We start from the raw sequence: 70,948 nt of genomic DNA on the forward strand, positions 1-70,948 counted from the left end.
CAATACCGCTGAGGGAAGAACTTTCGTTCTTGGCAGAGTAAAAGCTCTTCTTAGGTTTGGGACTGTCAATTAATAAAAATATTTATCAATACAGAGTGCACTCTACCTTGCGTGGGACATGTGCCCATGCCCTAGGCTAGGGGTGGCCAAACTTGCTTAATGTAAGAGCCACCCAGAATAAACATCAGATGTTTGAGAGCCACAAGACATGGATGTCAGATATTTGAGAGCTGTAAGGAAGGAAGGTAGATGGGTGGAGAGAGGTGGAAAGAAAGCAACTTTAACTTTCAATGCATTCTCCAAGTGGCTGGCTGGCATGGTTTGGTGAAGTGATTTAGAGCAGGGGTCCTCAAACTTTTTAAATAGGGGGCCAGTTCACTGTCCCTCAGACTGTTGGAGGGCCGGACTGCCGTTACTGTACAAGGCCGCGGGCCGTCAGTTCTCCGTCTTCTGCATCTCTCTCCCTTCCCCACACCACGCACCCCGGCCTGGGAACTCACCTCACCTCGGTATCACCTCACACTCTGTCTCCGCCGCCTCAGCCCAGTGCCGGAAGTGTGCGTTGCTAACGCGAGTTTAGGTCGAACGTCCTTCCGGTCTGATTTTGCCATAACCCGGCGGGCCGCATAAACATCCTCAGCAGGCCGCATCTGGCCCGCGGGCCGTAGTTTCAGGACCCGATTTAGAGAGAAATGCCTTCTCCAAGCTGGCTGATGTGGTGGTGGGGGCTTGGGGAGCTACACAATATGTGTGGAAGAGCCACATATGGCTCCCAAACCAGAGTTTGGCCACCTCTGCCTGAGACTGTACTCCAGAATGAGGCTTCGTAGTCAGGTTGACCCACAGGATCCCCCCCCCCCCCCCAAAGGCAGCAAAATCCCTTGTGGAATAGGAAGTTTGAAAAATTCCTTGGGGAATAGGAAGTTTGAAAGCTGCTGTCCTGAAGTACAGACTGGCGAAACCAAGCTTCGATAAGGGTGGCTTATTGATAACAATGTTGATTTTGGAAGAGGACAAAATATGCCTCAAGTTTTATCCCAGGCAGCCAAAAAGAGGTCGAACCAAGGAATTCAATAAGCTAGTTCTGCCCAAATGGCTGTTATCTCCTTCCTTGTCTTCTCCCCCCCACCCCCGCCCCACCTCACAGGCCAGAGAAAGAGAGGTTAGCATTGTCTTCAAGGAAAACAGTCTTGCAGTCCTTGCCGTGATGTTTAGCAAGCCAGTGGAAAAGTTTTTCCCAATAAGCTGAAACGAATCGGTTCCTGTGCCCAAGCTATCTCAAGGCTCTCTTCCAATGACTTTTTGCGTGGTGTATCTGATTGGTCAGATTGCCTGAGATGATCAAGCCAGTCGATCGCGTCTGTAATCACACAAGGCCCATTCTTTTTCAGAGACGGCAGCTATTACCACTCAAGTTGGGCTGAAACCATAAACCCAAGGATGATGAATGGAAAATCCCATACTGCATTGCAATGTAATGAGGGCTAGTGCGGCAGGAGACCAACTGAGCCTGAGTTTGGCTGAGCTACTGTGATGTCACAGAAGGGAAGGGTGGGCAGAAATTTCTCAACTTGGTTGGCCCCCGAGTTCGGATCCTAGGGAAGAAGGGGTTAGAGAATAGGGTTCTCCCAACTTTTTCAACCCAGTGGGTGTACCTTTGGAATTCTGACAGTGCGGTAGGGAAAGCCACAAAATGGCGCTTGCAGGATGCAGTCAGCCACAAAATGGCAACATTCTGGATAGCCAATCAAATCTCCAGTGGACTTTGCTGGGCAAATGCCCCAAACCGTACCTACCAACGATCTAAAATCACAATAAAAGTGGTGGTGGGCACTATGATGCCCACAGGCACCACAGTGGTGACTCTGACCTTTAGTAATACCTGGGGGCTCCATAGCAGGGGTGTCAAACTCATTTGTTACGAGGGCCAGATCTGACAAAATGAGACCTTGTTGGTCTGGGCCATGTCGGGTTGGACTGAGCTATGTCGGGCTGGGCTGTGACACTTTAGGCCATGTGTGTACCTATTTAAGATTAGGTAGCAGAGATATAAACTTTGTAAAGGGCGTGGACACAGACAAACAATTAAATATATATATTTTTAAAAAAACATGCTTAAAATGTTAGCATGCATTGGTCTTAAAGGTGCTTTCTTTGAAAATGGGCAAAGAAAGCTGTGGCTCTTTCCTTTCTTCCCCAGGGGACTGGGGGGGGGGGGGAGGCTCAGCCAATAGAAGAAAGGCTTGGCTCGGTAGCTCTGCTGTGCAATTGAGAGAGCCTGGAAAAACAAGCTCTGTCTCTCCCCCTTCTTCCCCAAGAGAGGAGTCTTACCAATGGAGCGCCTGTGCAATTGAACGAGCCTTGCAAAGCAAGCTGTTATGCAGAAGGAAGCGAGAGAGAGGAAGAAGGAAGCAGATGACAGCTAGTTGCTCGGGGGCCTGATAGGAGCCCTCTGGGGGTCTGATCTGGCCCCTGGATCGTATGTTTGACACCCCTACTCTATAGCATGCGAAACATCAGGATAACCGCAGCAATTCATTCGGTCCAGCATCCACTGAGTGAGAAGGCCCTTCCAAACGAAAAACAGAGCCCACGGCTTTCCATTTCAAGAAGATATTTTATTGGTCCGGCAACTGCAAAATATACAAATGTCCAGAAGGCAGACCTGTAGCTGGCACAGCTTCATCTCAGAGGCAAACACCCCCCCTCACAATAATTTGATTCAAATATACAGAATTAACATTGCACCCCTCCAAAAAAGTCAAACGAAAACCCACTCTCCTCCCCTCTCAGCTCTGCAACGTCCACTTAAATAAATAAATAGCACTCTCGCTATCAAAAAATGTGATAAAAATATAAATTCAAGTATCAAAGGAAAAAAAAACACCCTACAATCAAAGAGGAAAAATCACTGGTGTGGTTCTCCAACGCCTTTCCCCACTCACCCAGCACTCCTTGCTAATGTTCGTCAAAACAGCAAAAAATCCAACACCCCACTCTTCCACTCGTGAACACCCCCCCCTTCCTTTCTTCAGACTGCCAGAAGCAAAAATAGTCCAGTTTCTTCCAGGATACTCCTCCGAGTATGAGTCAGTAACTTTTCATCTTTCCCCCCAATCAAGTGGAAGAGTTTTGGGTAAAATAGCTTATCGCGGCGAACTAATGCGCAGGTTTTGTCGGCAACTGGTTTATCTAGTTGCGGCAGGCGAGGGGGAAGAAAGACACACTGCATGAGATAAAGTTACTTGCTCTCTCAAAAAGTCCCATCTTTTAAAGAGGGGGGGGGACCTGCACTTCGCAGTTAAGCAGCTGATGGGGTCGGGGAGAGTGACTCGAAGCACGCACAGCACTCACTCCCAAAAGAACACAGTAAAAATAACTCAAGCGTCCTTGTAGCTGTACACTAATATACACATATAAATCACCTTGCATGGCAAGACCCACCCCAGTAGAAATCTTCAGCAGTCAGACATGGCCTAAGTGCGGGGCACTTGGGCGCAGCCGTAATAGAAAACCGTACAAAAAAAAGCACTTAACTTGTGACACAGCCCTAACGCTCAAGGCACTGCTGTTCGCCGAGAAGCCGCCGCTCTCAGATTCGAGCAAGTGGGAAGTCGTAAGCTACTAACTCTTTCCTGAAGCCAGAAAGTTATGAAAGGGAAAAGAGCCGGTTTGTAAGAAGCCCCACTGAAAAATCCTTTGCTAATGGGACCCAGAGAGCCTTCAGGGAGGGATGGCCTTTCGTCTGCCATTGCTAGTTTGGCGGGAATATCTTGGAAAGGCTCTGTAAGCAAAAGGAAGGGATGCAAAAAGCTAGAGATGCCTCTGGCAGGTATTGAAAGAAAGGCATATGATGCCCATGGAAATGACACCCAAGCAACCCCCCCCCCAAAAAAATACTTATTAGATGTTCCAAAACTGGCTTCCAACGGAGTTGATGGAAAATATTTAGTGAGATTCCCAAAGTACATGAGGTTTTCTTTGGGAGTTAATGTTAGGGCCTTCTGCGGAAGAGTTAGATTGAAAAATCAATGGCGGATCCCAAAAAAACCCCAACAAATGAGAAAACATTTGGGAAGGAAAAGACAAGAGCTATTGTATTGTCGAGCAGCCCTGAATTCTCTGCAATTGTTTTTAAGCTGTGAAAGCAGCCTCAAGGGAATATCCGCATGCCCCAAAGGGGAGAAAAAGAATAACTATCCATTGCATTCTGCAAGCTTCCACTTCCTCCCGGATGGCCAACAAACAAGGGAGTGTTGCAGAGTGGGGGGTGAAATATGCATGTTTTCGTCTGTCTACAGCGCACAAACCTCTCTTGCGTCAGCTCAGAAGAAAGATGCCAAGTGGCGATCTAAAGCAACACACGCCACGCAAAACACAAGAGAAACAGTTCTGATGTGTCTCGTGAAGGCTACACGGCCTCTGATCCCCAGGCCGATTCACACTTTGTTCTGTTTGCCTACCAACAAAAAGCTGGTAAAATCTCAAGGAGCGATGGCCAGTTCATGTGTTGGAGCCCTCTTGTCTCCCATGCGTCCAGAGTGAATCCCCAGGCTTGGGGTGGCCCGATCATAGGGATGGGGGGCTTACATGCAAGTGTTTCCAACGGTAAAAACAGCTGCTCCTTGGGACCCCCCTTTTGGGTCGGCTGCAGGGGGAAGGCCTAACCCCATCCTCCTTCCTGTGTGCTCATAGCAGTCGTGCGGGGATGCAAAAGACTTTGCAACACGGAAACTGGCCGTTCGTCTCCAGTTTGTCCAATGTGCTGCGCCTCTTCTTCGAACATTCCCCCCGTTTCACCGAGAGACACCTGGCTAGTAGTCAGCCTTGTGCAAATTCGCACACCGAGCTCACCCCAACATTGCCATATTCTGGTTACTCCCCACCAAGACGCTTGGCAGTGAACCAGTGACAGAAGAGGGAAGGTTCCTGCAACAACCTATGTTTCCAGTTGCACACTAAAACTGGATTCGTGCTTGCAAGGAGCTATCTGCAGAGTGGTTTACTACTACTGAGTCCTCCCCTCCCTTGGCTCAGATTTGAAAACAAGCCGCAAAACGATTTCCCCTCACTTCAACGCACCCAAAAGGATCGTGCAGGTGAGCCGGAAGAGGGTGATCAGGAGTCTTAATCATACATCTAAAACTGGATTTCTAACACTAGGTCCCGTCTGGGTTGGAGATTTAAGAAATAGTTTCTAATTTGAGTGAAATTCAGCTGTGTCCCTTAGGGGTCTGTACTTCCCCATCAAAAAACCCAACAATTTCCTATGCAGGCCCAACCTGCTATCACGCCCTCCGGTTTACCGCATGACAAAATGTTATCTGTTACGAGTTACCGAGCAGTCTCCAAAAGAAATATATCACTGGGGGAGATTTCAGGCCAATCCAAAGCTATGTCGATCTCTATGCTTCCCTTTTACCGTTCAGAGTGATACAAATTTTGTATTATTTTTAAATTGCTACAGAGCTTCTTTTTAAAATTCGGAAGGGGGCCCTCGCCATTTTCTTGGCAGAAGGGGAGAGCATTGGGGCTCACGCAAACAGGCCAGATCAAATATGTCAGTGTCCCAGTGTATAGCTTTTACACTCCTTTCTAATTGCGTTTCCCACACCTCAGTATCATCCATTTATTTACACGCTGCAAGAGGAACAGAGGGTCTCTCCTCCCATTCCCAAAAACCAACAGCATAACTTTACAAGTAACATCCCCTTCCACCTCTATTTAGGATAACCGTTGTGCATAGAAGTACCTTTCAAGGCTGTCTACCCATCTTATCAGCCCTGAAGGAAATCAAAAAGTAATTCAACCTTTTTTTAAAAATCAGATGTTGGATCCACGTTTATAATCTAGCGAGATGTTCTTCTTTCTTCCTTCCCCCCCACCCCCGCAAAACCCTAACCCCCAAGAAAGTCTTTTCCTCCCTGCCTCCATTCTGTTCCAAGTCGGGCAGATGATCAGCTATGGAGACGGTCAACAACAACGGCAACAAAAAGGTTGACCCCTCAAGTCGAGCAAAGAAGGACCGGAGATGCGATCGGCAACACAAATGAAGCTGGCGGTTCCTTTCCAGCATCACCGACGTCACCCGGAGAAATTCAAGACTGCTCGGGGGAGATGTTCAGGTTCTGCGAAGGGGGAAAAAAAGAAAGGAGAAATGGTGAGCGGGCAGGTTTTTAAAAACAACACACACCAAAAAGAGCAGAAGCGATAGCTCCTCCGCATGCAGAGCAATAGAAAAGCGATTGCAGCGTAAGCACTGTCCGGGGAAGGCAGGAGGGAGAAGGACCACAACGGCTCCCTTGTTGGAAGGACAAGGTCACAGTCAAGCCATGAGCAACGGTTCATAATTGTGCGACTGTGTCTCCTCCCCAGGCCTCAGTCTGAGTTCTGAAGGTCTTCTAATCAGGTGAGCGTCTTATGCCGAGTCCCTTTTCTTACTCAGCTCCCTGCCAACATTTTGTCATCTCAGTTGAGACTTCTTCAGCACAAAATTACGTTTAGGATGCACCGTGTGCCATGGCGACTCTTCAAGCAAAGGACTGGGTAAAACGTCTAATCGTTGGGTGTTTGTAACTCACAGGACACCCTTAAACATATGACTGGGGTGAGTCCATTCAGATTTTCTGGGAAGAAGTTATTACTCGTATCAATTTTGTATTAGAACGTTCATTGATCTGAAGGTTCTTACGTGCTTTTTGAGCTACCTGCCTGGCTCCTGGAGGGTAGATGACAGCCAATGAAAATGGATCCTAAATACCCTCACTACGGCTAACAGACTTGCGTTGCAACACTGAAAAGATAAAAACCCACTTCTGGTAAATCTATGAAGGGAGGACTTTAGAACCCTTATCAACATTTGAACGCATATAGAGGGCAATTGCTTATGGACTTATTTCTAGATAGCTGGAAACCATTTATAGAAACTTATGCGTAGATCTGTCCCTGCTGTTACACTTGAGTCCTCTAAAAAAATTTAGTAGCTGATAAGTGCCCTCCCCCTGTTCTTTAACAAAAATACAAAATAATAATAAAAAAAATCGGTGCTACCGGAGCACAGTACTGATTTTCAGCAGGTTCTCAAAATTTAGGCCTGAACCCAAAACTGAGCTGTAATTCTCTGGCAGATCAGTGAAGAGGGGAGAAAAATAACAAGTTTAAGAAGCAGTTCTCAAGTACGCATGGCCGTACAGTGATTGCTGTAGCTTTGGTTACAGAGAACGTGGGTATGTTTTTCAGAGATCTAGTTTTAGGGGATCAGATATGCCGACCCTCAAGGGCGTTTCAGCCCACATTGTCGCCCTGACTTATCTAAAGGTCTCGAGTCCATCAAGATCTGTACGGTTGTCTACTCAGACTGGAAGTGGCTCTCTCCAGGGTCTCATGCAGAGAGGTCTTTCGCATCACCTGCCTGAATCCTCGAACCCTTTTAAGTGGAGACACTGGGGAATCGAACCTGGGAACTTCTGCATGCAAAGCAGAGGCTCTGTCACTAAGCCGCTACTAGATGCCTTACCGCAGGCACATTTCCACACATACACAACAGAAGCAACAGCATGGCTTCATGCCGCATGGCTAGGATTTTGAGCGATCCCCATTCTGAAAAAGACTAAGCCGAAAGCTAGCACAAACTGGAAACATGATGGCCAAGGAGTGTTCTTTCAGCTAGGCTAACTTTCCCTTTGCAGGGACATTTTCACATAGAGGGAAGAAGTAAAAATGTCCCCCTGCCACCTGCAGCTTGAAAGATTTAACGGATAAAAGGAAGTCCTTCTTCACCCAAAGGGTGATTAACACATGGAATTCACTGCCACAGGAGGTGGTGGCAGCTACAAGCATTGCCAGCTTCAAGAGGGGATTGAATGAACATATGGAGCAGAGGTCCATCAGTGGCTATTAGCCACAGCATATTGTTGGAACTCTGTCTGGGGCAAGTGATGCTCTGTATTCTTGGTGCCTGGGGGGGGGAGGCAACAGTGGTAGGACTTCTAGTGTCCTGGCCCTACTGATGGACCTCCTGGTGGCACCTAGGGTTTTTGGCCACTGTGTGTACAGAGTCTTGGACTGGATGGGCCATTGGCCTGATCCAACATGGCTTCTCTTATGTTCTTATGTGACACAGAGTGTTGGACTGGATGGGCCATTGGCCTGATCCAACATGGCTTCTCTTGTGTTCTTATGTGACACAGAGTGTTGGACTGGATGGGACATTGGCCTGATCCAACAGGGCTTCTCTTATGTTCTTATGCGACACAGAGTGTTGGACTGGATGGGACATTGGCCTGATCCAACATGGCTTCTCTTATGTTCTTCTGTGACACAGAGTGTTGGACTGGATGGGCCATTGGCCTAAACCAACATGGCTTCTCTTGTGTTCTTATGCGACACAGAGTGTTGGACTGGATGGGACATTGGCCTGATCCAACATGGCTTCTCTTATGTTCTTATGCGACACTGAGTGTTGGACTGGATGGGACATTGGCCTGATCCAACATGGCTTCTCTTATGTTCTTCTGTGACACAGAGTGTTGGACTGGATGGGCCATTGGCCTAAACCAACATGGCTTCTCTTGTGTTCTTATGCGACACAGAGTGTTGGACTGGATGGGACATTGGCCTGATCCAACATGGCTTCCCTTATGTTCTTCTGTGACACAGAGTGTTGTACTGCAGGGGCCACTGGCCTGATGAAACATGGCTTCTCTTATGTTCTTATGTGACACAGAATATTGGACTGGATGGGACATTGGCCTGATCCAACATGGCTTCTCTTATGTTCTTCTGTGACACAGAGTGTTGGACTGGATGGGCCATTGGCCTAAACCAACATGGCTTCTCTTGTGTTCTTATGCGACACAGAGTGTTGGACTGGATGGGACATTGGCCTGATCCAACATGGCTTCTCTTATGTTCTTCTGTGACACAGAGTGTTGGACTGGATGGGCCATTGGCCTAAACCAACATGGCTTCTCTTGTGTTCTTATGCGACACAGAGTGTTGGACTGGATGGGACATTGGCCTGATCCAACATGGCTTCTCTTATGTTCTTCTGTGACACAGAGTGTTGGACTGGATGGGCCATTGGCCTAAACCAACATGGCTTCTCTTGTGTTCTTATGCGACACAGAGTGTTGGACTGGATGGGACATTGGCCTGATCCAACATGGCTTCTCTTATGTTTTCATAATTTCAGTCTATTCTCCTGTCTCCTTTTTGCTGCGGGGCATGTGCAAACCAGTTCTGTGTAACTCTTTACGATTACGCACACGTCGCCCAGCCAAATGCTGCCCCGCCAGGGATAAATATCTAATTTTGCATCCCTTGAAGTTGCTATGGTAAGCGTGGGGTGGGGGGAAGAACGAACAGGGACACTCACAATACAGCCCAAAAATCGCAGAGGTTCTTGGGACAGCAAGCAAAATGGGGAAACCCACAGCTTTCTAGCGCATCAATGATCCAGGGAAAGGACAAGGCCTCAAAGAAGATGCAGCCAGAGGTTAGTGCAAAACTGGGGAAAAAACACAAGCCAAGAAATTCCAGGGTGCAAGAAAATACGTGCACATGGGACACAGGGCCTGCACGCATTTCCCCCTTGCGCACACCAACACACCAGGATCATCTCGAGCAGCTTGTTATTCCACTAAGGTCATAGCAGGGTAGGGGGAACAACACCACGCACAGCGGCAAGCTGTTTTACCTTGGAAACATTAGTAAAAGCGGAAAGTTTTGAAAAAGTGACAAACGGGCCGGCTGGCAGCATGGAAAGTGAAGTGAGAGAGGGAGGAGAAGAGAGAGAAGGGGGGGGGGGGGGAGAAAAGGCGGTGAAGGATGGCAGCTTGGCAACAGGACGACCTGTAAAGAGTGCCCAGAGTTGGGGTTCTCCACAAGACGAGATGGTGTGGACATTCAATGAAATTGCTGAGCAGTCGGGTTAGAACGGATAAAAGGAAATCCTTCTTCACCCAAAGGGTTGATTAACACATGGAATTCACTGCCACAGGAGGTGGCGGCAGCTACAAGCATAGACAACTTCAAGAGGGGACTGGATAAGCATATGGAACAGAGGTCCATCAGTGGCTATTAGTCTCAGCGTATTGTTGGAACTCTCTGGGGCAGTGATGCTCCGTATTCTTGGTGCTTGGGAGGGGCAACGGTGGGAGGACTTCTAGAGTTCTGACCCTGCTGGTGGACCTCCTGAGGACACTTGGGTTTTTTGGCCACTGTGTGACACAGAGTATTGGACTGGATGGGCCATTGGCCTGATCCAACATGGCTTCTCTTATGTGACACAAGAGTGTTGGACTGGAGGGGCCATTGGCCAGATCCAACATGGCTTCTCTTATGTTCTTAAGTGACACAGAGTGTTGGACTGGATGGGCCATTGGCCGGATCCAACATGGCTTCTCTTATGTTCTTATGTGGCATGCAAGATGCAAAGGCTGAGTGAAGCCCAATCAAAATTTAGGGTTTTGTAATCCCTTTTCTCCAAGGGCCCGTGTGGCATGCACGGCTCCCCCTTCTCCATTTTTATTGTACAACAACCCTGCAAGGTGGGTTGGGCTAAGAATGACTGGCCGAAAGTCTCAGCAAATCACAGAAGTTTAGCCCTCCTTAGTATTAGGATGGGAGACCACCACACCATGGAAGACTGGGGGGGGGGGGTATTGCTACACAGAGGCAGGCAACGGCAAACTACTTCTGTTCCTCCGTCGCCTTGAAAAGTTAGTATCTTGCAGCTGCCAATCGAGAGATGCACCAGTCAAACAACAGAAGCCATTATTTTGCTTTTCTGCCACAAAGGAAACAAAAGCCCAACGTTGCACAGATATCGATGGAGCAAAAACAGGGGATCCTCCCAGGAAAAACTCAAAAGAGCTCATGGCAGGAAAAGGAAAACCAGGCCAGCCAGACAATAGAGAAAGGAGTCACCCCCATGAAGATACTTACAGGCAGGCCTTTCCCAGTATAGGCTGTAAGAGACAGAAAGAAAAGGGAAAAGAAATGGGGGGGAAAAAGAAATCAGTAATGGGGCGTTCAGCAGAAGGGATACCAAGGAACAACAGAAAGATCACACAAAGGGCTAAACTGGTTTGCGAGGACGAGATGGAGGACGGGATGCAAAGCTGCCCACCCGCTTGGTCATCCGTGCAGAAATCCACTACGGTGCCAAGAAGGCCTCTTCACCATCACAGGGTCTAAAACTCATTATATGATCTTCTAAAGAACTATCACTAGAGGCCTTGTCAAGCAGACATGCCCTGGGGAAAGCGCTGCTATCTCTAGGTTGGGAAATACCTCTAGGTTGGAGACTGTGGAGGTTGTAGTTTGGGGTATAATGCCATAGAGTCCACATTCCCCAAGTGGTCATTTTCTCGAGGTGACCTGATCACTATTGACTGGATATCGAGTGTAATTCCAGGTAAGCTCTTGGGATTTTTTTGTAGAAAAAGCCCAGCAGGAACTCATTTGCATATTAGGTCACACACCCCTGACATCACCATTGTTTCACAGCAGGAACTCACGCCCCAACACCAAGCCAGCCAGAACTGCATCCCTGGGTTTTTCTTAATCAATGTATGGTTCCACCCCTCTTCAGGCTTTCCTTCTTCCCAGGAAGAGGAAACTTCCATTTGGCTTTTCTTTCTGTGGAAGCCATTTTGGGTTTGGCTCCGTCTCTTCTGGCAGCCATTTTGGGGTGGCACTAACCACCTCTTTCAAATTCCAAATGTCCCCACAGGCTCAAACAAGAAGATGATGATATTGGATTATATCCCGCCCTCCACTCCGAAGAGTCTCAGAGCGGCTCACAATCTCCTTTACCTTCCTCCCCCACAACAGACACCCTGTGAGGTGGGTGGGGCTGGAGAGGAAAGCAAGGCTTCTTAAAGAAGAATCTAACAGGATGGCACTAGGCATTAAGAAGAGTGGAATAGTCAGAACCAAAGTGTCAGGACAAAGATGATAGGCCAGTGTTACATTCCTGAATCAGTTTGTGTTGCAGGCTCAAAGGGATCAAAGACAATCACATGCGCCCCGTCCCCCATTCTATTGTAGAGCCACAAGCTTTCACCCAATCACACACAAAACTCTCCACTCAACCCCAAAGACACACACACACACACAAACAAAAAGATACACAAGCCCACCTCTCTCAAACGCAAAAGGATAAGAGCAAAACCAAGCGCTGAAGACGATCTCAGGAATTACCACCGTTTGACAATTAAGAAATTCCCCGCAAAAGTTGAAAAGCAACAGGGGGGAAAGGCACAAATGCAGAAGATGACAAGAGCCACACCACAGCCAAGACCACCACCACACGGAAGTGGGGGGAGGGGAAGGACATCAACGAAAGAAGGTAACCAACTTGTCCAGGTAGCTGCGCGGGCGCCTCCTGGGGCATACAGACGGGGTGAGCGGCCGAAGTGGCGGCGGCCATGTGCTCCTCAAAGCTGTTGATGCGCGGCTTTTTGGTGGGCTCGGGGCTCGCGAGAGGGGTGACGCTATTGCGGCGCATGAGGGTGTTAGGTCCCTTCTTTGCATCCTACATTAGAGCAAGACAAAGATAAAAAAAAGGAAGGAGATAGTTATGAGGTAAAAGTTTTTTGTCTTTTTTTTTTTAAGTTCATGACAGATTAATCAGTTTGCCCAACACACACACACACACACACGCAAAGCGAAGATCAAGAAGGTGGGAGACATCTTCTGAAGAGAATTTCAGGTGAGTCGCCATGCCGGGTTGCCAGGGAAGAGCAAGATTTGAATCCACCGGCACCTTAAAAGGCCAAAAAAGATTATTCAGGTTTGAGCTTGCAAGAGGAGGCTTGTAGCTCCCTTCGTCAGCTACAAGTGGGAATGGAGATACCTGAGCCCTTGTTCCCCCCAAGCCAGGAGGCAGGAGTGAGTGTCGCAAAGAAGGGAGTCAGGATGCAGAGGAACTGGTTGGCCACTGTGTGAGGCCAGGATGATGGACTAAGGGGGGGGGGGGAACCCTGCATCCTGGGGGCCACAAAAAAAAACCAAGGATCTTTCAAAAGAGAAGGTAGAGAAAGAAGTCCTTTTCTCCCTTTCTCACCATACGAGAACTCATGGGCACTCCATGAAATTGCTGAGCAGTCAGGTTAGAATGGATAAAAGGAAGTACTTCTTCACCCAAAGGGTGATTGACACGTGGAATTCACTGCCACAGGAGGTGGTGGCGGCTACAAGCATAGCTTCAAGAGGGGACTGGATAAACATACTGAGCAGAGATCCATCAGTGGCTGTTAGCCACAGCGTACTGTTGGAACTCTCTGTCTGGGGCAAGTGATGCTCTGCATTCTTGGTGCTTGGTGGGGGGGGACAGTGGGTAGTCCTGGCCCCACTGATGGACCTCTTGATGGTTCCTGGGGTTTGGCCACTGGGTGACACACAGAGTGTTGGACTGGATGGGCCACTGGCCTGATCCAACATGGCTTTTCTTATGTTCTTGGTGTACCTCCTCTCCTGAGGGTTCCTGGGTTTTGGCCACTGTGTGACACAGAGGGTTGGACTGGATGGGCCATTGGCCTGATCCAACATGGCTTCTCTTATGTTCTTATGTGACACAGTGTTGGACTGGATGGGCCACTGGCTTGATCCAACATGGCTTCTCTTATGTTCTCATGTGACACAGAGTGTTGGATTGGATGGGCCATTGGCCTGATTCAACATGGCTTCTCTTATGTTCCTATGGCCCTGACCTGGATCGGCCAGGCATGCCCAAATCTCGTCCCATCTCGGAAGCTGACCCTGGCATGTATTGGGATGGGGGACCTCCAGCGAATACCAGGGTCGGGAGGCAGAGGCAGGCTGTATCAAGCCACTTCTCTGACCATCCCCCATGCTCCAGTAGGGGGCGCCATGTCTTGCAGACATGGGGGCACAAACACACAAAGATACAAAAAAAAGGATCTTCCGAAAAGTAAAATTAAAACTAAAATCTCAAGGTTCTAAATATTGCTTTTGCTCTCTAACACCAGGAAAAGGTTGAAGGAGACCCTAAGATAGGCCAGGCCCGCCCTCTAATGTGCCTAGGAAGATCAAAGCCTACTATCCACCTATGCATTATTAGGCAAGACCCAAAACACCACCCAGGGGAGAGACCCCTGGATATGTTGCATGGAAGGGAATTGGCAGACGGCATTCAGAAAGTGGACCCCTAAGTAAGAGTCTCACCACGCTAGGTGCTTTTTCTGCAGCAGGAACTCCTTTGCATATTAGGCCACATGTAGCCAATCCTCCTGGAGCTTACAGTAGGCTCTGAACTAAAAGCCCTGTAATCTCTTGAGGGATTGGCTACATTAGGGGCGTGTGTCCTAATATGCAAAGGAGTTCCAGCTACCAAAAAAAAAAAGCCCTGCATCACACGATGAAGCCATTTCTTCCTCCTCTCTATTCCCTGGTGGTTTCCCACCAGGGGTGGAATTCTAGCAGGAGCTCCTTTGCATACGAGGCCCCACCCCCCTGATGCAGCCAATCCTCCAAGAGCTTACAAGGCTCTTTTTTGCAAGCTCTCAGAGGATTGGCTACATCAGGGGTGCGTGGCCTCATATGCAAAGGAGCTCCTGCTAGAATTCCACCCCCGTTTCCCATCCAAGGCTGACTCTACTTCCAAGCTCACTGGGTGATGCCTTGCGGGGCTGAAGACTCAAATGCCGCTCTCATGTTGGAAGTCAATGCTTTGTGCCTATCGGAGGCGTTTCCGTTGAAATTACCATTGAAATTGGCAATGCCTGTTATACCAACAGGGGAGAACATGCCATAACTCAAATAAATAAAACCGATCGAGTAACTAGATCTGTGCCCGTAATAAGACCCGCTTCCCCTTTTCTCCGGTGTCCTTTCAACGACCCGATTGTGCTTTTATCCCGCCCGTCCAGACCTCGCGGGGCACGCTGCCCCCTCCTCTTCCTGGATTTATCCTCACATCACAAAGCAGAGCGTGGGAGCTTCGCGGGCGAGTGAGGATTCCAACCCAGATCTCTCCCCCGAGCCCTGATTTTTTGGGGGCACTCCGTACCACGCTCGTCCTGGCCACTTTCTGCCAAAAATATAACGCCACTCGGGTTTCCTTCAGCGTCCTCATCATCCTCATCAACTTAAAAACACACTTCCGAATAGGGCTGGAAAACTACAAGGCAAGAAAAAAGGGGGGGAAAAAACCAAAATTGAGGGGTGGGTTACAAGGGCATTGCGAGGGAAAAAAGGCTTTCTGACGTTCCCTGTTCATACATGAGAAGGTTAAAGACTGACTACCTTCTAAGTGGGAACGGTGGGCAGGGAGAAAGGCTAACCACGACTAGGGGGAGTCGATCTTAGAACGGTCCTTTCCAAAACACACAGGTTCATGCCAGCTACACAACGGGAGCGGTGCGGGAAGAAACAAGACACCAAAACTGATCCTCACCTCTGGCTTGTCCCGATGAGTGTTCACAGCTTCAATGTTCAAAAAGATAGATTCGACTCTGCAGCCTTATAATTGGGGGCAGGGGGAGGGGACAGAACACACAGAACAGTTATTCACGAAGTTAAGCTAATAAAGAGATAAATCAATTTTAAAAAAAATTATCACTGGATTCATAGACAGCTTCAGGAGGGGACTGGATAAACATATGGCGCAGGGGTCCCATCAGTGGCTATTGAGCACCCTGTCTGGGGCAGTGATGCTCTATATTCTTGGTGTTTGTGGGGGGGGGGCAACAGTGGGAGGGCTGCTGGGGTGGCCCCACTGATGGACCTCCTGACCGCACATGGGTTCTGGCCACTGTGTGACATGGAATGTTAGACTGGATGGGCCACTGGCCTGATCTAACATGGCTTTTCTTATGTTCTTATGTGACAAAGAGTGTTGGACTGGATGGGCCATTGGCCTGATCCAACATGACTTCTCTTATGTTCTTATGGCCCTGCTGGTGGACCTCCTGATGGCACCTGTGTTTTGGCCACTGTGGGACACACAGAATGTTAGACTGGATGGGCCTTTGGGCTGATCCAACATGGCTTCTCTTATGTTCTTATGGCCCTGCTGGTGGACCTCCTGACCGCACATGGGTTCTGGCCACTGTGTGACACAGAGTGTTAGACTGGATGGGCCAATGGCCTGATCTAATGTGGCTTCTCTCTTATGTTCTTATGGCCCTGCTGGTGGACCTCCTGATGGCACCTGTGTTTTGGCCACTGTGTGACATACAGAATGTTAAGACTGGATGGGCCTTTGGGCTGATCCAACATGGCTTCTCTTATGTTCTAATGGCCCTGCTGGTGGACCTCCTGATGGCACTTGGGGTTTTTTTTGGCCACTGTGTGACAGAGTGTTGAACTGGAGAGCCCACTGGCCTCATCCAACATGGCTTCTCTTGCGTTCTTCTCCCTGACAAATGTTCATCCAACCACTGCTTGAAGACTGCCAGTGAGGGGGACAGCTGATTCCACAGCTGATCTACTCTTACAGTAAGAAAATTATGTCCTAGTATCTGGCCAATAGCCTTTTTGCCCATAATTTAAAACCCATTACGGCGAGTCCTCTCCTCTGCTGCCGACAGGAACAGCTCCCTGCCCTCCTCTAAAGACTTCAAGAGGGCTGACCAGATCCTGGACGCTAACAGGTTTTATGGGAGCTGAAAGGGACAAGCTAGAGAACGAAGCACCCTCAAAGGACTGGGGAAATGCCCTCCATTGCAACAGCCCACTCCACAGGGCGTAAGGACAAGAACTGCACCGCCTGATCACGGAGGGGGAGGATCACCTTGGGGCAGAGCATCGGCACTACAGGACAAGGAACTCCTGTCTTCCCCGTATTCCGTGAGACTCGGGGGAGATACTCACCATAGGCCACGGGGGTCAGCTTCAGCACTGTGTGGAGGGGGCATTTCAAATAAGGCATCTCCTCTGGAAAGAAACAAGACCGAGATCAGCGGGACAGCAAAAGACGGTGTTTTACGCCCAACCTGAAAGTAGCAGTGCTCTCGCAAAGGAATTTCAAAGGGAGACCAGAAAGAGACACTGCTGAATTGCAACTGATAAGGAAGCTCAAGGCAATGCATTCCTCCGGGGAAGAATCGAGACCTCTTAGCGGAGATGATTCCCTCCCTCCTGTCTCCTTACCCATGCTGATTTCCCCATGCCTGCTACCCTCCCCCCCTCTGCTTATCACACCTCACCCAATCACGCCTGCTACTATCATCTGCCTACAATCACACCAGCCACGGCTTTTTTTGTGTGTGTGTATTAGGCCACACACCCCTGATGTAGCCAATCCTGGAGCTTTCAGAGCATTTAGTACAGGGCCTACTGTAAGCTCCAGGAGGTTTGGCTACATAGAATCATAGAGTTGGAAGGGACCTCCAGGGTCATCTAATCCAACCCCCTGCACAATGCAGGAAACTCACAAATCCCTCCCCCTAAATTCACAGGATCCTCATTGCTGTCAGAGGGCCATCTAGCCTCTGTTGAAAAACCTCCAAGGTTCCCGAGGAACCCCCTGCACAATGCAGGAAACTCACCAACACCTCCCCCTAAATTCACAGGATCCTCATTGCTGTCAGATGGCCATCTGGCCTCTGTTGAAAAACCTCCATGGAAGGAGAGCCCTTTTTCATAGAATCATAGACTTGGAAGGGACCTCTGGGGTCATCTAGTCCAACCCCCTGCACAATGCTGGAAACTCACAAATACCTCCTCCTAAATTCAGAGGATCTTCATTGCTGTCAGATGGCCATCTAGCCTCCAGCTTTAAAACCTCCAAAGAAGGAGGACCCAATACATCAGGGGGGCATGGCCTAATACGCAAAGGAGTTCCTGCTACAAAAAAAAGCCCCCGGACGCCAGCTATTGCAGTTTGCCTGCTAATGTTCAAAGTATTTTATTGTTGTAGCCATAGGCCATAACAACCCAGCAAACCCCCCAAAGTATACAGTTTACTTCTAGCCATAAAAATTAAACCATAAAAAAATACATAGTAAAATACAGAACTATAAACAAGATTTAAAACATAATAAAATAACGTGACAGAATGAGACTATAACTTGGCCAAAATTCTTGTATGGATGGCTGTGGTTATCTTCTTCCTTATTTTTGTAGCTAAAAAGATGAAAGTAGCCGCCTTAAGGGTAACATCTGGAATGGCATCAGCCAATAAAAATTTAACACATTCCTCTTCTGATTTAAACTTTGTGAGAAATTGATTCAGCAGTTTATTTAGAATGGGCCCATAGAATGGACAAGATAGAATACAATGAGCATGGACAAGATAGAATACAATGAGCAATATCTTCTATCTGACTGGTACCACAGAAACAAAAGATGCTGGTCTGCTAATGTTCTTTCGGCATCTGAAAGCTGATATATAAGAACAGATGGGTTGCGGTTCACACATGCTGAATAACGCAACCGCTGTCCATCGCTGGAACCCACTCCTGGTTCGAGACGCACCTGTGAGTCACAAGGAATTCTGGGAAGAAGGAATCAAAATGGCGGCCTGCCAGCGAGGGCTGGAACAGAGGCGGGCCCCTCACCTGCGCTCTTGTCAAGGAAGTAAGCCAGGAGGCATCTCATCACGGCCTGGTGACAGACAACCAGGACGTTCTCTTGCCGCTCCAGTTCCATGATGACCGGCTCGAGGCGCTGCACCAAGTCCTGGTAGGACTGCAAGAGAGAAACAGATTTAACTAACAGGCCGCCCTGAGCTCAACAGACTAAGCTAGCCCGCTCTCGTCAGATCTCAGAAGCGAAGCAAGGTCAGACCTGGCCGGTATTTGGAGGCGAGACCTCCAAGGAACACCAGGGGTCGTGACGTGGAGGCAGGCAATAGCAAACCGCCTCCAAACGTCTCTTGCCTTGAAAACCCTACGGGATTGCCACCACTGAGAGACTGCTGGGAAAGATCTCCCCTAGATATTCCGGTACCTTCCATGATGGTTTCAAACAACCATTTCCTTTTGCAAATTACCTGGCGGGATTGCTTTATCGAGGAGGAGAACTATACAGGGAATTTTCCTGCCCAGGAACTAAATAGCAGGGGAAGAAATAAAAGCCCTCCGGCTACTTTTTTGCTTGCTGTGAGGAAAAATGGTGTGCATTCCCTAGTTTTTCCTCTGCGGGAACAAAAGCACCACAGGAGCATTTCCCCCCACCCCAGCAACAAGCCAGCAGGTGAGGAAAGGATTAACATAATATTCTCCTCAAGCATTCCTAGCAAGTACGTTTTCAGAAAAAAAGAATAACAATTTAAAACAAGCAGGGAAGATCCTGGACTAGCAAAATTGTCCTGGAAAGGGAGTCCAAAAAAAGCCTCTTGTTTGCCCGCATGACCCTGAGTTAAATTGAGGCATCAAGAGGCTGCAATTTACCTTTAGAAACACAACAGGCCTCAGCTGCCTCTGAGCTTGTGCCTCAGTCTGGCTTTGAAATCAAGCACTTGCGTGCTGCGAAGGCTTGTTTTTCTGCTAGTTATCAAGCTCTAGAGGCCATAGTGTTATTTTACGGAGACCTCGGGGAGCTTTGAAAAATTCACAGGAGGGCAGAATAAAAAGAGGCAGGAATAAAAGAAGCAGGGGCCCAGCCACTTAGAATGACTTGCAAGCTATTGAATCCCGTTCCTAAATTCTGCTGTGAATTATTCTGACATTATTTGGAAGTGCCGTGGAGAAGTCAAATTCAGCCAAGTCGATCCAAGCCTTCTGACATACATACCTCCCCGGATGGATAGCGGTAGTAGTATTTGTCCTGGTCGCGCAGAGCAAACTCATCTGGATACTTCTCCTTGATTTCGTCATAAGTCAAGTCCTCGCACACCCCCTACGAGGCAAAATTTTAAAAATCTCTGCTGTTATTCATAACAGGCTTCTGGGAGAAAGACCCAACATGGACAGACCCTCTTCTGAATGAAACCCACAGGAAAAGAAAGAGTAGCCAAGCACTTCCCCATCATATCTAACTCCAGCTGCAACCAAAGGCTCCCTCCCGCCAGCTCCCAAGTGCCACCACAGGAAAGGCAGTGCAGTATAATAGTTAAAACTTCAATGTGTAACTGCGGAGATTTTGTGTTTGAATAACTACTTGGATATGAAGCTCACTGGGTGACTTCAACTCCGCCGCAGTCTCCCAGCCTAACCTACCTCACAAGGTCGTTGTGAAAAATAAAGCGGAGGAGGTAAAAAGCAACGGGCACCCAATCCTGAAATCCTTGGGAGTCAGGACTGTGGAGAGACCGATGGCTGCCTGAACGCAGCTAAGATGAGCGCTCCCTCTGGAGGAACACTGAGACTTCAGTCGCCCCAGTTTTGGGTTCCCATGAACTAGTTCGGCTAGCAAATTCCCAGCTGACAAGCAAGTCAAAAAATATCATTCGTCCTCTCCCTGCCAGGCAGCTAACCCTTCCTCAGGACAAAAGGATGTCATTTTGGTAATGAGAAGAAAAAAGAAAAGGGAAATGCTTTCCTTCTCAATTATTGATCTACACAAGCTTTCCCAAGAGTCTCCCCCCCCCCCACCTCAAAATTACCTCAGCCACCATGTGAGGTACGTCAGGCCAAGAAAAAGAGCAACTGCCCCAAAGTCAGCCATTGAACTTCCTGGCAAAGCGGGGATTCAAACCCGGACCTCCCAGATCTTAGGCCAACACTTTGAACAACACTAGCAAGTTTAGCCCAGTGGGCCAAGGAAAACTCCTTACAGCATCAATCTCGTTCAGGGCCTTCCACTGCTCATACGGCAATCCCAAGGCTTCGGCGGTCTGGATTGCCCTCTTCAGTTGGCTAGTCCACACTTTGAGGTCTTTCAGGTTCTGCTCCTGCACAAAATGGTTGAGTGCAATGGAAAACTGTACAGAACAAAAAGAGATGGTTATGGGCCTCATGCTCCAATCTCCAGAACTTTCTACCAGTTCCCTCAGAATTTCAAGTCTCCCCCCTCAGTCTCATGCTCCAAGCTCTGGAACTTTTTACTGGTTCCCTCAGAATTTAAAGTCTCCCCCCCTCAGTCTCATGCTCCAAGCTCTGGAACTTTCTACTGATTCCCTCAGAATTTCAAGTCTCCCCCCTCAGTCTCATTCTCCAAACTCTGGAACTTTCTACTGGTTCCCTCAGAATTTCAAGTCTCCCCCCTCAGTCTCATGCTCCAAGCTCTGGAACTTTCTACTGGTTCCCTCAGAATTTCAAGTCTCCCCTCAGTCTCATGCTCCAAGCTCTGGAACTTTCTACTGGTTCCCTCAGAATTTCAAGTCTCCCCTCAGTCTCCTGGAAGGGAGGAATTCCACCCTCCTTTCCCCATTGTTGGTTTTTATGGCAAACAAGAACCCAAAATCAGGTAGAAAGCAGGAGAAGATGAGAAGGTTATTACAGAAATAAACAAGATTTGCTGGGCATAATTTTTCAAGAGCGAAAGCTTCATATCTGACAGAGGGAGCTTTGATTGTCAAAAGCTTAATTCTCCTGAAAATCTTGGTCTCTTAAGGTGCCACTGGACTTGAATTTAGCATTTCAAAAAGGAGCCCTCTTTCCAGGGATTGTTTTGTAGAAAAATAAGTGGTGGAGCTCATCCAGGGATTGTTATGCAGCTGCGTCTACTATTCAATGGGCAACGTGGGAAGGAGGAGGGAAAACCCTCAGAAAGGTTCAGGAGCTGTGCTCCTGTGAGCTCCTACCGAATCAGAGGCCTGCCTCTCTCCCACCCTTACCTTCTTGCCCCGGTTGGAGAGCCCCGAGTCTCCCCCGATCCTCCCTTTGAGGTTGAATTCACTCTCCCCATGTCGGCATAGGTAAATGGTGCGGGGCTGAACGTGGATGTTCATCAGGTAGTAGACGATCCGACTCTGGATGTGATCCTGAACCCTGTTCACCAGGTACCTCCGGCCCACATCGATCACTTTGATCAGCGACAGTTCCCTGAGGGAGAGAGGCGATGTACCATTGTGAAAATCAAAGCTGTCTGCTCCGTGTAAATTTTAAAAGTGCTGGAATGACCACCATGTAAACTTGCGATTTCACGAAGCGACTCAAAGATCAAGGGCAGAGGTGGCTCGCAGTCACTGGGTTTTGCATCGATATTAAGGGGGGGGGGGACAAAAGGGAACATAAAGAGAAGCCAGGTTGGATCAGGCCAGTAGCCCATCCAGTCCAACACTCTGTGTCACACAGTGGCCAAAACCCAGGTGCCCTCAAGAGGTCCACCAGCAGGGCCGTAAGAACTTAGAGAAGCCAGGTTGGATCAGGCCAGTAGCCCATCCAGTCCAACACTCTGTGTCACACAGTGGCCAAAACCCAGGTGCCCTCAAGAGGTCCACCAGCAGGGCCGTAAGAACTTAGAGAAGCCATGTTGGATCAGGCCAGTAGCCCATCCAGTCCAGTGCTCTGTGTCACACAGTGGCCAAAACCTAGGTGCCCTCAGGAGTTCTACCAGCAGAGTTCAAATTGGATGCCCAAGGAGGTGGTGAACTTCCCCCTCACTGGCAAAGAGTGGCTGGACAACATACTTGTTGGGGATAAGAACATAAGAGAAGCCATGCTGGATCAATCCAGTGGCTCATCCAGTCCAACACTCTGTGTCACATAAGAACGTAAGAGAAGCTATGTTGGATCAGGCCAGTAGCCCACGCAGTCGAACACTCTGTGTCACACAGTGGCCAAAACCCAGGTGCCCTCAGGAGGTCCACCAGAAGGGCCATAAGAACTTAGAGAAGCCATGCTGAATCAGGCCAATAGCCCATCCAGTCCAACACTCTGTGTCATACAGAAGCCAAAACCCAGGTGCCATCAGGAGGTCCGCCAGCAGGGCCATAAAAACATAAGAGAAGCCATGTTGGATCAGGCCAATGGCCCATCCAGTCCAACACTGTGCAGCACAATGACCAAAACCCAGGTCCACCAGTGGTGTGAACTCTAAAAGCCCTCCCCCACAGTTGCACCCAAGCATCAAGAATATCAAGTACTAACCTGGGCCGACCCTGCTTAGTTTCTGAGATCAGGTTAGCCTGGGCCATCAATGACAGAGCTTAATTGTTTTACTGATGTATATTTGTTTGGGTTTAATGGTTTTTAAAACCATTCTTTTTTTTGGGGGGGGGGGGGAGGATTTTAATCTGAGGGCTTGAAAGGCAGGATATAAATGGTTAGTAACTGAAATCACCGCAACCAGTGGCAGCAAATTCCACGTGTTCAAAGTGCACTGATTTCAAGAGGCTGAGGGCATACCAGACCCTGTACACGGGACCAGACTGGCGGACCAGGGAACAGCTTCCTCTCCTCGGACTCAAAATGTGAGGCTCCAGCCAGATCATCTTGATTCACCGAGTAGAAAGTTGCCAAGTCATCGCTCTTTCCTGAGCATGGCGGCACGCATACACGTGTCCGTACATCCTTTTGTTGCAAACTCAGGGAAGTGTTTCAGAACTCTTGGATTCCCCCAAAAGGTGCCAGCTTTCGCACATTTTCAATTTTACTGCAGTCCAGCACAGAAAACAGGCCAATTTTGACAAACTTCCAATCAAACGTGCGCATAATACATATTTATCAACATTCTAAAAAAGAAAATGAGAAAGGTGCTTTGACCAGTTTGCAAGCCAAGTTTCCCGCCCCCTTTTGCCGCTGAAGTTTCCTTACTTGTCAAAGTTGTCCGGGTCCAAAGGCTGGTAGCTCGACTGGTAACAATTGATTCTCTTCATAAAATCTTCCATTGCATCCGTTGAATTACAGTCCTTATAATCCGGGCTGGACAGTTTAACTTCCTAAAGGGAATGCCAAGAAAAGCACCATGGAAGCGTGAGGTTTACTGGAGCCGAAAAGGTTTTATCACTGTTTTATTTCACAAAAATTTACACCCCACCTTTCTGCCCTTATTTAAGGGTCACCGAGACAGCAGCTGACCACCTATGCTTAAATAATAAAGCACCTGAATGGTCCACGCCTGGATTCATCTGGGAAGCTAAACATTGTCAGCCCTTGTTAGTTCTTGAATGGGAGACCCTAGAGGAAGGCAACGGCAAATCCTGCACATGGGACCAGACTCTGTACATCTGTTGCCTCTGAAATCTGTTGCCTTGAAAACCATAAAGAATCAGCCAGCTGTGACTTGACAGTGCATTCTGCCAGCTGTAACACTAGTTTCAGCACGCCAAACCCTCCAAAATTGACCAATATTCCCTCTAAACCAGGGGCTCTTTCACACATATTGTACGGCTCTTGAAGCCCCCGCTGCCCCATCGGCTGGCTTGGAGAAGGCATTTGTCTCTTTAAATCACTTCTCCAACCAAAGTCAGCTGGACTGGGTAGCATTTAAAGTTGCTTTCGTTCCACCTCTCCCTCCCCATCTATTTTCCGTCCTTCCCTCCCTCAAGCCCTGATGTTCATGTCTTGTGGCTCTCAAACATCTGATGTTTATTCTATGCGGCTCTTACATTAAGCAAGTTTGGCCACCCCGGCTCTAAACTGTGGAGTCTTGTGAGGAAAAAAAAATTGACTTCATGAGCTGCTGGCATTAAAATTGTGAGCTACTGCATATATTAGTTTGAACTGGGGCCATTTTTCCTGAGCTAAGACAAAAATGTATGAGCTGAAGGCTAAAAAACCTGTGAGCTAGCTCGCACTAACTCAGCTTAGAGGAACACTGCTCAGGACACTGGTTTCAGCACCCCGAGCCCTCCAAAATTCTGTTTCTGGAGACTAGGAGACCCTCACAAACAAGATGGAGGAACAAAGTGAGAGTCTACAGTGGGAGAGGGAGCGTTAGCGACGGTCAGGCCGCACTCTGCCAAAAAGCCATTCCTGTTGACAGAAAAATAACAACACAATGAAGCGATGTCAAATCACAGCCAGCTTGGGGCAACCAACTCATTTTCAAGGCAAGAGATGACCAAGAGCGGTTTGCCGTTGCCTGTCGCTGTGTAACAACCCCAGACCTTCCTTGGTGGTCTCCCATCCAAGTACAAACCAAGGCCGACCCTGCTTAGAACTCCCAAGCTCAGCCTCATCTCGGCTATGAAAAGCTACTACTAGATACAAGCATTTCACTGCCTTTGCTTAGAAGTGGCAAACGTATGCACTGATTTCGCAGAAGTTTGATGCTACTGGCACTAGCCCCACCCAGCTTACAAGGGCATTTTGAGTGAGCCACCTGGCCTCGAACCCACTTCCCAGCCATCTCTCCGTGCCAAAGAAGACTGTGCCACAGAAGAAAGGCGAACTGGATTCTTACCATGACGTTGGTGGCCACGACATTGGGGTCATTGCAGATGGATTCAATGAAGAACACCTGAAAGGGGCAAAGATCGAAGAGATTGAAGAATCCTGTCATGGGATAGTTCTTGTTCCAAAGAAGACAGAAAAACAAAGACAAAATAATGTGGAGGATATGCCCTGGCTCAGTAGCAGAGCATTAGCTTGGCACACAGAAGGTCCCAGGTTCAATCCCTGGCATCTCCAAGTTAAAGAGGTGATAGGAAGGCCCCTGGAGAGCTGTTGCCAGTCCGAGGAGAAAATACTGACTTTGGTAGATCAATGGTCAGGTTCAGAAGGCAACTTCATGTGTGTTCCTAGCAACTCAACTCTGCCAGTCTGATGTGGTGGTTAAGCGTGCGGACTCTTATCTGGGAGAACCGGGTTTTGATTCCCCACAGCTGCTGGAATGGCCTTGGGTCAGCCATAGCTCTGGCAGAGGTTGTCCTTGAAAGGGCAGCTGCTGTGAGAGCTCTCTCAGCCTCAACCACTTCACAGGGTGTCTTTTGTGGGGGAGGAAGGTAACAGAGATTGTGAGCTGCTCTGAGACTCAGAGATTCAGAGTGGGGGGCAGGATATAAATCCAAGGACTTCTTCCACTACAACTGGCATATGACCAGTGCCTCAGGTAGGGAAAAGTGGGAGGTGCCAGGGAATGGACTGACCTGGCACCTGTTAAACATCTTTATTATGCTGTACATGAGTTCACTGTTCCCCTTCTGTATGCATGTATGGACCAGTAACATCCACTTCAATGTATCTGATGAAGAGTTTCTGTACACAAAATGTTTATGCCTTGAATAAAACTTAGTTGGTCTTGAAAGGTGCCACTGGACTCGGAACTTTGTTCTGCAGGTACCAGGGGAGGCAGGGAACAAGGGTTCTCAAACCAATCCACTGGTCTGTCTAACCATCCATTTAAAATATCACATTTATGTGCGAGGAAGCTACAAAAAGATTTAACTGCCCGTTCCGTGTATGAAATATCTTTTATTAAAGAAGCAAGACTTTTTCCTATCTGGCTGGTAAATTTAAGCGGGGGGGGGGATGGGGAGCAAGTTCTGAACAAGACCCTGAAATGTCCCCTTCCAATTTTATGATTATAAGAGGAGCCCTGCTGCTGGATCAGACCAGTGGTCCATCTAGTCCAGCATCCTAAGAACATCAGAAGAGCCCTTCTGGATCAGCCCAGGGGTCCATCTAGTCCAGCATCCTAAGAACATCAGAAGAGCCCTGCTGGATCAGTCCACTGGTCCATCTACTCCAGCATCCTAAGAACATCAGAAGAGCCCTTCTGAATCAGCCCACGGGGTCCATCTAGTCCAGCATCCTAAGAACATCAGAAGAGCCCTTCTGGATCAGTCCACTGGTCCATCTAGTCCAGCATCCTAAGAACATCAGAAGAGCCTTGCTGGACCAGACCAGTGGTCCATCTAGTCCAGCATCCTAAGAACATCAGAAGTGCCCTTCTGGATCAGCCCAGGGGATCCATCTAGTTCAGCATCCTAAGGAAATCAGAAGAGCCCTGCTGGATCAGACCAGTGGTCCATCTAGTCCAGCATCCTGCCTCACACAGCAGCCAGCCAGTTCCTAGAAGATTATTAATTTCATTCCTCTTTTGAATCATCACATCAATCTTTCATGCGGTTTACTTGCCTTGAATCCGTTTTCTTTGGCAAAATGTAGGATCATTGCTCTTCGGTCCCGCGTTGTGTTGGTAGCATCGAACACCTTTTTTGTGGGGGGGGGGAGGGGGGGTTAGAATAAGAGCTTTAAATAAATTTTCCACACCACTTAAATTTAAGTACTTTTCATTGACTGCCCTGGTAAAAAAAGGGGGGGGGGAGAATATATATACCCAGTGGGAGAACTTTCTATCCTCAACGTTCTAGCTACTTTGAGATAGTTCCCTTCCCTTTCCTGTACTTGCTTTATCCAAACCTAATGAGAATGTATGGTACACAAATGCAGATCCACGTACGTATGCCCCATTGTCTGGCTTGGAGAAGGAATTTCTCTCTTTAAATCACTCCTCCAAGCCAAGCCAGCCAACAGCTTGGAAAAGGCGTTGAAGTTAAAGTTGCTTTCATTCCACCTCTCCCTCTCCCATCTATTTCCTTCCTTTCCACTTTCCTTCCTGTCCTGCTGCTCTCAAACATGACGTTTATTCTCTGTGGCTCTTACGTTAAGCAACTCTGACTGCCCCTGACTTATAGCGTGCGAAACAAAACTTTTGCATGTGACTTAGTAGGTAACATTATCATTTATCGCCCAGACGTGTGCTTGTGGCCCAACCATGCCCATCCCTATCTTAGCAAGCCACTCACCGCGATCTGGCCACCTTCCTCGGATAAGTACTGCTTGACGTCTCTCAGAGCACTTAAGGCACATTGCCTGCAAGAAGAGCAGCAAAGTTAAGATGATGATGATATTGGATTTATATACCCTATACTCTGAATCTCAGAGCAGCTCACTATCTCCTTTGCCTTCCTCCCCCCACAACAGATGCCCTGTGAGGTAGGTGGGGCTGAGAGAGCTCTCTCAGAAGCTGCTCTTTCAAGGACAACTCATATGAGAGCTATGGCTAACCCAAGGCCATTCCAGCAGGTGCAAGTGGAGGAGTGGGGAATCGAACCCGGTTCTCCCAGATACGAGGCCGTGCACTTAACCACTACACCAAACCGGCTCTCAAGGGCATTTCACAATCAGAATTACCATGCTCGTGGTAATTACACACCCCCCCCCCCGCAAAAAAAGACAAAATCAGCAAAGTTATTAAGGCTTCTGACCCCCCCCCCCCAGCCACAATGAGGACTAGAAACCTGAAACGTTGCTATTCATCTTGTGGTTCAGACAAATTTTGTATTGGGTTCCAGGTTCAGAGGTCTGCAGAATCTTAAAAGAAGCTCCAAGCTTGCCACTGAGGCTACCCCTGCTTGCCTCCCCCACAAACACACCCATGTTCCCCTGTGATGTCAATATTTGGCAGGATGCCTCCATTAACACAAGCAAATATTTGTGCCGCTAGATCTCTTCATACAACTTCGAGGCTAAGGGGGGGGGGGGGACACAATAAAGGTTTATAAATTGATGAACACAGAGAGGAGAAAACCGGCAACGAGAAATTTTGCTCCCTCTCCCGAAAGGCTAGAACTCGACATCAACGAAGCCGACGGGCAGTAGGTTCAGGGCGGACAAAAGGAAATGCTTCTTTATGCAGAGAGCGATTAGAATGTGGACTTTGCTGCCGGATGGCGTAGTGATGGCCACAAAGAGGGGGGAAAAACAGCTTTAAAATGAGATTCAATAGTTGTTGTAGATTTTCCGGGTTGTGCGGCCGTGGTCTTGGTGTTGTGAGACCTGACGTTTCCCCAGCAACTGTGACTGGCTTCCTCAGAGGTGTAACCCGGAAATCTGGAGTTCTCTCCAGGTCAAACCCAGTTTTCTGGGTCACACCTCTGAGGACGCCAGTCACAGCTGCTAGCGAAACGTCAGGTCTCACAATGCCAAGACCACGGCCACACAGCCTGGAAAATCTACAACCAATGGACTCTGGCTGCAAAAGCCTTTGACAACAGACTGAGATTCGATAGACCCATTAAATTCATTTCCCCCAAAAGCCATCCAGTTACTCACTTGCGGACTTTCATGGCCTCCTCGTTGTCGGGGCGGAAGAAGTTGTAGGAGCTGTAATGCTTCACTACTTCCCGGCGGTACTCTCCAACGTTGAACACTGCAAAGCGGAGGGCGAGAAGGAGAACGTCGGAACCAGCGAGAGGCAACATCCCAAACCCAAGGCCTTTCCCGATGGAGGATAAGCTGTACGTATTCCAGCCAAGGCAGGCTGTATGTTCCCAAGGGTAACCCTGCGCTCGCTGACTGACCCAAATCAACTAAGGTTTGCCTCCAGTTCAGCACGCACGAAACGTCCGTTAATTTGAAGGGGGCGGCTAGCAGATTCTCTGGACTTATGTAGTACAGATAAACAAACGGAGTCGAAATTTATGGGGACTGTTTGCAACTTTGCAAGTACAAACAAGAGACCAATACAGAACAGGCTAGGTTATCTGACTTCTCACCCTGGGACTGACGCACAGGTCAAGTGGTTCAGGTAATATGAACAAACCAAGTTGCGTTTTACCGAGCCCCGGCCTTCCTTGAGAGCCAGTTTGGTGTAGTGGTTAAGTGTGCGGACTCTATCTGAGAGAACTGGGTTTGATTCCCCACTCCTCCACTTGCATCTGATGGAATGGCCTTGGGTCAGCCAGAGCTCTGGCAGAGTTGTCCTTGAAAGGGCAGCTGCTGTAAGAGCTCTTTCAGCCCCACCTGTGTTTGTTGTGGGGGGAGACGGGAGATTGTGACCACTCTTTCAGAGTCTAGGGCGGGATATAAATCCAACATCATCATCTTCTTATAATGTCTACTTGGGAAAGGCAGGATCTTTCTAAGCCCTTGCTATCTGAAAGGCAGTGTGCTGTAGCTAGAACAGGGGTGGTCAAACTGCAGCTCGGGAGCCACATGTGGCTCTTTCACACATATTGTGTGGCTCTCAAAGCCCCTACTGCCCTGTCAGCTGGCCTGGAGAAAGCATTTGTCTCTTTAAATCACTTCTCTTAGCCAAGCCAGCCAGCAACTTGGGAAATGCATTTAATGTTAAAGTTGCTTTCTTTCCCTCTCCCCCTCCACCCTCACTCCCCATCTATTTTCTTTCTTTCCTTCCTTCCAAAGTCAGTTTGGTGTAGTGGTTAAGTGTATTTAGGAGAACCAGGTTTGATTCCCCACTCCTCCACTTGCAGCTGCTGGAATGGCCTGGGGTCAGCCAGAGCTCTGGCAGAGGTTGTCCTTGAAAGGACAGCTGCTGTGAGAGCTCTCTCAGCCCCACCTACCTCACAGGGTGTCTGTTGTGGGGGAAGGAGATAAAGGAGATTGTGAGCTGCTCTGAGATTTGGAGTGGAGGGCGGGATATAAATCCAATATCATCATCATCATCTTCCTTCCGTCCTTGCGGCTCTCAAACATCTGACAATTTACTCGATGTGGCACTGACGTTAAGTACGTTTGGCTACCCCCGATCTAGAACGACCCATGAATCTCACCTTTCGTCGGGACGCCAATCCAGTTGAGGTAGCGGGTCAGCTTCTTGGAGATGTAGGTCTTCCCCCGAGCCGGGAGACCGACCATCACAATCACAGTGGGGGAATTGGTCAGCTGAGGTCCACATGCTGCCGGGGGAAACAAGACCAAGAGGAGCTGTGACTAAACCCCCACCATCATTTCAGTTTAATTTTAAAAAAAGAGGAACGATGCCATGTTGGATCAGGCCAAGTGGCCCATCCAGAATTTTCAGAATCCAGAACCGTGGATTAATAATTTATGGGTGGCAGGGCAAAGAGGAGAAGGAAAGCACCAGTTGTATCAGACTCTGGGGTGACGTTGCTTTCACGACGTTTCCACGGCAGACTTTTTACGGGGTGGTTTGCCATTGCCTTCCCCGGTCATCTACGCTTCCCCCCCAGCAAGCTGGGGACTCATTTGACCGACCTCGGAAGGATGGAAGGCTGAGTCAACCTCGAGCCGGCTACCTGAAAACCCAGCTTCCACCGGGGATCGAACTCAGTTCGTGAGCAGAGCTTAGGACTGCAGTAGTGCAGCTTTAACACTCTGCGCCACGGGGCTCTTCAAAAGAGGAGAAGGAGCCCCCCAAAATGCCTGGGGGGGGGTGTAGGGGAGATGTTCATTAATCCAGTGGCCTTTCTTGGACCGCTGATGTCTCAGCCGTCACTTTCCCAACCAGCAAAAGAAGCTCAAGGGTGAATAAAGCAGAATGTGCCCAGAGGGCCAGCTGACTGTTACTAGGACTGCTGACAGGCCTGCGGAAGAAAAATGTCCCATCCTTTGAAGACAGGCTGTGTGGGGTAGCAGTTACAGAGTGTCGGGTTAGCATCCACGAATTCTGGGTCTGAATCTGCACTCTGCCTAGGGGCACTTGGGGCAGTTCCTCTCAGCCTAATCCTTGGGGCAGTTCCTCTCAGCCTAATCCTTGGGGCAGTTCCTCTCAGCCTAATCCTTGGGGCAGTTCCTCTCAGCCTAATCCTTGGGGCAGTTCCTCTCAGCCTAATCCTTGGGGCAGTTCCTCTCAGCCTAATCCTTTTTGACACGCCCAAGGGAAATGCTAACCGTCACTTGGGTTAGGCAGCCATTTTCCCCAGGTCAGGTTGACCAGGAATCCCGGAGGTTTTTTGCCATCTTCTGGCCATGAAGCAAGGTCCACCACAGGTTAGGGTTGCCAATCCCCAGGTGGGGGCAGGGGATCCCCTAATTTAGAGGCATTCCACTTGCCTCAGCGGCAGTGGCGGGGGGAGAAGAGAAATATCTGCTGGGCACTCCATTATTCCCTGTAGAAACCAATTCCCATACGGTATAATGAAGAATTGATCCGTCAGTATCTGGGGAGCAACGTTCCCTCTAAGCTGCAGACGCCTTGTGAGCAAAAATTCTATTTTGTGAGCTACTGGCACTGAAGTTGCGAGTGACTGCATACATTAGGGTGCTCTGGGGCCATCCTTCCAGAGCGAAGAGAAAAATGTGTGAGCTGGAGGCTAAAAATATGTGAGCTAGCTCACACTACCTCAGCTGAGAGGGAACACTGCCGGGGAGGGGGCTGTGGTTTTTTTAGGGAGAGGCACCACATTTGCAGCATAGCAGTGGGTGTCTCTTGCCAAAGCACCCTCCAAGTTTTAAAAATATTGGACAACGGGGTCCAATTCTATGAGCCCCAAAAGAAGATGCCCCTATCCTTCATTATTTCTAATGGAGGGACAGTGTTTAAAAGGTATGCGCGGTTCCTTTAAATGTGGTGGCCAGGACTCCCTTTGGAGTTCAATTATCCTTGTCACAACCTTGTGTGTGGGGGGGAAGAGTGTGAATTTCCTACACTGGGCACAGAATTGGACTAGACAACCCCAGAGATCCCTTCCGTCTCTACAATTCTAAGATTCTAATCTACCTTACAGGGTTGTTGCAAGGATAAAACACAGGAGAGGAGAACGACGCTGGTTGCTTTGGGTCGTCCCCCCGCCCCCCGCGGAGAGAAGCAGGTTATAACCCAAAACGGATAATCCAAGTAAAACAAAACAAAAGGCTCAGCGAGCACTGCTCGGGCAGTCAAAACTTCACACTCCATGACGTCGACGAAGTCTTATTCACCCTCTATTAAAGGGACAGCGCATTTCCCTCCAGGCAGCTGGCAACCCAAGGTGTTACTCAGACTACAAGCATTTCTAAGCCCACCTGCACATTCCTCGGGCTTCCCTCACCGGGCAAGAATGCTCCTGGTGACTCTTCCACAGAGCAACAACAAACAGCTTGGGACAGACAGAACTGCAAAGTGGGGAGCGGGCTGGCCAAGCTCACCTTCGCTCTGCCAGGTACAAAGGGGAAAAAAATATTCAAGGGTGTTGCACAGAAGGCTCAAAGATGCTAAACATCCCCAGCTCCTTCAACCTTTCATCTTTACCTGCCTCACAAAATAGCTGGCAAGGATAAAAATAGGGATTGCAGGATGGCTTAGAAGGGTGGGCAGAGTAGAGATGAATCTGCTAATAAAACCTGATATAGGAGCAAGGCTTTTTTTTGGAGCAGGAACTCCTTTGCATATTAGACCCCCCCCCCCCTCACCGCCTGATGGAGCCAATCCTCCAAGAGCTTACAGGGCTCTTAGCACAGGACCTGCTGTAAGCTCCAGGAGGATTGGCTCCATCAGGAGGGTGTGGCCTAATAAGCAAAGGAGGTCCTGCTAGAATTCTTTACAGGGCTCTTCGTACAGGGCCTACTGTCAGCTCCAGGAGGATTGGCTACATCAGGGGTGTGTGGCCTAATAGGCAAAGGAGATCCTGCTAGAATTCCTTACAGGGCTCTTCGTACAGGGCCTGCTGGAAGCTCCAGGAGGATTGGCTATATCAGGGGGGGCGCGGCCTAATAGGCAAAGGAGGTCCTGCTAGAATTCCTTACAGGGCTCTTCGTACAGGGCCTACTGAGAGCTCCAGGATTGGCTATAACAGGGGGGCGGGGCCTAATAGGCAAAGGAGGTCCTGCTAGAATTCCTTACAGGGCTCTTCGTACAGGGCCTGCTGTAAGCTCCAGGAGGATTGGCTCCATCGGGGGGGGGGGGGTGGCCTCATATGCAAAGGAGCTCCTGCTGCAAAAAAGGCTCTGCATAGGAGCACAAGAAGGTGGGCAGGCACTCTGCTTCAGAGAAACTTCGCGTACCTGCACATTGGTTTTTTTGTGGCACGGAGTAGGTGGGAGAAGAGACACTACTATACGCCATCGCCCTCTGAGATCCCATCTCTTCCCTACAAGCTTCTGAGACTTTCCCATCTGATCCTTTTTTCAGGCATAAGGGGTAGAAACTTGCCCTGGGGGAAGGAGGCTGGCAGTCTCGGGGTGCCGAATTCTGCACGCCGTTTAAACACCTGCACCTTGGAGAATCCAAACATAGCACAGATCTTGCTAAGCTGGACACTTGGGACAGGAGGCACCTAAAAATTCTGCCCGATTACTTCAGCAAGAACTGAATAGCTACCGACAGAAAATAAAACTGTGCCTAAAAACTCTAAACCAGGGGTGTCAAACATGCAGTTCGGGGGCTGAATCAGGCCCCCGGAGGGCTCCTATCAGGCCTCTGAGCAACTGGCTGTCATCTGCGTCTATCTCCTTCTCTCTTGCATCCTTCTGCATCACAGCTTACTTTGCCAGGCTTGCTCAATCGCACAGGAGCGACAGAGCAAAACCTCTATGTCCTCCATTGGCTGAGGCTCCTCCCTTGGGGAGGAATTGGCTTGCTTTGCCAGGCTCTCTCAATTGCCCAGCAGAGCTACTTAGCCAAGCCACTCTTCCTTCTATTGGCTGAGGCTCCTCCCACCCCATTCCCCTGGGGAAGGAAGGAAAGAGCCAGAGCTTCCATTGCCCAGTTCCCTGGATCCCATGGGAGAAATACAAAGAAAAGATCTTTAAAAGACCAATGAGTGCTAACGTTTTGAGCATGTTTTTTTAAAATATATATTTGTGTTTGTCTTGTGTTCTTTATAAAATGTATATCTCTGCTTCCTATCTTAAATTGGTACACACACGGACCGGCCCTGACATGGCTCAGCCCAACCCGACATGGCCTGGCCCAACGAGGTCTCATTTATGTCAGATCCTCATAACAAATGAGTTCGACACCCCTGCTCTAAACGCTCGTTTCTGGTCCTAGTCTTGCCCTCCGGCACCACAAGGTTACAGCCGCGTGCTGTGCTGAGTCATGCAGCCTGGGCTGATGCAAATCGCCTAGGATCAGCGAAATCCTTTTTCCTACAAAAGAGGTTGGAAGGGATCCTTCCACGACATCTAATTATTTGTGTGCGCCTATGACAAGCTGAAGGGAAGGCTGCAATCCTAAACACGCTATCCTGGGAGTGAGTCCCATTAAATCATAGAATAGAATCATAGAGTTGGAAGGGATCTCCAGGGTCATCTAATCCAACCCCTTGCACAATGCAGGAAACTCACAAATGTTGTTCAGTCGCACAGTCAAGTCCAACTCTTTGTGGCCCCATGGACAAAGTCACGCCAGGCCCTCCTGTCTTCCACCATCCTCCCAAAGTCTGCTCAAATTCGTGTTGGTTACATCAGTAGCGCTGTCCAGCCATCTCCTCTTTTGCCACCCCCTTCTTCTTTTGCCTTCTGTCTTTCCCAGCATCAGGGTCTTCTCCAGGGAGCGCTCCCTTCTTATTGCATGGCCCAAGTATTTGAGCTTTTATATTTTAAACTCACAAGTACACCCCCTAAATTCACGGGATTTTCATTGCTGTCAGACCTCTTGAATATATATGAACATATGAAGCTGCCTTCTACTGAATCAGACCGTCGGTCCATCAAAGTCAGTATTTTTTACCGAGACCAGCAGCGGCTCTCCAGAGTCTCAAGCTGACGTTTTTTACGCCTACTTGCCTGGACCCTTTTTAGTTGCTGGGGATTGAACCTGGGACTTTCTGCTTCCCAAGCAGATGCTCTACCACTGAGCCACCATCCTTTCCTCTTGCTTATCAGATGTTTGAGAGCCACAAGACACAGATGTCAAATGTTTGAGAGCTGGAAGGAAGGAAGGCGAACTGATGGGGAGGGAGGAGAGAGGTGGGAAGAAAGCAACTTTAAAGGCATTCTCCAAGCCACTGACTGGCTTGGCTTGGAGAAGTGATTTAAAGAGAGACATGCAAGATATGAACATCAGATGTTTGAGAGCCACAAGACAGGAAGGAAGGAAGGAAGGAAGGAAGGAAGGAAGGAAGGAAGGAAGGAAGGAAGGAAGGAAGGAAGGAAGGAAGGGAGGGAGGGAGGGAGGGAGGGAGGGAGGGAGGAGAGGAGAGGAGAGGAGAGGAGAGGAGAGGAGAGGAGAGGAGAGGAGAGGAGAGGAGAGGAGAGGAGAGGAGAGGAGAGGAGAGGAGAGGAGAGGAGAGGAGAGGAGAGGAGAGGAGAGGAGAGGAGAGGAGAGGAGAGGAGAGGAAAGGAAAATAGATGGAGAGGAGGGAGGTGGGAGGGAGAGGTGGAAAGAAACCAACTTTAATTTTAAATGCATTCTCCAAGCTACCGGCTGGCTTGGCTTGGAGAAGCGATTCAAAGATGGAAACACTGATGGGGTAGTGGGGCCTTTGAGAGCCACACAATATGTGTGAAAGAGCCACATCTGGCTCCTGAGCCGCAATTAGGCCACCCCTGGTCTAGCCGCAGACGCTCTCACAACACAAGTGTCGGTTTCCCGAGCTGCATCAAGAAAACCGCAAGCTCCGCACAAATTTCTCCGTTCATACGGGGGATCGTTTCTCCTAAGGGAATCCCTCTGACAAAACTCCCTCCCTCCCCCTTTCCCCCCCACCCCGCTCCCTCACCTCTGCCCATTAAGCCAGCATTAATGGCTTTGTCAGAATTCAGGAGCGCTACGTGGGGGACGTGCCACTGCCCAGAAAATGAATGGCCCATCCGCAGCTAGGAATCCTGACTAAGGCATCTTTGCTCCGCCAAAGAGGAGGAGCCTCCATCGAGCCGCTGCTGCACGCGCGCCAAAGGCATCCCGGGTCACTAATCTGGGTGATGCTTTTTAAGGATAACTAATTCCCTCCTCCTTCCCCGGCGCTCTCTCGTTCTATTTGCATCAGATAAGAACTCCCTCTCTTCTCTCCCTCCCCCCCCCCCACAAGCATGTGTCTGAACACACCTTCCCTTTCCACTTGGATGCTCCTCTTCTTTGCAAAAAAAAGAGAGGTACCCTGTAGAAGAAAATTAACCCTGCGCTGGCCAGCAGAAGATGCACACACGGGCAGTTTGGGGGCTTATCCAGATGCAAAACAAAGTGCGTTCTCAAAACACGAGGATTTAAAGGGGAGGTGGCTCTTGTAAGCGAACGGGCTAGGACGCGGCGGCCAAACCGTGGCTCAGGAGCCACGTGTGGCTCTTTCACACATGTTGTGTGGCTCTCAAAGCCCCCACTGCCCCATCAGTGTTTCTATCTTTAAATCGCTTCTCCAAGCCAAGCCAGTCGGTAGCTTGGAGAATGCATTTAAAGTTAAAGTTGGTTTCTTTCCACCTCTCCCTCCCACACTTCCCTCCTCTCCATCCATTTTCCTTCCTTCCCTCCTTTCCTTCCTTCCTTCCATCCTGTCTTGTAGCTCTCAAACATCTGATGTTCATCTCTTGCAGCTCTCAGACAACTGACGTTTATTCTATGTGGCATAAAGCAAGTTTGGCCACCGGTGGGCTAGGAACGGGCTATTTAGGTATCACTGAAAAAATTAGTTTCAAGGGCAGAGAGCAGGCACTGGTGGAAAAGCTGGGGGGGGGGGACAGCTTTAAGCAAAGGATATAATGTTAAAGTGTTAAAGTTAAAGAGTGTTAAAGCTGCAGTACTGCAGTCCTAAACTCTACTCACGACCTGAGTTCGATCCCCGGTGGAAGCTGAGTTTTCAGGTACCCGGCTCAAGGTTGACTCAACCTTCCATCCTTCCGAGGTCGGTAAAATGAGTACCCAGCTTGCTGGGGGGAAGCGCAGATGACTGGAGAAGCCAATGGCAAACCACCCCGTAAAAAGTCTGCCATGAAAACGTTGTGAAAGCAACGGAAACAACTGGTGCTTCCACAGGGGACCTTTCCTCTCCATACTGCTTATCAAAGCAGATGACAGCTAGATTGTTCAGATATTTTTAAGAAGAAGATATTCGATTTATATCCTGCCCTCCACACCAAAGAGTCTCAGAGCGGCTCACAATCTCCTTTCCCTTCCTCCCCCACAACAGACACCCTGTGAGGTGGGTGGGGCTGGAGAGGGCTCTCACAGCAGCTGCTCTTTCAAGGACAACCTCTGCCAGAGCTATGACTGACCCAAGGCCATTCCAGCAGGTGCAAATGGAGGAGTGGGGAATCAAAACCCGGTTCTCCCAGATAAAAGTCCGCACACTTAACCACTACACCAAACTGGCTCTCCATATATATACATATATATTTGTTCTGAAGACAGCCCGATGAAGACACTTTCAACGGTAGAAGAGCAACAGTCCAGTAGCACCTTAAAGATGAACAAAATATGGGGGAGCTGCCTTCAGATGTCTGAAATGAGCAGTGACTCATGAACGCTCACACCCCGCCACTAATTTTGTTCATCTTGAAGGTGCTACTGGATTTCTGCTCCAGACAGACTTAAATAGGGTTACTCATCTTGAGCTTTCTCTATGGTTTCAACTGGAAAACTCCCCTGAGCTTTAAAAGTTAGAATGAGTCAGCCAACGATCATCTATCTATACCTGCTACAAGCCTTTTCCTTCCATCTTTGCAATTCTGCCTCTTATGCACCCTCAAGCACAAGCGTGGATCTTATCTATTCCCCCCACCACCACATACACACACTTTGAGACAGGTCAAAAAGGCCCAGCTTCCATGTCCAGTCCAGAATACAAGCCTCAGCCCTTATAAAGGTAAAAGGTAAAGGTAGTCCCCTGTGCAAGCATCAGTCGTTTCCGACTCTGAGGCAACGTTGCTTTCACAACGTTTTCACGGCAGGCTTTTTACGGGGTGGTTTGCCATTGCCTTCCCCAGTCATCTACGCTTCCCGCCCCAGCAAGCTGGGGACTCATTTGACCGACCTCGGAAAGATGGAAGGCTGAGTCAACCTGGAGCCGGCCACCTGAACTAGCTTCCGCTGGGATCGAACTCAGGTCGTGAGCAGAGGGCTCCGCCTGCAGTACTACAGCTTTACCGCTCTGTGCCACAGGGCTCTTTGCACGTATAGCAAGCTGCAAAACCTCGTTGAACTCGGCCAAACTTGGATAAAGTCCTACTAAAGTCCACAAGAGCTTACTTCGGAGTCGACACGATTAGGCCTGAGGTGTAACAGGTACCTCTCATCAGGTCAACTGGAAGAGATTTTCCCAGGATGGAACCGATCTCCCAGGGAAAAAGGGACTGAGTCACTTATTTTAACGCAACGGCTTTCTAAATCACTTTATTCTCTTCCACCTGCCCCTCCCCCGCCCCCCCCAATCAGATTAAAAGAACAAACGCAAGCTTAAAAGACAGGAAGTTAAGCACTTTCACAGGAGAGCACGTGTACTCCGCAGCTCCACCCAGGACCTGAACAGGAGTGGAGCCTTTAGAATTTAAAACGAGAGATTAGGAACATCTGGACAAAAGCTAAGAGTCCTGGGGCAACTTTAAGACCAACAAAAGTTTAATTCTGGGTATCAGCTTTCGTGTGCATTAAACTTCATTGGCCTTAAAGGGGCCGCTGGACTCAAAACTTTGTTCTATCGCTTTAGACCAGGGGTCGCCAACCCCCGGTCCGTGGCCTGTTAGCAACCGGGCCGCGAGTTGTATAATCATTTCATTATATATTACAGGGGTGGCCAACGGCAGCTCTCCATTTGTTTTTGGGCCTACAACTCCCATCAGCCCCAGCCATCGGCCATGCTCGTCGGGGCTGATGGGAGTTGTAGGCAAAAAAAAAAAAAAAACATCTGGAGAGCCGCCGCTGGCCACCCCTGATCTATTGCAATGCAAGTAACGATTAACAGTAAGCCGGCGCTGGATTTATATCCTGCCATCCGCTCCAAATCTCAGAGCGGCTCGCAATCTCGTTTGACGCAATCTCCGTTTGCGGCCCTCGAGATCGCTTGGTTCGGCCCAAGCCGAAACACATGGCGGCCTCCCTGAGGCCTGGCTGGCCAGAGAGGATTGCGGAGCCCAGCGGTGCTGTGCGGCAGCCCCCCCCCCCTTCCGGGCCTGGTTGGCTGGCAGGGATTGCAGGGCCTCCCCCTCATTCCTTTATTTCTGTTCCTTTTTTCCTCTCTCTTTCTCAGCATTGTGAAGGACTGCTGTTGGGGTATGTGGGTGCTTTTAAAGGTCTGCTGGGAGAAGCTGGCAGTTTCTACATAGAGCGAGGGAGGGAGGGAGGCAGCTACCACCAGTTCAGTTTGCACTTGATTATCCCAGACGGTGTGGCCTAATATGCTAATATTAGGGAATATGGTATGATAAGCTAATGAGTTGCTAGGGGTCTTTTTCTACAAAAAAGCCCTGGACCTAGGCATTTGCCTGGGGCAAGTAGGCCAAATTAGGCTCACCCCACAGGACTTCAAATAGCAAAACACTGATTTGAATTGTAATTTTGCTGGCCTGAATCATTCTCCCTCGGCGGAGCGCTGCTTTTTAAGTTGATCGTTTTGCATGGCCCGCGAATGATGTTATAAATATCCAAACGACCCTTGGCAGAAAAAAGGTTCCCCCCGCCCCTGCTCCAAGCTGAGTTAGCGTAGATTTTTAGCCTCCAGCTCACACGCTTTTGCCTTAACTCAGGAAGGACAATAAACCCAGAGCACAATAATTGATGCAGCAGCTCACAACTTTCATGCCAGTAGCTCGCAAAGTAGGATTTTTGCTCGCAGGGCTCGGCGGCTTAGAGGGAACACTGGTTCCTGGTTGGGAGACCTGCACAGATTGGGGGGAAATTACCAGTCCCACCATCCCCCCCCCCCACACACACACAGTGTTATCACACACCCCTGCCTAGAGAGCAAGGGAGAATCTGACCCATTATCTCTCCTATGAGCAGAGCATCTCTCTAGATTCCGTCAGTTCTCGGACCGGACCACAACAAATAACATTCTCAAGTAGCTCACGAACGCCAGGTCGCAACCCAGAAAGCGCATGTGCGCGCCATGCGTATAACATCCGGGGGAAAGCGCTTTCCCATGCCAGCGGGAGGGCGCATGTGCTTGGCAGCTCCCCTCGGGACCTGAGCGGGATTGGAGCCTCCAGAATTTAGAACGGAGGTATCTGAGTGGGGAGCCGCGATCACCTTGGATGGACGGAGCAGGGCAGGAGAGGACAAAGAGGAAGTGAAGACCGGAGGGCAGGATTGGGCGCGCGCGCTTTCCGGCCCGCGTGGTTAAGCGGGTCAGTCAAGGACAGGGGTGGCCACCTAGGACAAACGGCAGATGTTTGAGAGCCCCAAGACACGGATGTCGGATGCTTGAGAGCCGCAAGGCAGGAAGGAAGGCGAAATAGATGGGGGGGGAGGTGGAGGTGGAAAGAGAGCAACTTTAAACACATCCTCCAAGCTGCCAGCTGACGGCGTAGGGATTTAAAGAGACAAACGCCTTCTCCAAGCCAGCCAACGGGGCAGTGGGGGCTTTGAGAGCCACACAACATGCGTGAAAGAAGAGCAACGCGTAGCTCCAGAGCCGCAGACTGGGCTACCCCTGGCCAAGGATGTGGGAAAGCCCAGGGTTGAGTCCCCACACTGCCATAGAAGCTTTGACTCAGACCGCACATTCTGAGTCTAACTTCGCCTACCTCATGGGGTTGTTGTGAGAATAAAAACGCAGGTGAGGAGCAGGGCCCGTGCGTGGGAGTAGGCAAAGTAGGCAGTCGCCTAGGGCGCCACGTGACCTAGGGAGCACCACTGGGTGCCCCCTCCCAGATGCATCACTTCGGCTCCTGACCACTGTCCCCTTGTCTTCTCCCATCACCAAGCTGCCCTCAACAAAGCCAAGCCACCCCCCTCTCCCCGATGCGCGACTCGGCCTCCCACCTCATCCTATCCCGCCACCCTCCTTCCTGACTTTGCCGGCAAGTGCTTATTCTCACAATTTTTAATATCACATTTTTTAAAAAAAAAAAAACTGAAATTAAAAATCAGGAAACTAAAAATGTGAAAAAGTTTTTAGTTTTGCGCTCTTCATTTTCCCTATATTTTTTTTAATAATGGGGGGGCACTAGTGGGTAATTCGCCTAGGGCGCCAGAAAGCCTGTCTCCCTGGTGAGGAGACCGCTGAATCGGGAAGAAAAGACAGGGTAGTTAAAAAAAGTGAAGCCGTTAAATAAGTTTGCCAGCCCTAGAAAACACGCAGCCAGAAATCAAAGCTGGCACCAACCAATGAAACTTGGGAACACTGCCTTTCATAGACTCAGCCCACCATGCGTGTAGCTGAAAACTGCCTACTCGGGCTGCTTTCCAGGGTCTCGGGCATCTCCTGCCCTCCAAGACCCATTTAACTCGTAGAAACGGAACCTGGCACTTTTGCATGCAAGATGTGAGAATCAGGCCAGACAGAGGCTCAGACCTTCCCGTTGCAAACATCCGAAGCTGCCGCAACCCTTTCCAAACCCGTAGGTCCGGGTGGCCAAACTTTGGCTCTTTTACACGTATGGCGTGGCTCTTGGAAGACCCTACCGCATTTCCCTCTGTAGATCATTTCTCCAAGCCAGCAGCTTGGAGACTGCATTTAAAGTTGCTTGCTTTCTACCTCTCCATCCCTCCCGCCCCCCCCCCATCTTCCTTCCCGCCTGCCTGCTTTGCGGCTCTCAAACATCTGATGTTCCGTGCCTTGAGGCTCTCAAACGTCTGACATTTATTCTACGCGGCTCTTACATTAAACGAGTTTGGCCGCCCCCACCGCAGATGAACCTAACCCAGTAAGGTTTGGCTCTGACCCCACTGAGAAAAATCCTTCCCAGCAGCCTCCCAACAATTTTTTTTTTTATTGCAAAAGCCAAGGAATCGAACCCAGACCTTCAGCACGCAAAGCAGGCACACTTGCTGCCGTGCTCTGGCGTTTAAAGCGAGAGATGCCTTTCTTTTGAGGCCACCACACCCAGCTCAGGGGAAATCCAAGACTTCACATGGCTAATCTTTCTCCCAAAGAGAAAAAAATCCTATCTGAAGAATAAAGGAACGGAGCAGTAAAGCGCTTAAGCCTCAGTGATCCTTCCTCTTTAATCCAATATGTGTTTCTTTAAAAATATCAGCCACGTTTTTCAAAGGCCCCCCCGCCCCCACCCCCACCCCACCCCCCCGGAAAAGAGAAGCACCTGTTTTACATCTTCATTATGCAAAGCTATTCTCCCCCACCCATCCACCCCACCCCTCTGCAAGATTTAGCCACAGATAAAACTTTCTATCAATGGAGCTACTGCTGAAAAACTGGTCACAGATGAACAGGGGTAGAAAAGAAGGAAAGGAAAGGTCCCCTGTGCAAGCACCAGTCATTTCCGACTCTGGGGTGACGCTGCTTTCACAACGTTTTCACGGCAGACTTTATACGGGGTGGTTTGCCATTGCCTTCCCCAGTCCTCTACGCTTTCCCCCCAGCAAGCTGGGTCCTCATTTTACCGACCTCGGAAGGATGGAAGGCTGAGTCAACCTTGAGCCAGCTACCTGAAAACCCAGCTTCCACCGGGGATTGAACTCCGGTTGTGAGCAGAGTTTAGGACTGCAGTACTGCAGCTTTAACACTCTGCACCACGGGGCCCCTTACGTAGAAAAGGGATGAACAAATGAATCCTTCAGGGAGAGATCTTCCCTTGCACCTCCTTCACGGAACTTGTTGAAAAATACTGATTCCAGAATTTCACCTGCGCCAGATTTAAATTGCCAGAGGAAAACCCTTTCACGGATTTACACTTCATGGAACAAGGAATGCAGTGACAGATAAAAGATACTACAGTTGTGTGCCTAAACTTGTTTTACTGAAATGTCTCAGTACACAAGAGAATGCTTGGGCTGAAGAAGGGAGCACGGACAGCGTCCCTGGGGGTGAACTGCCTTCTCACGCAGCTGGGCTCACTTGTTTTGAGACATCTAGTGCTTTCTACACTGTACCCCGCTTTCTGCTGAGGGCGTGTGATAATCTGGGCTGGTGGAAGGTGGGGTCATAGGGAAGAGATTGTATTTATGTGGGAAAGGTCAGGCTGGATGATCTCAGGGGGTTAGATGGCAGCAGGGGTTATACGTCTGTGAAAGGGTCAGCCTAGATGATCTCAAGCGGTTCTACTTTGCAAAAAGGTCAGACTGCTGGAATCTCTTGAGACAGCCAACACTGGACACAGGAGTAAGCCAATCACCCGTAAAGAAAAAAAAATCAACGTAATTCCACATAACCCATTCCCCCCCTTTTTAAAAAACTGAACAAGTATCACATAAAGTGAACATATCTTCACTTATCCTCACAACAACCTTGCAAGGGTGGCTCCGTAATGATCAATTTCAGACCTCCTGCGGTTGTTTAATTCGGCAAACATTTCCCTCACACCCATACTGTGCGGGGATGAAATATTCTGCACTGTGCTCGGAAACAGACTTTCCAGTATCACGCAATTTGCTCCAGGACTTGGCCCCAACACTGAAACGGAATTTCTCAGCATAAACCGTGCATCAAACAACGTCAAAGCATCCGCATTTGCCCAAGGCCAGTTTATTGGCATCGCGGCCACCTCACCAGGCAAGAATGTCCTTTCCAAAGCATTTTTAGGAGTTTCTCCCTCCCCCTTTTTAAAAAATCTGGCATTTAAATGCTTTACATCAGGGGTGTCAAACGTGCAGCACGGGGGCCGAGTCAGGCCCGCGGAGGGCTCCTATTAGACCCCCAAAGCAACTAGCTGTCATCTGCTTCCTTCACCCTATATCTTGCTTCCTTCTGCATAACAGCTTGCTTTGCAAGGCTTGCTCAATTGCACAGCGGAGCCAAGCCTCTCTTCCTTCTATTGGCTGAGGCTCCCCCCCACTCCAGTCCAAGCCTCTCTTCCTTCTATTGGCTGAGGCTCCCCCCCCCCACTCCAGTCCACTAGGGAAGGAAGGAAAGAGCCAGAGCTTCCTTTGGCCCAGTTCCCTGGATCCCATGGGAGAAATACAAAGAAAGTATCTTAAAAATCAATGATGCTAATATTTTAAGCATGTTCTGAGTTTTTAAAAATATGTATTTGCATTTGTCTGTGTTCTTTATTCTGCGCCACGGGGCTGCGCAAATCTTTATATGTTCTTTATAAAAAATTTGTATCTCTGCTACCCAATCTTAAACAGATATACCTAATCTTAAATAGATATACACGTGGCCTGGCCTGACATGGCCCGGCCCAACAAAGTCTCATTTATGTCAGATCTGGCCCCCATAACAAATGAGTTCGACACCCCAGCTTTACATACTCCAGACGAAGCTGGAGCCAGCGTAGCACAGAGGTTAAAAGTACTGGACTAGGATTTGGAAGACCTGAGTTATCGGGGGAGCCAGATTCCAATCCCCACTTTCCCATGGAAGCTCGCTAGGTAACCCTGGGCCAGACACACCCTCTTAAATTAAAGTAAAAGGAAGTAAGAAGATTAACACTGCGTGTATTGGAAGGATGGGATACCACACTGAAGGGACTAACGTTGGCATGCACGTTTCATACTAAAGGTAAAGGCAGTCAGTCCCCTGTGCAAGCACCAGTTGCATGTATACTTCACAATGTTTTCACGGCAGACTTTTTACGGGGTGGTTTGCCATTGCCTTCCCCAGTCATCTACGCTTTCCCCCCCAGCAAGCTGGGTCCTCATTTGACCGACTTCGGAAGGACGGAAGGCTGAGTCGACCTAGAGCCAGCTACCTGAACCCAGCTTCCGCCGGGATCGAACTTGGGTCACGAGCAAAGCTTAGGGCTGCAGTGCTGCAGCTTTTACCCCTCTGCGCCACAGGGCTCCCTATGTTTCATTCTAGCTTGTTTCAAACCCGGAGAATCCATTCTGACCCCTGGAAAGGTAAAAATCGAAATAAAAGCAGGTGTGGCCCTATGCAGCTGTGACTCCATGTTCCAGATGCGCATAGGGGCCCCTCTGCCACGCCTCCCTCTGGAGTGTCCCCTTCCCTTCTCAGCGCCACCTTCTGCACCTTTAACAAAGAAATTAAGCGTTGTCGCTTCCCGCTTCCCGCTCCCCCCCCCATGTCCACCTACTTAATTCTCTGGCTGCTGTTAAAGGCACAGTACTGGGGCGAAGCCCACTCCGACGGCGTTTGAAGCTGCCTTGTACAGAGACAGGCCCTTATCCATCCCTCCAGTGCCGGATGGGATACCCTTGGGCTGCGACAGCGCCCCACCCAAGCAAACGCCCCTTTCTCCCTTGCGCTTCCCAACCAGAGGCGTCCCCTCCTGCGTGCGCCCTCCAGGCGGAGGGCGTTGGAGGAGGGGGCGCTAAATTGTGGCACGGGGGGGGGGGGGCGCTGAGAGGGAGGGCGCCTGGAAGGCGCAATGCGGCAAGCCCCCCCCTTCCCCTCCCCTGCAATCCGGATCCTTCCTCCCCAGTTTGCTTCCCCCCCCCGGCCGGATTCTTTCCCCTCCCCGTTAGCAAAACGCACCCTAAAAGCATGCATCTCAGGGTTGGGTATGTGCATTTTTTCTGCAAAACGCAACCGGCACGCGTCTGGGGCGGCTCTCTATTTTGCAGGAGTCAAGCGGCACCTTTAAGACCAACCAAGTTTTATTAAGAGCACACGAAACCTTACGTTCTAAATAAAACTGGGTTGGTCTTAAAAGTGCCGCTTGACTCCTGCTTTGTTCAGCTGCTTCAGATCAACACGGCTGCCCGCTTGGATCTCTTTTTTTGCAGTCGGGCCCCGGGGCTGCGTGCAACGCACGTGCGCAGGAAATGCCTCGCGGGCCCGCCTCTCTTTTTTTTTTTGCAGGGAGGCGCGTGCAGCTCCGCCGGCTAGGAAAGAGCTTCGCGGGGCAGCAGGAAAGGGGAAGTGAACCAGGACCCTTCTGAGCAGCCGGCCGGGACCCCCTCCGCCCACCCCCTCGGCTTGCAGGCTGAGCCCTCCCTAAGCCAGCCGGGGCGATCCCCTCCCTCGCCTTCCTCCGCCGGCCATGAGGAGCGTGCATGGCGGCACAACGCCCGGCTGGGCGGTGGAGAAGGGAGGCGTGGCGAGCCGGAGAGAGCATTTCAGGCCAGCCGCATGGCCCGCCCGGGCATCCCCCGGCGGCGCGCCTGCCTCCACGCTCTCCCGTGGCAACGCCAGGTGCGCAGCCCCTGCCGAAGGATGCCAACCTCCAGCTGGGACCCACGGATCTCCCCCGGAATTGCAGCTCACCTCCAGCCTACAGAGATCAGCTCCCCTAGGGAGGGTGGATTCCACGTCATTGGACCCCAGAGGGTCCCCGTTCTTTCCAAACGCCATCCCCAAATGCCCAGGGCTTTCCCAACCTACTCCCTCATTCCCTGGTTAAGGGGGGACCTGGGAACCCTACCCGCGCCCCACTCCGGCTGCAAGCAAGCGGCACACGCGGGGGGGGGGGGGGGGAGAAGGAACCGGCCCGGCTGTGGGGGGGGGGGGTCTTGCCTTCTAGCCCCCCATGGATACGCGCAACCGACAAGGGGAGCAGCCCTTTGCGCGCGCTCAGGGATGCTCTTTTGCACCCTTTTCCACAGCCCCCGGCACTCTGCAAATGCCGGCTCGGCCACGAGCTGCCTTCCGACGGGCCGTTTTAGAGGACCTGCGCCCGCCACTCGCCAAATCCCCCAGGGCGCGTCCAAGACCCACGCCCCCCGGCTGCCCAGCCTGCCTTCGCTTGCGCGCTCCCCCAACGCGTGGGTCGGGAAGGACACCCCACCCCCCACAGATATCCATCCCTCCTTCGCTTGCACGTTTCCCCGGTTCGATGTGGGTCGGGAGGCCCAACTGTCTTAGCTCTCCATCGCTTCTGCCGTACCCAGCCCAGTATGGATCGCAACCTCTCCAAGACATCCGCGCGCGCACACGCACTTCCCTTTGCGTGCATGGCCCCGGCAAAACGTGGGTCGCGAAGCCTCCCTCCCCAAATGTATCACACCTCCCCCCCCCCAAAAAAAGAGTCCCCTCTACTCACATCGATGGGGCAGCGCCGGGTGATTGTCAGGCGGCAGCCAAATCTTCTGGATCCGGCTTTGCGTCAGCTCCATGGGCATTTTTAGCGCGAAGGTCGGGAAGCGCTCCGGATCCACCTTGGGTTCCCGGGGAGGGAGTAGCGACGGAGAGGGGAGGGGAAAGACCCAAACACAAAAAAAAATGCGTCCTTTTTTTCTCTCTCTCAAGAATTGTGCTTATTTAAAGTCTCTCTTAAGGCTCCTCTGCGCCGATTTTGCTTTGCTCCACGCGCAAAACTAGAGACACCCCCCCTGGAGGGAAAAAGTTTCGCTGGAGAGGGTGGGGGGGGGGGAGGACAATCCGATTTAAATCCGGGTAAAACGTTTCCCTGGGGAGGAGGGGAAAAAAGGACAATCCGGTTTAAATCCGGGTAAAAAGTTTCCCTGGGGAGGAGGGAAAAAGGGGACAATCCGGTTTAAATCCGGGTAAAAAGTTTCCCTGGGGAGGAGGGGGAAAAGGGACAATCCGGTTTCAATCCGAATTCCCTGCGGGGCGGGCAAGGCTTGGCCGGTCCCCTCCTGGCTTCCAGGTGCCTTTTATTTCCTCGGCTCAGCTACCCGCCAGTTACCTAGAAGAGCGAGTCTCTTTTCCCGGCTTGCGGCGCCGACGCGGCCCTTTCTATAGCCCGGACCGGCCGGCAAAAGCCTGCGTCACCGCCCGCCTCCGCCCCCTTTGCAGCAGCCCGTAGTAGGGCGGGCGGAATTCTTTGGCTCCGGCTCATCTCCTGAAGGAGGGAGGGAGGGAGGCGGCGGCTCAGAGCTGCCCCCGTCTGTCCGCAATCTGAACTGAAAACATGTCCTTTTGTTTGACCTAGGCTTAGGCAAAAGCTATCAACAGGCAACTTTTGTTACCTTTTATTGGTTTCCCACGCAAATGCTAGCCAGACCAAATGGTCTTCCAATTCATTGCACTGTTTTGCCATTGGATCCTAACTTGGTACCAGCCTACGCTCTTAACTCACCAGCGATATGGATTTCCGCTCACTGTACCCCCATCCCCTCGTCTGAAGAAGTATACATGCATAGGAAAGCTTACATTGTGAATAAAACTGTGTTGGTCTTCAAGGTGCTAAAGGTAAAGGTAGTCTCTTTTGCAAGCACCAGTCGTTTCCGACTCTGGGGTGACGTCGCTTTCACAACGTTTTCACGGCAAGACTTTTTACGGGGTGGTTTGCCCTTGCCTTCCCCAGTCATCTACACTTTCCCCCAACCAGCAAGCTGGGGACTCTTTTTACCGACCTCGGAAGGATGGAAGGCTACCTGAGCCAGCTTCCACTGGGATCCAACTCAGGTCATGAGCAGAGGGCTCCACTGCAGTACTGCAGCTTTACCACTCTGCACCACGGGGCTCTTCTTAAAGGTGCTACTGAACTCCTACTTTGTTGAACTGAAACAGGTTCCATAGGGTGTTGTTCCCCCCCCCCCTTCTTAAACAAAGGATTACACTTTTAAAATGGGGGGGGGGGGAAAGGGGAAATGCCTTACTGGAATGAATATAACGGGTGGCCAAACTGGCTCTTTCACACATATTGTGTGGCTCTCAAGGCCCCCACCCACCCTGTCGCCTGCCTTGGAGAAGAAAGGTTAAAACGCTTGGGGCTCTTTAGCCTGGAGAAACGTCAACTGCGAGGTGACATGATAGAGGTTTACAAGATGATGCATGGGATAGAGAAGGTAGAGAAAGAAGTACTTTTCTCCCTTTCTCACAATACGAGAACTCGTGGGCATTCAATTAAATTGCTGAGCAGTCTGGTTAGAACTGATAAAAGGAAGTCCTTCTTCACCCAAAAAGTGATTGACACGTGGAATTCACTGCCACAGGTGGTGGCAGCGGCTACAAGCATAGACAGCTTCAAGAGGGGATTGGATAAGCATATGGAGCAGAGGTCCATCAGTGGCTATTAGCCACAAGGTATTGATGGAATTTTCTGTCTGAGGCAGTGATGCTCTGTATTCTTGGTGCTGGGGGGGGGGCACAGTGGGAGGGCTTCTAGCCCCACTGGTGGACCTCCTGATGGCACTTGGGTTTTTTGGACACTGTGACACAGACTGTTGGACTGGATGGGCCACTGGCCTGATCCAACATGGCTTCTCTTATGTTCTTATTTCTCCCTTTAAATCACTTCTCCGAGCCAAGCTAGTCGGCAGCTTGGAGAAGGCGTCTGAAGTTAAAGTTGTTTTCTTTCCACCTCTCCCTCCCCCATCTGTTCGCCTTCCTTTTTTCTTGCCTGCTCTCAAGCATCTGACATTCCTGTTTTGCGGCTGTCAAACATCTGGCATTTATCCTGTGTGGCTCTTGTGTTGAGCGAGTTTGGCCACCCCCTGGAACAGAACAAAGCTGGAGTCCAGTAGCACCTTTAAAGACCAACAAAGTTTGATTCAGAATGTCAAGCTTTTTGTGTGCGTGCACATGAAATTCTGGACATGGAAGCTTTTCGCGCGTGCACACAAGAGCTTACATTCTAAATAAAAACGTTGTTGGTCTTAAAGGCGATACTGGACAAGCTTTGTTCTGTTTCAGACCAACACGGCTGCCCGCCTGGATCTACCTGGAATGAATTCAGGTGAGTGGCCGTGTTGGTCTGAAACAACAGAACAAAGGTAGAGCCCAGTGACACCTTTAAGACCAACACTGTTTAATTCTGGGTCTAAGCTTTCCTGTGCAGGCACGAGTCTGATGTTATTTCAGGTAGTCTTCAGCAGGCCTTGGATTCAGCAGAAGCTCACAGGAGCACAGCTCCTGAACCTTTCTGAAGGTTCCCCTTCCTCCTCCCCCACCTTGTCCATTGAACAGCAGGTGCATAACAATCCCTGGATGAGCTCCACCACCTATTTTTCTACAAAGCGACCCCTGGACTTCAGATGAACTCTAATCTTAGAAAGGGGCAAAAATCTGAAATTGAAGGCATTCTGAAGGATTCCGGTGGAGAAACAGGAGGAGCAAATGGTGGCTATCCCGTTTCCGAGCTTAGGTTTTTGTGGACAAGATGTGCTCCTTTGTGGCTTCATGTTTCATCTTAATGTCCGCTCAAAATTAAAACTTTGTTTCTGAAATTCAGCTAAGAGAACTTTTTGTGGAATGTGGGAGGGGATGGACTCCGGTGGGTGCCATGCTGGTCTGAAATTTTTGCCACTGTGTGACACAGAGTGTTGGACTGGATGGGCCATTGGCCTGATCCAACATGGCTTCTCTTATATTCCTATGTGACACAGAGTGTTGGACTGGATGGGCCACTGGCCTGATCCAACAGGGCTTCTCTTATGTTCTTATGTGACACAGAGTGTTGGACTGGATGGGCCACTGGCCTGATCCAACAGGGCTTCTCTTATATTCCTATGTGACACAGAGTGTTGGACTGGATGGGCCATTGGCCTGATCCAACATGGCTTCTCTTATGTTCTTATGTGACACAGAGTGTTGGACTGGATGGGCCATTGGCCTGATCCAACAGGGCTTCTCTTATATTCCTATGTGACACAGAGTGTTGGACTGGATGGGCCACTGGCCTGATCCAACAGGGCTTCTCTTATGTTCTTATGTGACACAGAGTGTTGGACTGGATGGGCCACTGGCCTGATCCAACAGGGCTTCTCTTATGTGACACAGAGTGTTCAACTGGATGGGCCATTGGCCTGATCCAACATGGCTTCTCTTATGTTCTTAAATGACGGAACAGAGTCCAGCAGCACTCAGACAACGTACCAACAACGTTTAATTCTGGGTATCAGCTTTCGCATGCAGGGCAGAAGGCGGGGGGGGGGGGGAGGGAGGAACGGTGCCTCAGTGGTAGAGCATCTGCTTGGTAAATAGAAGGTCCCAGGTTCAATCCCCGGCATCTCCCACTAAAAAAGGTCCAGGCAAATAGGTGTGAAAAACCTCAACTTGAGACCTTGGAGAGCCGCTGCCAGTCTGAGTAGCCAATACTGACTTTGATGGACCGAGGGTTTGATTCAGTAGATGGCAGCTTCATATGTATGTATGTTCATAGGGCTGTAAAAGCTTATACCTAGAATTAAATTTTGTTGGTCTTAAAAGGTGCCACTGGACTCACATTTAGGAATAAATAGGGTAGCAATCATCAGAAATACACGTGGATAGGGCAACAGGCTTGTGCTGTGCTAAAGGAGCCACCAAGATGCTTAGAAAAATTATTAGGGAATTCAATTCCATTGGCCTTAAAGGTGGCACTGGACTCCAACCTTGTTCTCTTGCTTCAGACCAACACGGCTGCCCACCTGGATCTATTAGAGACTAGGGATGCCAGCCTCCAGGTGAGATCTGGGAATCCCCAAAATTACAGTTCATCGCCAGACTACAGAGATCAGTGCCCCTGGAGAAAATGGCTGCTTTTTGGGAGGGTGGGTGGGGCCAGAGACCGTGATCTCTGTGTATTATACTACTGTGTATAATTTACTGAAACTAGGAACTATGGAAACTAGAACTGTGGAATTGTGCCTCTCTTAATCATTTCAATGTGTCATGTTAATACTCATGCTTTGCTTCTGTTTTCAGAATTTCTGGTGGCTTCTGCAATCCTAATCGTGCTGCATTTGTTTACTGAATTCCCATCCTCTTGATTGTATTGACTCACTCTGTATAATCCACCTTGAGTCCATGTGAGAAAGGAGGACTATAAGTAATATATATAAGCAAATCAGCAGCTGGCTAAAACAGATGTGTGGTCCATCTCATCCAGCATCCTAAGAACATAAGCAGAGCCTTGCTGGATCAGACCAGTGGTCCATCTGGTCCAGCATCCTAAGAACATAAGAAGAGCCCTGATGAATCAGACCAACAATCCAACTAGTCTAGCATCCTAAGAAGATAAACAGAGCTGTGCTGAATCAAACCAGTGGTCCATCTAATCCAGCACCCAAAAAAATTTAGAAGAGCCCTGCTGGATCAGGCCAGTGGTCCATGTCATCCAGCATCCTAAGAACATTAGAAGAGTGCTGCTGAATCAGACCAGTGGTTCATCTAGTCCAGCATCCTAAGAACATCAGAAGAGCCCTGCTGGATAAAACCAGTGGTCCATCTAGCCCAGCATCCTAAGAACATAAGCAGAGCTGTGCTGGATCAGGCCAGTGGTCCACATTGTCCAGCATCCTAAGAACATCAGAAGAGCCCTGCTGGATAAAACCAGTGGTTCATCTAGTCCAGCATCCTAAGAACATCAGAAGAGCCCTGCTGGATCAGACCAGTGGTTCATCTAGTCCAGCATCCTAAGAACATCAGAAGAGCCCTGCTGGATCAGACCAGGGGTTCATCTAGTCCAGCATTTTAAGAACATCAGAAGAGCCCTGCTGGATCAGACCAGTGGTTCATCTAGTCCAGCATTCTAAGAACATCAAAAGAGCCCTGCTGGATCAGACCATTGGTCCATCTAGTCCAGCATCCTAAGAACATCAGAAGAGCCCTGATGGATCAGACCAGTGGTCTATCTAGTCCAGCATCCTAAGAACATAAGAAGAACCCAGCTGGATCAGACCGGTGCTCCATCAAGTTTGTCTAGCCATCTAAAAACATCAGAAGACCCATCAGAGGACCCATCTAGTCCAGCATCCTCTCGCACAGTAGCCAACCAGTTCCTCTGGTTATCTGTACATGAGCTGTCCCCTGCCCAGCCGCTTGGACCGGCTAATCAGACCTTGATTTCAATGGGGGGAAAGACATCAAAATATATTCTTTCTTATAGCATATATGCCGCTAAATGATGCTGACAATTCAGTGATGCATTTTCATGAGTTCAGCAAGAAGTAGACCTGTTGTGCAGTGGTTAAATTATCGCTCTGGCCTTGAGAGACCAAGATTCAAATCCCCACTCTGCCATGAAGCTTGCTGGGTGGTCTGGGGCCAGCCATTCTCTCTCTCTCTCTCTCTCTCTCTCTCTCTTTCACCCTCTCAGCCTAATCTTCCTCACATGGTTGTTGTGAAAGCAAAGGGAGGGGAAGCCGTTCTAGCAGCCACTAGAGAGAATGTGACACAAATAAAATTAACAGTCGTAAGGAGACAAAGCGTTATTTTTAGAGGGAAAAATTCCTCGGTTCTTGTGAGCCTGCGAAGTGCCAGCCGGCCGTGTGGAATAAAACTGCCTTTAAAAGCGGGTCACCGGTAGTTGTAACTTTCCCTTCCACTATTTATTTCTTTATTGCACACGCATTTTCGTTGAAGGGAATAACCGCTGCATCGTCTGCAAAAGTCCCAGAGCGCTGTACAAGAAAAGGCCTTTTAGAAGCCGTTAAAAGATAAACCCTTCGATTAAAACGTTACACGGAATGTGTTTTCTCCCTGGCTTTCTGAGACAATGACGCTCTCGCCCTTTCAGATCCCTCCCTGCCTCTGTGAACATTCCGTAGCCTCCAGGATCCCATCTCTTAACCCCTGCTGGGTGCTGTCATTCCCCCCACCCCAGAGCCTGAGAAATGTGATCTCTTTTGCCAGCTTAAGGAGATCTGCATAAAGATAAAAGTCCTTCCTGTCTCCGTAAGCCCAAGAGAAAGCAAAAGGTATCAGCTGGGGTAGCTCTCCCCGGCTTTGGCACGTTCCTCACGTCCTGCATGACTCCACTGGGGAAGACCAAGCCCGCCTGTCACTCACAGTCAGATGCTCCTGCATCCAGGCAGGAGGGACCAATTTGCCTCCTCGCTCCCTGATCACTGAGCGGGCATGAGCCTCTCACATGGCCAAGGGTGCCCTTCTCTCCTGCTCCTTTCCAGGATTCGCCAGCGGACAAAAAGCAATGGGCATACCTTGACACCATGTCTGGAAGAAAGCACAGGGCGTGATTTTTATTCCCTTCCTCCCCCCCCCCCCATAGCAGGGGGCATACTTTGGAATGGGAACAAGGCACAGCACGGGTTGTATTCCCTTCTTCCCACCCCCCCTACCCCCGCTGTGCCACTTAAGTAAATAGGGCATCCCAGAGCATTGCCAAAGTTCCCAAACACGGGACAGATGTGCCCGGCTGGAAAAGCAGCTACATCCTGGGGGAAAGCAAGGGGGGGAAGTCGGTCTTGAAATCTGCTTTTTCCTCACCTCTCCTTTTGTTAACCTCCTTAAATTCTCCTCCACCCCACTGCAGAAGTTAAAACTGTAAATTTCGACTGAAGGGCGACGTGATAAGAGGCTTACAAGATTATGCATGGGACAGAGAAGGTAGAGAAAGAAGGACTTTTCTCCCTTTCTCAATACAAGAGCTCGTGGGCACTCAATGAAATTGCTGAGCAGTTGGGTTAGAACGGATAAAAGGAAGTCCTTCTTCACCCAAAGAGTGACTAATACATGGAATTCACAGGAGGTGGTGGTGGCTACAAACAGCCAGCTTCAAGAGGGGATTGGATAAACATACGGAGCAGAGGTCCATCAGTGGCTATTAGCCACAGCGTATTGTTGGAACTCTCTGTCTGGGGCAGTGATGCTCTGTATTTTTGGTGCTTGGAGGGGGGCAGAGTAGGAGGGCTTCTAGTGTCCTGGCTCCACTGATGGACCTCCTGATGGCACCTCATTTTTTTGGCCACTGTGTGACACAGAGTGTTGGACTGGAGGAGCCACTGGCCTGATCCAACATGGTTTCTCTTACGTTCTCCTTAGGGGCAAAGACTGGTCCTTCTCTTTTGCACTGCTTTATGCACTCGTGTTGCACATGGCAATTCAGGTGGGAGATGTTGTCTACATGCAGGGTATAAAGAAGTTAAATAATTAAAAGACCTTAAAACTATGTAAGGTCAAGATGAGTAGCCCTGTTAGTCCGTCTGTAGCAATGGAAAACAGCGTGCGTGAGTCCAGTGGCACCTTAAAGAAGAAGAAGACTGCAGATTTATACCCCGCCCCTTCTCTCTGAATCAGAGACTCAGAGCGGCTTACAATCTCCTATACCTTCTTCCCCAAAAACAGACACCCTGCGAGGTGGGTGGGGCTGAGAGGGCTCTCCCAGAAGCTGCCCTTTCAAGGACAACTCCTGCAACAGCTATGGCTGACCCAAGGCCATTCCAGCAGCTGCAAGTGGAGGAGGGGGGAATCAAACCCGGTTCTCCCATATAAGAGAGCTCTGGCTGACCCAAGGCCATTCCAGCAGCTGCAAGTGGAGGAGGGGGGAATCAAACCTGGTTCTCCCATATAAGAGAGCTCTGGCTGACCCAAGGCCATTCCAGCAGCTGCAAGTGGAGGAGGGGGGAATCAAACCCAGTTCTCCCAGATAAGAGAGCTCTGGCTGACCCAAGACCATTCCAGCAGCTGCAAGTGGAGGAGAGGGGAATCAAACCCGGTTCTCCCAGATAAGAGAGCTCTGGCTGACCCAAGGCCATTCCAGCAGCTGTAAGTGGAGGAGTGGGGAATCAAACCCGGTCCTCCCAGATAAGAGAGCTCTGGCTGACCCAAGGCCATTCTGGCAGCTGCGAGTGGAGGAGCGAGAAAATCAAACCCGGTCCTCCCAGATAAGAGAGCTCTGGCTGACCCAAGGCCATTCCAGCAGCTGCACGTGGAGGAGCGGGAAATCAAACCCAGTTCTCCCAGATAAGAGTCTGCGCACTTCACCACTACACCAAGACTGACAAAAATTTGTGAGGGGATGAGCTGTCATGAGTCACTGCTCTCGCTTCTTCAGATAAGGGGTTCTTAACTGGGAAAGGGTTTGCTTTTTTAAATTTAGCCTTCGGATTCCAATTTTGGAAGGAAAGGAAGTAATCTCTTCACTGTCCTCCTTGCCTAGGGACAATTTCCTATAAATTAATGACCGATTCCCAGTCTGGGATGAGAAGCTTGTTCTGCCCTGAAGCTGAGTCAATCCAATCCACTCATCTCTTCCCAGGAAATATGCCATTAAGGAGAAATGTCCCTTTTCTCTGAAGAAAGCCGGTCCCTTACCAGGCGAATTCCCTCCAGGCAACTAACCTGAACGCAAAGATCGTGAAAGAAACGCTGTCTGAAAAACAAATACTGTTTTACAAAGTCCCTTGCTCAGTCTAATCTCAGGAATGTCTATTCAAATGTAAATCCCCCTCTGTTCAATGGACATTTACTCCCCAAGTAAGTCTGCTGCCTTAAAGAACTCAACCTATTTTCACTCTCATTGAGTATAGTTATACATCCACAGTATTCCAATGTATTTCTCTTTTAGAACAGAGCATCAGAATATTCTGTTCCCTGGAGGGCAGATGCTGAAGCTCAAATACTTTGGCCACCCAATGAGAAAGGAGCACTCCCTGGAGAAGACTCTTGAGAGTCCCTTGGACTGCAAGAAGATCAAATCAGCCAGTCCTATGGGGAATCAACCCTGACTGTTCCTTGGAAGGTCAGATGCTGAAGCTGAAGCTCAAATACTTTGGCCACCCAATGAGAAGGGAGCACTCCCTGGAGAAAACCCTGATGCTGGGAAAGACAGAAGGCAAAAGAAGAAGGGGATGGCAAAAGAGGAGATGGCTGGACAGCGTTACTGATGGAACAAGCACGAATTTGAGCAGACTTCGGAGGATGGTGGAAGACAGGAGGGCCTGGCGTGACTCGGTCCATGGGGTCGCAAAGAGTTGGACTCGAATGTGCAACTGAACAACAACAAGAAGCTCTAGGGAGCACTCACTGGACAAGATCCTGATGCTGGAAAAGACAGGAGGCCAAAGAAGAAGGGGACGGCAAAAGATGAGATGGCTGGACAGGGTTACTAAGGTAACAAACACGAATTTGAGCAGACTTCGGAGGATGGTGGAAGACAGGAGGGCCTGGCGTGACTCGGTCCATGGGGTCGCAAAGAGTCGGACTCGACTGTACGACTGAACAACAACAAAAATCAGAATAATTTTTGGAACTGACATACTCAAAATAGGGATATTGGCTGTTTATCTCATTACATATACGTAACCCATTTTCATTGTATTTTATTGTATTATTATTTTTTTTTCCTAATGGCAAACTTGAATGATGTTTACATGTTAGACATGCCTCCCAGGGACACCTGGAAATCTCTCACTGTTAGAACCAATCTTCAGATGACAGGGATGCGTTGTCCTGGAGAAAATGGCTGCATTGGAGAGCGCACTCTATGGCATTATGAGGTCCCGCTCCTCCCCACAGCCACTGCCCCAGACTTAAACCCAAAGCCTCAAGGTATTTCCCAACCCAGAGTTGGCATCCCATCAACTGCTTATGTTAGCCACGTTCCTGACTGTTCCACCCCCCTCCCCTAGTATCACTCCTGGGCATTAGGGTTATCAGCATTAGGTTTATCAACAGCCTGGAGGAGGGTAAATGGCCTACCCCTTTAAGAAAGGCTGAAAAGAATGTTATTAACCAGCTAATGTTATTTCCCACCATGCCATGAAAAGCTTCTGCCCATTTACACATATTAACCCCCCCCCCGCCCTCCCTTCCAGGCCTGCGGACAATCCTGCCTACAGTAAGTGTGTGTGTTTACACACACACACACACAGAGACAAACATTTTGGGGAAATGTCCTAAAAATATCCAATAGACGAATTTATCAGTATAATTTTTTCCCCTCCCAAAGTTTGAATCCAGTAGCACCTGGAAGGCCAACGAAGTTTACTTCTGGATATAAGCTTTCATGGGCATGCACACTTCAAGATGTGCAGAATTAACATGCGAAGAAGTAACCTTTTGTCGGTCTTAAAGGCACCACCAGAGTAAAACTTTGTTCCGTTGCTCCAGACCAACGTGGCTACCCACCCAAATCTACCATGTATGTATATATTTCCTTCCTTCCTTCCTTCCTTCCTTCCTTCCTTCCTTCCTTCCTTCCTTCCTTCCTTCCTTCCTTCCTTCCTTCCTTCCCTCCCTCCCTCCCTTCCACTCTCAAACATCTGATGTTCCTGTCCTGTGGCTCTCAAACATTTGATGTTTCTTCTACGTGGCTCTTATGTTAAGCAAGTCTGGCCACCCCTAGTCTTAAAGGTGCCATTGGACCCCAAGTTTGTTCTAGTCCACTACTGCCTTACTGTGCCAGAAAGGGCCAAATTAGTTGTCATGGCATCCTTGTCGCTTCTCTGAGGATGCTGCCATTTTAAATCCATTCACAAATTCTGCAACAGCCCAAGCCCCTTATCTCTTATCTCACACACACACACACACACACACTCCTTCTTGAGTGCTAAAACAGCCTCATGGGTGGGCTGCCGCCATTTTGGCACTTAATAAGGGCATGGGGGGGGGGGAGAAATTCCTCTGCCTGCCTCAATGCAGGCCCACTTCTGGCGATCTTAGACTTTAAAATAGCAACGGCTTCCTCATGTCACCTGGGTTTTGGCCACTGTGTGACACGAAGTGTTGGATTGGATGGGCCATTGGCCTGATCCAACGTGGCTTCTCTTATGTTCTTATAGATAAAATACTCTGGGGCAGTGCTCTGGATTCTTGGTGCCTGGGAGGGCTTCAGAAGTTCTGGAAGCCTTCTGGAGTTCTGGCTCTGCTGGTGGACTTCCTGAGGGCCTTTGGGTTTTGGCCACTGTGTGACACTGAGTGTCAGACTGGATGGGCCATTGGCCTGATCCAACATGGCTTCTCTTATGTTCTTATGTCTGGAGCAATGATGCTCTGTATTCTTGGTGCTTGGGGGCAACACTGGGAAGGCTTCTGGGGTTGTGTCCTCACTGGTGGACCTCCTGCTGGCGCCTGGCTTTTGGCCACTGTATGATACATATTGTTGGACTTGATGGGCCATTGGCCTGATCCAATATGGCTTCTCTTAGTTCTTATGTCTGGGGCAGTGATGCTCTATATTCTTGGTGCTTGTGGGGGGACCAATGGTGGGAGGGCTTCTGGAGTTCTGGCCCCACGGATGGACCTCCTGATGGCACCTGGGTTTTGACCACTGTGTGTCACAGAGTGTTGGTCTAGATCAGGGGTGGCCAACGGTAGCTCTCCAGATATTTTTTGCCTACAACTCCCATCAGCCCCAGCCATTGGCCATGCTGGCTGAGGCTGATGGGGGTTGTAGGCAAAAAACATCTGGAGAGCTACCGCTGGCCACCCCTGGTCTAGATGGGCCATTGGCCTGATCCAAAATGGCTTCTCTTATGTTCTTCTTAGAGTTGCCGGGTCTTCCCTAACCATCAACGAGGGCTGGGGGAGATGGGCTGCCAGCTGCAGACTGGGAAAGTCCAGGAGATTCGGGGGTGGAGTCCGGCGTGGACTGGGACCTCAGCGGGGAACAATGACACAGCTTCCACTGTCCAAAGCATCCATTTTCTCCAGGTGAACTGATCTCTGTAGTCTGGAGATAAGATGTAACTCCAGGGGATTCCCAGGCCCCACCTAGAGGCTGACGTCACTATTGGGGATGGAGCAGGGGTCACCGGAGGTGTGAGGAGGGAGGTATTTGTGAATTTCCTGCCTTGTGCAGGGGGTTGGACTAGATGACCCTGAAATAGATGATCCTGGACCAGCTCTATGGTTCTATGATTCTATCCATTTAAGCCAGGGGTCCCCAACCCACGGACCTGTTCTGGTCGTTGGCCTATTAGCAACCGGGCCATGAATTGTCTAAATATTTCATTATGGATTACAATGTAGTAGTAATAATAATAATAAGACGACGACATTGGATTTATATCCTGCCCTCCACTCTGAATCTCAAGAGTCTCAGAGCAGCTCACAATCTCCTCTACCTTTCCTCCCCCACAACAGACACCCTATGAGGTGGTTGGGGCTGAGAGAGCTCTTCCCAGAAGCTGCCCTTTCAAGGACAGAGTCTCAGAGTGGCCTACAATCCCCTTTACTTTCCTCCCCCACAACAGACACCTTGTGAGATGGGTGGGGCTGAGAGAGCTCTCCCCAGAAGCTGCCCTTTCAAGGACAACTCTGTGAGAGCCATGGCTGACCCAAGGCCATTCCAGCAGGTGCAAGTGGAGGAGTGGGGAATCAAACCTAGTTCTGCCAGATAAGAGTCCGCACACTTCACCACTACACCAAACTATAGAAATAAAGTGCCCAATTGCATCATCCTGAAACCACCACCACCACCACCCCGACCGGTCCGTGAAAAAATTGTCTTCCACAGAACTGGTCCCTGGTGCCAAAAAGGTTAAAAAAGTAAAGGAAAGGTCCCCTGTGCAAGCACCAGTTGTTTCCGACTCTGGGGTGACGTTGCTTTCATGTTTTCACGGCAGACCTTTTACGGGGTGGTTTGCCATTGCCTTCCCCAGTCATCTGCACTTTCCCCGCAGCAAGCTGGGGACTCATTTTACCAACTTCAGAAGGATGGAAGGCTGAGTCAACCTGGAGCTGGCTACCTGAACCAGCTTCTGCTGGGATCGAACTCAGGTCGTGAGCAGAGGGGCTCCGACTGAGGTATTGCTGCTTTACCACTCTGCGCCAGGAGGCCAAAAAGGTTGGGGACCACTGATTTAAGCCATTTCATTTCCTCAAACGGGCGTTTCAGGGGCTTGCCTCAGGCCAAACGCGTCTGGAGAAAAGCACCCTGTGCCTTTAAGAGAGGACTGAAATGTGGCAATTAGCAGGGGAAGCCTTTCAGGGCAGGGAGGAAAATAAAATCACCTGGGGAAAAACCCCCAACAACCATTAAGCCTCTGTTAAGAGGACAGGGCATTTCGTCTCCAGGCCACCTGGCAAACACTGGCTTAGTGATGGCGCAGGGAAAGATGGAAACGGCAGGTGTGTCTTATGAGAGAAACCCCAGTTTAAAATGTTGAGGGAGTGTAGGAAACGAGAGGGTATGGTTGTTTCTTCAAAGTTAGGCAGGGCTTTTTTTGAGCAGGAACGCACAGGAACACAGTTTCGGCTGGCTTGGTGTCAGGGGGTGTGGTCTAATAAGCAAATAAGTTCCTGCTGGGCTTTCTCTACAAAAAAGCCCTATGGGAAACAATGGTGGTGTCAAGGGGTGTGGCCTAATATCCAAATGAGTTCCTGCTGGGCTTTCTCTACAAAAAAGCCCTATGGGAAACAATGGTGGTATCAAGGGGTGTGGGCTAATATGCATATGAGTTCCTGCTAGGCTTTTTCTACTAAAAAAGTATTGTCGTATTTAGGGTTGCCAACCTGCAGGTGGTGTCTGGCGATCTGGAATTACAACTGCAGACCAGACCACAGAGATCAGTTCCCCTGGAGAAAATGGCTGTTTTGGAGGCTGGCTGCCCTTTCAAAGACAACCTCTGCCAGAGCTCTGGCTGACCCAAGGCCATACACGCAGGTGCAAGTGGAGGAGTGCGGAATCAAACCCGGTTCTCCCAGATAAGAGCCCGCACACTTAAACACCACACCAAAATAAGGTGCACAACTATATCATCCGGAAACCATCGTTTCCCCCCCACTCGGTCAGGGCCGGATCTGGGGCGGGGGGTGCTTGCCGCAGGTGCTGATGGAGGGGGAGGCACCAAATTGGGTATGGAGTCCATTGTATTCTATGGCAGGGGTGGCCAACGGTAGCTCTCCAGATATTTTTTGCCTACAATTCCCATCAGCCCCAGCTATCGTTGGCCATCCCTGTTCTATGGGACCATAAGATAGAATAGCCCATAAGGGGGCGTCATTTTTTAATTTTGCCCCCCCCTCAAAAAACATCCGGTCCTACCCTTGGTCCGTGGACAAATTGTCCTCCACAAAACCGATCCCTGGTGCCAAAAAGGTTGCGGACCGCTGATCTAGTGCTCAGCTGTAATTCCAAAAGACCTCTAGGCCGCACCTGGAGCCTGGTAACTCTAAGCCAGGGATGGCCAACAGTAGCTCTCCAGATGTTCTTTGCCTACAACTCCCATCAGCCCCAGCCACTGGCCATGCTGGCTGGGGCTGATGGGAGTTGTAGGCAAAAAACATCTGGAGAGCTACCGTTGGCCACCCCTGCTCTAAGCCCTTCCAATCGTTCTCCCAGACGAGGGCTACGGGTTTTTCCCTTTGCTTACATCCTGCAGGGAAATTCCCTCCCCCCACCTCCAAACCCATGCTTAGAAGTGGTTTCGCTTTGCGCTGCAGGAAAAGAACAGGGCTTGGGGCGGGGGGGGGGGGAGAGCAAGTGAAAGCAAATTCTGGATCTGTGGGAGGGAGTTCAGCCACATAATGACAAGAGGGGGACACTGTGTGGACCAGACCTCCATGGCCGAGAGCCTTTAGGGGCAGCAAAAATAAATAGCAGGGCTCATTTTGTAGCAGAAGCTCCTTTGCCTATTAGGCCACACACCCCTGATGTAGCCAATCCTCCAAGAGCTTACAGTAGACCCTGTAAGCTCTTCGAGGATTAGCTACATCAGGGGGTGCGGCCAAATAGGCAAAGGAGCTCCTGCTACAAAATGAGCCCTAGGGAACGGAAGGGTAGAATCTCAGAAAGGACACTGCAGAGCTGGGAAAAGTACAGCGGAGGGCGGCCCAGATGATTAGGGGGTTGGAGCATTTTCCCCAGGAGGAAAGGCAGAAGAATCTTAGGCGGGAGGACCTGGAGATCCCCCAGAATTACAGCTCGTCTTCAGACTACAGTGATCATTTTCCCTGGAGAAAAGGGCTGCTTTGGAAGGTAGACTGTGTGGCCCTTTACCCCACTGAGGGTCCCTGCCCCCCCCCCAAGCTCCATCCCCAAATCTCCAGGAGTTTCCCAACCTGGATTTGGCAACCCTATCTAAAAGCAGGGAAGGAGTTTACTTTGACAGTTTCAGAGATCTTTTTCAGCACCATGTTCCTCTGGGGCAGGAGGAGGAGATCAAGTCTCACCACCCAACAAAGGGCTCACTGTGCCAGCCAGTTGGCAGCAGGACTGGGAGAAAGCCACACAGCACCATCTCCATGGCAAAGGTTGCCAGCCTGAAAGGTTTCAAAAGCAGCCTTCAAAATCTCAGAGCAGGCCGTCAATAGGGGTGGGGAGGCTTTGTGTCTTGGGGGGGGGGGTGGAAATCCTTTGGGCTCGCACTTACCGGAATTTTTAAAAAAGGCAGCAGTGAGATGGATTTCCTGGGATTTTGGCTGCCCTCCGATATCCTGGATTTGAGCCAGTTATCTTAGAGGGTGGAACTCACTGCAGTAGAGGAAGGAAGGAAGGAAGACTGGGGGAGAGGTGGAAAGAAAGCAACTTTAACTTGAAATACATTCTCCAAGCTGCTGGCTGGCTTGGCTTGGAGATGTGATTTAAAGAGACAAATGCCTTCTCGAAGCTGGCCGATGGGGTGGTGGAGGCTTCAAGAGCCACAATACGTGTGGGAAAGGCACATGTGGCTCCCGAGCCATGGTTTGGCCACCCCTGACATCCCGACTGGACTGCGGAACTGGACTCTCTGTTCTGTGATTCATGAACCAAACTGAATTCCCAAATTGCACAACCGCGTTCTATTAAATTTGTTGCACTCTTAGACATAATGAACCTTTCTGGATTATTTATGAGGTTGATTTGCACAGAGCTTTTCCCTTCTTTTCCTGACAAACTGGAGGTTGGCAAGCCTATGTGGAGGGTCATCTAGTGGCTTCACATTCCTGCCAGGCCCCACCCCCTCCTCAAGCTCCACCGTCTCCAGGCTCTGCCCCCAAATCTCTAGGAATTTTCCTACCCAGAGTTGGCATCCCAAGACTTTTACCCAGAGCTCTTTTTTTGTAGAAAAAGCCCAGCAGGGACCCATTTGCATACCAGGCCACACCCCCTGATGGCAGCATTGTTCCACCCAGGGTTTTTTTAATAGAAAAAGCCCAGCAGGGACTCATTTGCATACTATGCCACACCCGACATCATCATTGGTCCACACAGGTTTTTGTAGCAAACATCCAGCAGGAACTAATTTGCATATTAGGCTACACCCCCCTAACATCACCATTGTTCCACACGGGGCTTTTTTTGCAGAAAAAGCCCAGCAAGAACTCATTTGCACTTAGGCCGCACCCTCTGACGTCACCATTGTTCTTCACAGGGCTTTTTTGAAGAAAAAGTCCGGCAGGAACTCATTTGCATATCAGGCCACACCCCCTGACACCAAGCCAGCCAAAACTGCATTCCTGTGCCTTCCTGCTAAAAAAAAAAAAAGCCCTGTTTCGGCAGGGAGACAGAAGGGACAAGATGCAAGAAAAAGATGTTTTTCCTTCTAGCTCGCTGAGGATGTCTGGATGGGCCAGCTGTCTTCGCTCCCATGCAGTGTACCGTCGAATGGAGCTGCAGGTCAACTTTAATCCTACTGAAGATCTGGCAGGATGAGGCCCTTTCCTCGCTGGCTGAGGCTTTCTCCAGGCGAGAGAGGAGGAGGAGGAGGACGAGTTGTTTGCAATCCCCCGCCTGTTTCTCGGCTGCACTTACCGATCCGGCTATTAGCGATCTCAACGGATACGTCAAAACCATCCAGAGGGATGCGATTTTAGCTCTGGTATACAGGAACGGGGCGAAAGCAAACAGGTCTTCATTTCACAGGCGACCGTCTGACCTTTTGACTACAAGATCCATTTTCAATACTGTACAACGCTGAAATCTGAGCCTGCGGGCTGAGTAGAGGAAAACGCTCCTGTACATAGATCCTACAATGTCACTAGGTCTATCGCTTAATAACGCACAGCAAAGCTTGCTCCGTTTCTAGGGCCATTTTCGATTTTAAAAATGCCAATAAAGAAACCCAAAGACGCTGGAATTAAGGTGGCCAGTCTCCAGGTGGTACAGCCAAAACAACCAAAATGGTTACAATTGACCAACTTTGTATATTCATAGAAAACGTAAATATACCATTCCCAATAAATACAATTCCAAAAAAGGAGTCCTAACGTGCAGGGAGTCGACTTGGTTACTCCTGCTTCGATTTCTTTTCCAGCACTGGGTGCTCCATAAATCACATTCTTACAAGAGGTACAAGGCTCCGCATAACTCTGCAACACCTCACAAGGGACAATGCTCTGAATGGCTCTGCAACAATCTTTCTATTTTCCTTCAGAATTTCCAATGGATAAATGGGACAAAGAAGCCTCCAAAATAATTTCAAACCGGCCTTGAGCCATCCCAGAGTGAAGTGCCGGTTCTTAGGATGCTGGACTAGATGGACCACTGGTCTGATCCAGAAGGGCTCTTCTGATGTTCTGAGGATGCTGGACTAGATGGACCACTGGTCTGACCCAGCAGGGCTCTTCTGATGTTCTTAGGATGCTGGACTAGATGGACCACTGGTCTGACCCAGCAGGGCTCTTTTGATGTTCTTAGGATGCTGGACTAGATGGACCATTGGTCTGACCCAGCAGGGCTCTTCTGATGTTCTTAGGATGCTGGACCACTGGTCTGATCCAGCAGGGCTCTTCTGGTTTTCTTAGAATGCTGGACCACTGGTCTGATCCAGCAGGGCTCTTCTGGTGTTCTTAGGATGCTGGACTAGATGGACCATTGGTCTCACCCAGCAGGGCTCTTCTTATGTTCTTAGGATGCTGGACCACTGGTCTGATCCAGCAGGGCTCTTCTGATGTTCTTAGGATGCTGGACTAGATGGACCATTGGTCTGACCCAGCAGGGCTCTTCTGATGTTCTTAGGATGCTGGACCACTGGTCTGATCCAGCAGGGCTCTTCTGATGTTCTTAGGATGCTGGACTAGAGGGACCACTGGTCTGATCCAGCAGGGCTCTTCTTATGTTCTTAGGATGCTGGACCACTGGTCTGATCCAGCAGGGCTCTTCTGATGTTCTTAGGATGCTGGACTAGAGGGACCACTGGTCTGATCCAGCAGGGCTCTTCTGATGTTCTTAGGATGCTGGACTAGAGGGACCACTGGTCTGATCCAGCAGGGCTCTTCTAATGTTCTTAGGATACTGGACTAGATGGACCACTGGTCTGATCCAGCAGGGCTCTTCTGATGTTCTTAGGATGCTGGACTAGAGGGACCACTGGTCTGATCCAGCAGGGCTCTTCTAATGTTCTTAGGATACTGGACTAGATGGACCACTGGTCTGATCCAGCAGGGCTCTTCTGATGTTCTTAGGATGCTGGACTATATGGACCACTGGTCTGATCCAGCAGGGCTCTTCTTGTGTTCGTTCTTACACTAATGAAAATTTCCCTTTAAAAAGAGTGCAACCATCTACCAACTGGAAGGCCTTCCGGAATGAAAATGTCTCAAACTTTCTCTGGAGGACCTGAAGCTCCAGTGCCGGCATCATCTCCTAGGGGAGGGAGTCCCACAGCCAACATCAGCAATCCAAAAGACCCACCCACCAGTCCCCGTCAAGCACATCTGAGCCTAGGGCTTTAGAACCTTGGGACAATAAAAGAGCCAAGTGACCTGGAAACTCAAAGCAAGAGACTTTCAATTATAAGAAAGTCCACAGGCACAAGTGAGATTGCAGAACGCAGCGTTCTCGATAAGTGGCTTGTTGATATTAGCAATACGCAGTGTTTCTGCAGTCCAAACACTCCCCGGCTGTGTGTCCTTTCTTAGACACATCAGATCTCACAGTACGCATTAACTTCATTCACATGGAGCACCTTGAGCACTTGTTTAGTGCACTGGCATAATTCTGTGCATGCTTTCCCCGTGCATTACTGTCCCACTGTTTCCCTTTCTGTAAAGCCTCTAAAACTGGGGTGTCAAACATCTGGCCTGGGGGCCGAATCAGGCCCCTCAGAGGGTTTCTATCAGGCCCCTGAGCAACTGGTTGCTTCCTTCTCCCTCTCTCTTGCATCCTTCTGCATCTCAGCTTGCTTTGCCAGGCTTGCTCAATCGCACAGGAGCTACAGTGCGAAGACTCTGTTTTCTCCATTGGCTGAGGCTCCTCCCATAGGGTGGAAGGGGGAAAGGTGAGCTTGCTTTGCCAGGCTGCCTCAATTGCACAGCAGAGCTACTGAGCCAAGCTTCTCTTCCTTCCCTCTCCTGGTTTCCTGGGGAAGGACGGAAAGCTTCATTTGCCGAGCTCCCTGGATCCCACGGGAGAAATGCAAAGAAAGCACCTTTAAGACCAACAAGTGCTGATGTTTTAAGCATGTTTTATTTTAAGGGGCTTTTTAAAAAAAAATCTTTAATTGTATTTGTCTGTGTCCTTTATAAAGTTTATATCTCTGCTTCCTAATCTTAAATAGGTACACACACAGCCCGGCCTGACATGGCTCGGCCCAACGAGGTCTCATTTATGTCAGATCTGGCCCTCATAACAAATGAGTTCGACACCCCTGCTCCAAAAGGCTTTTTAGGCCCGCAAAGCATCTTTGTCTGTTGCTTCCTTTGCATCCCGGTTACTCTTCCCAAGATACCTTCGCTTAAAAGGTGCCACTTGCTTTTATAGAACAAAGTTCAAGTCCAGCGACACCTTTAAGAGACCAACGACGTTTAATTCTGATTATAAGCTTTGGTGTGCATGCTCACGTCTTCAGATAAACCCAGAATTAAGTTTTCTTGGTCTAAAAGGCGCTCCCGGACTTGAACAACCAGGGCTTTTTTGGAGCAAGAACGCAGTTCTGGCTGGCTTGGCATCACGGGGTGTGGTCTAATATGCAAATGAGTCCCTGCTGGGTTTTTCCCACCAAAAAAGCCCTGTGCAAAATGGTGGTGGCATCAGGGGTGCGTGGCCTAATATGCCAATGGATTCCTGCTGGGCTTTTCCTATGAAAAAAGCCCTGTGTGAAACAATGGTAATGTCAGGGGAGGGTGTGTGTGGCCTAATATGCAAATGAGTTCCTGCTGGGCTTTTGCTACAAAGAAAGTCCTGCGTGGAACAATGGTGGTGTCAGGGGGTGTGGCCTAAGTTCCTGCTGGGCTTTTTCTACAAAGTAAGCCCTGCGTGAAACAATGGTGGTGTCAGGGGGTGTGGGCTAATATGCAAATGAGTTCCTGCTGGGCTTGTTCTACAAAAATAGCCCTGTGAATAACATTTGCTCTGTTGTTTCCAGCTTGCTTTTACTTGCTTTTATAAACTTGCTTCAGGCTTTGCTGAGATTTGCTTTTATAAACAGCCATGTTTTGGTCCATGCCAAGCCAGTGCAGTGGTGGTTGTAGATTTTCCGGGCTGTGTGGCCGTGGTCTTGGCATTGTGAGACCTGACATTTCACCGGCAACTGTGACCTGGTGAAACAGCAGGTCTCACAACGCCAAGACCACGGCCACACAGCCCAGAAAATCTACAACCACCAATGGACTCCAGTCGTCAAAGCCTTCGACAACACACCATTGTGGTGGAACGGTTAAGAGTGCTGGACTACTCTGGGAGGCTCAGGTTCGAGTCCCTGCTCTGCCACGGGTTCCTTTGTCAGGCTGCCAAGCCCATGCCAGTGGGAAAATTAAAACAGAGGAGCGTTTGACGCAACTGTCTCCATCCCAGATGGCAACAAACCCCACAGGGGTTTCAAATGGCACAAAATGAACATCATTTCCCCTTCAGCCATGGGGTGTGTGTGTGTGTGGAATAATGAAATGGCAACAGATGAAGGCCGGACTGAGTTTCTGTTTTTTAAAAGCGTCTGTAAGAAGAGCCACCAAATATCCTGTTTTTCTGAACGCCTCCGGGCTGTAGAAAAGAGTCCCCCCAGAGCTGGAAAAAGACACTTTGTTGTTAGTGGGAATTGGACTGGAAAATGAAGGCCCAATAAGGCACCCAAGTAGGGGGGGGGTAGCTTAGAGGAGGCAAGAGGGGAGCAGGTATGGTTGCCATCTTTGGCTTGGAGATTTGGGGTGGTGCCTGCGGAGGGGAGAATTTGGAGAAGGGTTGTCAATCCTGACGTGGGTAAAGGGAAACAAACCCTTTTACTCCTTTTACTTCTTTTTACTCCCAGCCGTGATCCTCTATCTGGATTGCACAATCCCCAGGTGGGGGTGGGGGTCCCCCGGTTGGAAGGCCCTCCCCCCCACTTCAGAGTCATCAGAAAGTGGGAGGGGAGGGAAATGTCTGCTGGCCACTCCATTATTCCCTATGGAGAACGATTCCCATAGGGCATAATGGAGAATTGATCCACGGGTATCTGAGGCTTTGGGGGGGGGGCTGTTTTTTGAGCTAGAGGCACCAACTTTGCAGCATAGCCTCCAGCGCCTCTCCCCAAGATGCCTTCCAAATTTCAAAAAAGAATATAATCTTTTTATAAAATTGTGTGTGTGACATGCGAGGGGCAGCAGGCATGGAGAAATCAGCATTGGTGATGGGACAGGAAACCTAGGTTTCGATTCAGTCCAGGAGGCTGCATTGTCTGGAGCTTCATTCTCCAATCGGGCCTGCTGATTCAATGAGCCCCAAAAGAAGATGCCCCTGTCCTTCATTATTTCCCATTGAGGGGAGGCATTTAAAAGGTATGTGGTCCCATTACATACGATGGCCAGAACTCCCTTTGGAGTTCAGTTCTGCTTGTCACGGCCTTGTTCCTGGCTCCACTCCCAAAGTCCCCAGATATTTCCTGAACTGGACTTGGCAACCCTAATTTGGAGAGGGATTTCATCTAGAACAGGGGGTCCCTGAAACAGTGCCAGTGAATGCCCGACACCCATCGCCATCGGACATCTCTCCTGGCTCCTGCCATGGGTTTTCAGAAAGGTGGGGTTCTGCTTGGCAGGGCTCTGGGATGGGAAACACCTGGAGAATTTGGGGTGGAGTCTAAGGAGGGCAGGGTTTGAGGCGGGGGAGGGACGTCAGTGAGCTTTCAGATGCTGAATTATGTTAGCAGTGAAATGACAGCTGGTGAATCGTGGGGGTGGGGGTGGGGGGTGGAAACCACCTTCCCGTGAGAAATATGTAAACATCAAATTGTGAATAAATTATTATACTGTAATACATATATTTAAAAAATCAAATCATTTCCTATCTAATAATTGTAAGAACATACCAGTCTCTAAAATTACAATTCACAGTTTCAAGGGGGGGCTGGATAAACATCTGGAACAGAGGTCCATCAGTGGCTATTAGCCACAGCACATTGATAGAACTCTCTGTCTGGGGCAAGTGATGCTCTGTATTCTTAGTGTTGGAGTGGGGGGGGGCTTCAAGTGCCCTGGTCCCACTGATGGACCTCCTGGTGGCACCTGTTGTTTTTTCTTTGGCTACAGTGTGACACAGAATGTTGGACTGGATGAGCCATTGGCCAGATCCAACATGGCTTCTCTTATGTTTTTATGAGCGCCAGTTTGGTGTAGTGGTTAAGTGTGCGGACTCTTATCTGGGAGAACCAGATTTGATTCCCCATTCCTCCACTTGCAGCTGCTGGAATGGCCTTGGGTTAGCCATAGCTCTTGTAGGAGTTGTCCTTGAAAGGGAAGCTTCTCTCAGCCCCACCCACCTCACAGGGTGTCTGTTGTGGGGGAAGAAGATAAAGGAGATTGTAAGCCACTCTGAGTCTCTGATTCAGAGAGAAGGGTGGGGTATAAATCTGCAATTCTTCTTCTTAATTCCCAATTATTTACAGTGTTGACACATGGGTCCATATAGGCAGCACAAACAGATGGGTGAGGTGTGTGACACGCGAGGGGCAGCAGGCATGGAGAAATCAGCACTGGTGATGGGACAGGAAACCTAGATTTCGATTCAGTCCAGGAGGCTGCATTGTCTGGAGCTTCATTCTCCAATCAGGCCTGCTGTTGTCATTCACCTGCGATTATCGTTTGTCTGCAGGTGTCATTTGG

At 49.7% G+C, this 70,948-nt stretch overlaps 1 protein-coding gene across 2 annotated transcripts; it reads right to left on the minus strand.

Moving 5' to 3' along the window:
- Window positions 1–2,597: 2,597 nt before the first annotated feature.
- On the minus strand, window positions 2,598–47,552 carry PFKFB3 (6-phosphofructo-2-kinase/fructose-2,6-biphosphatase 3). 2 transcript variants are annotated; one of them, XM_060245976.1, is made up of 16 exons: window positions 47,424–47,552; window positions 30,320–30,445; window positions 28,860–28,956; window positions 27,551–27,617; window positions 26,880–26,954; window positions 25,204–25,260; window positions 23,613–23,737; window positions 21,692–21,899; window positions 20,690–20,836; window positions 19,708–19,812; window positions 18,531–18,660; window positions 16,843–16,905; window positions 15,425–15,489; window positions 15,038–15,148; window positions 12,365–12,541; window positions 2,598–6,128 (listed from the first exon to the last, which is right to left on the minus strand). In XM_060245976.1, exons 1-16 carry the CDS (start codon window positions 47,500–47,502, stop codon window positions 6,099–6,101), a joined length of 1,662 nt encoding a protein of 553 aa, XP_060101959.1. In that variant the 5' UTR covers window positions 47,503–47,552; the 3' UTR covers window positions 2,598–6,098. The 2 variants fall into 2 exon arrangements, with proteins under 2 accessions (XP_060101959.1, XP_060101960.1); XM_060245977.1 differs by lacking the exon at window positions 15,038–15,148.
- Between the last annotated feature and the right edge of the window lie 23,396 nt (window positions 47,553–70,948).

This window comes from Heteronotia binoei, chromosome 8, assembly GCF_032191835.1.
Source record: "Heteronotia binoei isolate CCM8104 ecotype False Entrance Well chromosome 8, APGP_CSIRO_Hbin_v1, whole genome shotgun sequence".
NCBI lineage: Eukaryota > Metazoa > Chordata > Lepidosauria > Squamata > Gekkonidae > Heteronotia > Heteronotia binoei.

Bases quoted from the DNA above. Each gene is read 5' to 3' on its own strand.
- PFKFB3 (XM_060245976.1), bottom strand. From the start codon at position 47,502: ATGCCCATGGAGCTGACGCAAAGCCGGATCCAGAAGATTTGGCTGCCG. The intron at 25,261-26,879 runs GCAAGTAAACCG...TGCCCCTTTCAG, and splicing joins CCAAAGAAAACGGATTCAAG to GTGTTCTTCATTGAATCCAT. The intron at 15,490-16,842 runs GTGAGTATCTCC...CCCAATTATAAG, and splicing joins GCTGACCCCCGTGGCCTATG to GCTGCAGAGTCGAATCTATC.